This window comes from Lethenteron reissneri, chromosome 51 (assembly GCF_015708825.2).
Source record: "Lethenteron reissneri isolate LAM-NWPU_2019-01 chromosome 51, ASM1570882v1, whole genome shotgun sequence".
Classification (NCBI taxonomy): domain Eukaryota; kingdom Metazoa; phylum Chordata; class Hyperoartia; order Petromyzontiformes; family Petromyzontidae; genus Lethenteron; species Lethenteron reissneri.
In genome coordinates this window covers 1,607,521-1,668,468 of record NC_083829.1, presented here as the reverse complement: position 1 = coordinate 1,668,468, position 60,948 = coordinate 1,607,521, and the positions used below count along the sequence as shown (strand labels likewise).

The following is a 60,948-nucleotide window of genomic DNA, read 5'->3' as shown; positions in this document are numbered from 1 at the left end:
GCCACGCCGAGCCACAATTACGCTGAGCGTCCACCCGAATGAGCAAGCGGGCACTCACCGAGCATTTAGTACTGAACAGCATGCCTTGTGGGAGCACCCACCCAGGATTATTGAACAGAAATTACATAAGCTTGGCTACTGCGACCACACCCCAAACAAACTGGCCTTTGAGGGAGCCGCTCACTCTCACTCACTCGAACGTGTCACGGCCCCCGGCAATAATTGCTGTTGGGGGTCCCCGTATATAACGCGGGGCTTCGTGGCACTGCCTTCTGCCGTGCGTGGGAGGGGAGAGAGGGCAACTGCTCGGCGGTCGTCCCAGCGATGATGCCCTGCAAATTGAGCACCACCCTGGTGCTGCTGTTGGTAAGAGATGCTGGGCCGTTTGCTGCCAGCATGTGGTTTAATCATGCATATCGAATTGGGCTTTTCGCAACAAGTTGTCCCAAGGTGCTTTATAGTAAAACATATATAAAGTACAAAAACTGTTAGACTGAAATAGTGAATTAAATGTTAACAGACGGGATAAAATGCGAATTTAAAAATATCACATCAATAAAGATGACATTAAACTCTCATTGTTTTTAATGAAATTATTCTTATTAAGTGACAAATGCATAAAAAAGTCCCTGACTTTTTTCACGTATTTTATTGAACAGTATATATGGGACAATTTTACATGAGTGACTAGGGCCTAAAATTCAAATACAAATTAATTCAGATGTTCCACCAACACCATTTTCTATCAGCACTATAATCAACATTTATGGGTAATTTATTAACGAAAAATTACCAATAAATTCCATGTTGTATTCATCCACCTGCTGATAATGCAGATAATTGTCTTGAGGGAATAAACAACGTGGTAAATACATCGGATGAAACATAATTTGAGAAAGATTTAACGGTTGACGTCTCCAACCCTAATAAAATTAATTGACAGTCAAGTCGCTCATTGATCAGTGCGTTGAGCGGGTACTACTCAGAACCTGGATTCGACCGCAGGCTTCACCCGCCGGTTATCAAACAGGGCCCTCCAGTGCAGTGAGTTGTTGATGATGCCAGGCCAGCCTCCAATGATTGAACAAAACCAATCATCACGTTCAACATGGTAACCGCACTTCGTTTGACTGCGTTTCAGCGCTGACACCTAAGTAGCCGTTTGATTTTTATGCGGCGAAGAAACATTATTCTCGTTGGGCAAAGCCGGTGGCCACAATTCGGTCTCCCAACCGTGTGTAGTGCAGAGGTCAATTGCGGGGTTTTTTTGTTGTTGTTGCAGTAACTCTGTTGGTGTTCGCTTCCGTGGGACGTTCTCTAGCAGGACGGAATGGATTCTTCGTCTCGTGACATGCTGTCGATAGCACCGTTGGGATCACATTTTGGAGGGTGCTTCAAAAAAATGTTAACACTTACAATACACTGTAACATGGTAACAAATGTAATGTCAATAGCTTCAAAAAGTCTCCGCTTGTTCGCCATCATTGTCAACACGTACCTGTAATCTTCTCCAGGTGGTCTCGAGAATCCGGAGGCACATTTCCCGTGGTATTGTTGCAAATTTTCAGAGGTGTTAACATTTATTTTGAAGCGCCCTGTGTGTATTTATATAAAACGCACGAATCTGTGAACGCCTATGAACGCGCTGTTTCTCTGGTCTCATTTGGTGGCCTCTAGGCGATATGGAGACCGGGGCGAGCTTGCAAAGCATCCTTCTCGCAAGACCACTACATCGTGAAGGTGCCCATGGACCTTCACGAAGGGCAGTTCATCGTGAAAGGTAGGGACAACCTCGTCGATGTGCTCTCTGCGAGCCGGCACCGGCCGAGAAGGACCGAAGTCATGGGACCCAAACCGCCGTCGCGATCGACTCAGCCTCATAGCAAACATCGGCGCCGTTGAGTGTGGGCAGGGCGCGGTGTGGCGGCGATGGGACTAATGTAGCAAATTAGCGGCAGGGATGGCGGATCGCCCATAGATAGGGGAGGCGCTGTCTGTGTGAGACACGCGCCTACAGCGTGATGGTATATGGTGGCGACGATAATGGGGCAGTACGGCAAGTAGGTTTTTGAAAAGCTCCGTCTGCGTGGAGTTTTTTGTGGATTTCTGTTTTTACTTTCAGGTGCTCCCCTTTCTTTCCACATGAGGTCAACACACTCCGTGAGGAATTCGCCAAACATCCTCAGTCGATCTAAACCCGTATCCTAATCCAGGACTTTCCTTGTCCAATTGTTTAACGCTAATCAAAGCCTTTCCGGTTAAACAAATAGTAATGTTGTTATTATTGTTATTTACAGAATTATAACGTATTTTTATTTGCCAAATGAGTGATGGGATATGCACTCGTCTCTGTTGGCAGAAATTCCTAATTTTTATGGCAGGACAATGCTCTTTAGAGAGAAAACCACTGCCGATTTGATTTGTTCTCCCCCACAGGCGCTACTTATTTGATTGAACGCGCAGGAATGATAGACTGAGTACCCGGTGCGCTGTGTCAACATCAACAGCGGGGACGCGAGGGGCTCGCTAGGCGACAGCCCTCGCCCCAGCAAGCAGTCCGTTCAGAAGGCCACACGGGGCGACGGCGGGGGAGGCAAGGGGCTGCAGCTTTGTCTTTGTCCGTGTACCCGGCCACCCGCAGTGCCCTTTGAGAGCTGCCAGCGCAGCAACGTGCAGCTGCTGAGCAGCGACCCCCACTTCAAGGTGCTACAGGACGGCTCCGTGCGCGTGGCGAAGAGCTTCACGCTGCACAAACACCGCCACCAACTCGCGCTCAGGGCCAAGCACCACGCCACGGGCGACGAGTGGAAGGCCGTGGTGGAGCTGCACGTGTCCAAGCACGAGCACGCTCACCCGCAGGTGAGGGGGGGGTGAGCGGGCGGGTGAGTGGGGGGGGGGTGAGCGGGAGGGTGAGCGGGAGGGTCGGCGGGAGGGTGCGCAGGAGGGTGAGCAGGAGGGTGAGCAGGCGGGTGAGCGGGTGGGTGAGCGAGAGGGTGAGTGGGCGCGGCGTATAACTGTGAGTGTCGCTCTGCACTCTGCAGAAGTGAATGCGAACCTATGCAGTGACCCCCAAACGGCTTGGTATCAAAACGGCCGGCGGTAAGGTGAAGGACTGCTGCATACTCCTGGGCATCTGTGGAAAAAAAGAGCTTCATAGATAATCGGATTTCTCCAGGATAAATAAAGATGATGAATTCTTATTCTACAATCGGTCCGTGAATTACATGTAATATTATTATTACTTATACATTATCATTATATAGGTATCGTCATTCTATATATAATTCACGGGCAGTATATATAAACGATCTTCAGTTACACTGCGATGGAGATAACATGTGATTATATGCTTTGAAGAAGGGCCATTTCCCGAAACGTCGCGTATTATATTATATATTTTTTATTTTTAAAGCCACTTATTTACGAATGCGTTGAGTTATTTGTGTTAACACTGCCAACGAACTACAGGGACTCCTCTACTTACGAACTTTCAGAGATACGAGCAAACCTGTCCATATGTCCATTTGCCTGTTCAGACCGAGAGTCGTAAGTTCAACCGCCACGCAAAATATGGCGGTGGTGGCATCTACATCTACAGGACGTGAAGAACCAATGGCATCTACATCTGCAGAACGTGAAGAATCAGTGGCATCTACATCTGCAGAACTTGAAGAACCAGTGGCATCTACATCTGCAAAACGTGAAGAACCATTGGCATCTACATCTACAGAACAAAGAACCAGTGGCATCTACATCTGCCGAACGTGAAGAATAAGTGGCATCTACATCTGCAGAACTTGAAGAACCAGTGGCATCTACATCTGCAAAACGTGAAGAACCATTGGCATCTACATCTACAGAACAAAGAACCAGTGGCATCTACATCTGCAGAACGTGAAGAACAAGTGGCATATACATCTACAAAACATGAAGAACCAGTGGCATCTACATCTGCAGAACGTGAAGAACCATTGGCATCTACATCTACAGAACAAAGAACCAGTGGCATCTACATCTGCAGAACGTGAAGAACCAGTGGCATATACATCTACAGAACGTGAAGAACCAATGGCATCTACATCTGCAGAACGTGAAGAATCAGTGGCATCTACATCTGCAGAACGTGCAGAACTAGTGGCATCTACATCTGCAGAACATGGAGAACCAGTGGCATCTGCAGAACATGAAGAACCATTGGCATCTACATCTGCAGAACGTGAATAATCAGTGGCATCTACATCTATAGGAGATTATTATACAACTTGTAAAGACATTCCCCGTGTTTAGCGTACATGCCGCACAACACGTTTGGAATCGACAGTAGTAAAGTTGGACTTACGAACAAATCGACTTACGAACAGACTTCTGGAACATACCTCGTTCGTAAGTACAACAAGTTGTGTCCCTGTACCTCCAAACAACCATCGATTGAGATGTATCCATAAACTCAAGAGTTCGAGCCTCACTAATCGGCTGCTAGAGGGGACTATTTTCTACCTGGCAACACGGTTTGTTAAAACAATAGATATAATTTTAGTCTCTTCTTTTGCAGTGACAAATGTAAATGTTCATAATGACATAGCCAGTCAGGTTTGCCGCCTAAACAAGACGTGGAAATCGCTTACGTGATAAACCTTGCTGGCTGTGTAGGGTGGTGAAGGGTTACGACACATTTATACTTACGCGATATTACCCAAAAACCTTTACCATGACTAATATTGGTCGCGAAAGCCGATGCGTTAAACTGCCAAGTGACTGTGATGTGGGTATTGTCTCGACATGTATGCCTATTTGTTTTCGCTCACAGAAGGAGGATTGCATGATGAGGTTCCACCAGCACGAGTACACTGTTCCTGTGCACAAGGAAATTAAAGTGGGGGACTTAATCACTCACGGTGAGTGGCTGGCATGTCCTACTCGGTTCAATGATGCTGCATCAAAGACAAAGATTTCCCCGTATAGCCGTAACAGGCTGGTGGGGCAAGTGCCGTTAGCGAGCACCTGCACCCTGTGAAGACCAGCAAAGCACAATCGGGGATTGTCGCTCTGTAGAGGACACTCACATCTCAATTTGCGTGACATTAAATAACACAAAATTAAAGAAACGTATCCCACTGCTCCGACAAGCACGAGGGAGTGCTCCTCTCTGCAGTTTCTCGACAAAACGCAAGGCACATATGCACATGTCTATGCATAAGAACAATCACATGGTAATAATCCATCACTGTCAATGGCATCATCAGCAGCGGATAGATCATGTCTGATGATAATAATCGTGACGACGATGATAATCTAGGCATGTTGTGACCCCCATCTGTCTGATTTATGATGATGATGATAATCCAGGCATATTGTGACCCCCATCTGTCTGATTTATGATGATGATGATAATCCAGGCATGTTGTGACCCCCTTCTGTCTGATTTATGATGACGATGATGATGATGATGATGATAATCCAGGCATATTGTGACCCCATCTGTCTGATGACGATGATGACAATGATGATAATCGAGGCGTGTTGTTGTGACCACCACCACCACCACCACCACGCGGCGTGCCACAGTGAAGTTCGAGCGCTGCCTCCAGCACAAGGAGGTGGTGCTGAGCAGCGGCGATCCGCACTTCGCCGTGGGCGCCGACGGCTCCGTTCGCTGCGCGCGGCCGCTGCTCCTCGACGGCCTTCACTACTCCTTCGTGGTGAAGGCCGTCAGCCACCTGGCCCACCGCGAGTGGCAGACGCTCATCACGCTCGCCGTGCGCACGCACGACGAGGACACGCACGTAAGTGTGTGTGGTCCTCATCTCCACCACCACCACCACCCCCCTCCGCTCGTTATGCGCGCTCGTGCGCCCACTGCCAACGCAGCCATATCGACACGCGGTGCAGTGTGCCTCTGCTGCCCTCGTTTAATGATCGAATAATTAATCGGTGGTTGGCGCACCGCGCGGAGCGGCGTGGCTGCTAAGTGTACAGGCGGTGCAACTGCACCGGGGTCCACGGGCCGGAAAGTGTCCCAGGTGCCTGGCTACGAAGGGGACAGGTGGGAGGAGGAACGGTGGCATTTAAACCCCTCGCACCAGGGCCCTTGCTGCTGCGAGCCTGGCTCCGCCACTGCACGTGCCACCGATACCGCCCCCTCCCACACTGCTTGTCTCAAACTGGGACTGCGTGTTGTTGTTGTTTGTTTGTTTTCCAACGCAGGGCAAGCACCTGTTCAAGGATTGCAAACACCGCTTCGAGAGCGAGTTCTACAGCGTGGCTGTGCCTCCCGAGTTGCCGAAGGGAGCCTTCCTGCTCAACGGTGCGCTGCTCGTCCACACCGCGCCGCCATGCACACAGAGACGAAGATCACCCGCGTAGCAGCCTGCACACACACCGCCCACACCGCCCACACAGACCGTTAGGCTCTTGTCGTCTTTGTCTCTTTTGGGACTCCCTCGACATCCGAGTCCGTCGGCTGCAGCTCCTGAAGTCCCCCTCCATGCGTTAATCCGCGCCTGGTCACGGGTTTAAAAACTGAAACACCGTTTCAATCCGTCTCGTGAAATTACGCAATAACACTACGTGGCCTTAGAATGGAAACAAAGTACGTTATATAGCAGGTGACGTTTCAGACAATGGCTCTGCTCCCCAGCTCGTACTTGGAGAGGCCAAAGAGATCGAGAAGATGATGAGAGTTGGAGACTGCACCGTTTATATTTTTCTTATTTTGAGACCTCAGTGTTGCTATTCACAAATGTGTTCAGTGTTTATTTATTGAGTTATTGTGCTCGAAAGACTGCACATTAGACCACGAAGCCTTGATGACAATTACACTTTTAAAACTCTTTCCCGACAGTTTTTGTTGTTTAAAAATTAAATCGACAATTTCTAATCGTCATATTTTGTTTTTTAACCCGCGTACGTTTATTAAGCACGAGAACAAACCCCGAGTCACGCCCTGCGGCACCCCCCCCCCCCCATTCTCCGTGCCCCCCGTAGTTCTCTTCGAGCGCTGCGGTAAGGGGCACGACGAGTTCGAGTTCTCGACCAGCGACGCGCGCTTCACGGCGCGTCCCGACGGCTCCCTGCACGCCGCCTCGCCCCTGCGCCTCGCCCAGCGCACCGTGCCGCTCGCCGTGGCGGCGCGCCACCGCCACTCGCACCAGCAGTGGCTCGTCTTCGTGTCCCTCTTCGTGGCCAAGCCCACGGTGCGACGCGTGGCCGTGCCGCTCCACGGAGGCCACCAGCAGCAGCAGCAGAACCATCGTCACCACCTCGAGCACGAGCAGGTGTGTGTGTGGGGGATGTTGCGTTAGAGCAGGGGCTGGGCAACCTGCGGCTCTAAAGCCGCATGCGGTGGCTCCTCTTTGGCTCCCTTCTTGCGGCTCTTTGGCTGCCCCCCCCCCCCCCCCGCTGCGGGCAGCGGTTTAAAAAAATGTTTTAATCCTAAACGTAATTTAACGTCAAGAAATTAGATTAAATATTACAGGGAATGGGGGTCACACTATACCATATCTTGGTAGTGACATCGTAATGTCCAACAGTCAAACTGTATTGTTAGATAATAACTAGGGGGGGGGGCGTTTAAAACTAAATAGACGCAGTTTGTTCTCTCGCCTATTTTGTTTAAGTCACAATGTGTGTTTTTGTCATGCGCTGTGTACCCGCTGCTGTGTCTGTGTACAAGTAGCTCTGCTTGTGATGCGGCTCTCGGCACGATTGTGATCATGTCGGAGCAGCATTGCATACTTTGTGGGTCACTGAGAGAAAACAAATCTAGGAATCTAACAACGCAATTATAAAACTACGACTACTGCTAAGTAATAATTCGGAAACCCTTTGTCAACCCAATATCAACACATCCCTGGTATAAAGTTGTAAATTGGTTATAGTGGTATGCGGACAGTTGGGAAAGCCTAAATCAGGGTGAAACGAATCTATGAATCTTCTTGGTTCTTTCGGTAAAGTCACGTAGAAGGGAAATAATAAAATAATAAAAATAAAACATAATAAAATACAATTCTCACGACGTTTCGGCCACAACGCAAGCAGCCGTCCTCAGGTGAATAACCGAAAGAACCAAGAAGATGAATCCCTGCAGTCACGAAAGCTTTAAATCGAAATCGAATCTATGAAGTTTTGATATTATGAGCCACTTATACCCTGTCGATCAAAGGCTTGCCGCAAACTTTTAGATACAGAGCAAAAACGTCCAACACGTGTCTGCAAACACAGCAAGCACGCGTTGCCCGACAGCTGCCCCCCCCTCCCCCCTTTGCTTCCACACCTCGAATAAAACGACTCCCGAAGACAGAACGCACGTTTCGAACGCGTTGCAGAATTCCACGGGGTGGGCGCGCCCCCAGCCAGTCTGCTAAGGCTACCCTTGGAAAATGTTTGTCTCTGCACCGCATTGCGCACACAACAGTGGCACCACAAGGTGGATTGGAGCCCGGTGGGTGACCTTGAGCCTGCGGTCACGTGCCACTGGCCAGAGCTCACGGCCAAGTGGCCGGGCAAGCTGGACGCGTTCAAGTGGCCCGCGGGCATCGTCATCATCCCCGAGCACGAGAAGGGGCCCTTCCCCAGGCCCATCCTCATCGTGAGTCATTGCCGCGTGTGCACGGAGCGTTGCGCGTCCTCAAGGAGTGGGAAACCAGAAGTTGGGTTTCCCGCGGTGGGCAGTGGCGGATTCTCCCAGGAGCAAAAGTAGCAGCTGCAAATGCTAAGGTCCCTGCACTTTCAAGGGCCCCGCGCTAAATGCTTTCAAGATATCAATTCTGGTTCAGTGATTCTGCACTTACTCTATTACTATAGTACTATACCTCCTTCAACTTTTACGAACGACTAGGTGTTTAAGGTTAACGAGTTGTCGTATTATCTGGCTGAATAGCAAATGAAAAAATATAATTACTTTACTGTGCAAGTAAAAATATAGTTTTTAATATTTATGTGTTTTTTTATTTTATTTAGGGCCCCTTTATAACATATGCTACAGGCCCGCACTAGCTTCATCTGGCACTGGCGGTTGGTAATTTGATGTCCTGGCAGGGGCCACCCAGAGGTTCCTGGAGACTCGGGGATAGAGGCCTGGGTCTGCAACCCACGTGGGTGGCCTCCCTTCGTTACGAGTGGCAGAAAAAAAGACTGGGTGCATTGCGGGGCCCTCTTTTGCCTGACGCCCGGGCAAGTATCCACTTTTGGCAGCCCTGTGTCCTGGTGTTTTGGTAAATCTGGGTCAGCTATGATCTTATTGTACGGGGATTATCACGCCGTAGAGAGGTGAGGTATTCCCACCACTGGCTCAGGAGAGCCGATAGAGGTGACCACCACGCATGGCTTCTCTGAGCCGCCCTGGGGGTGAAGTAGGGGACGGGTGGCTCACTGCAGCCCGGCCTCGTTCAATGTCAGGCTGCTCATGCTTCCATCTCCCCCCCTCCTCCTCCTCCCTGCGCACCTCGTGCAGGTGAAGTCAGACAAGCACGGGGGGGAGCACAAGCTGCACTACAGCCTCACGGGCGCCGGTGCCGACCAGCACCCCGCCGGCCTCTTCAGCGTGGAGGGCGCCACGGGCGTCATCAGCGTCAACAAACCCCTCGACCACGAGCTCCGCGCCGTCTACAAGGTGGGAAGGTGGGGGGGGGGGGGCGTCTCGTGGCTGGGCATGGGCCCCCAGTGAGGGGGGGGGGGCATGGGCGTGATTATTATTATTGTTGTTGTTGTTCTAAGGCTTGCTTATCCAGGACAGTCTCACGAATCTTTGTGATGGAGCTTCCTGCTAAGTTTTCGCAGTCAAGGGGCGATGTTGATGCTGCTGCTTCTGTGTACAATAATCCCGATTGATTCATTTGCAGGTAATTCGCCGTCAGCATTGCGACGTTAGGCCAACACCGGTGACGTGAATGTCGTTTCATGCGGTGAACGTAATTCGTGACGGAAATGATCGTGTTTGTTGCTCTGTCCGCCGACGAGGGGCCTGGGGTGGACCAACATCATCAGGCGTGACGACCGCCTAGGGGCCGTCCATAAATGACGTCACGCACCTAGGGGGGGGGGGGGGGGTCAGACATTTGTGAAGATGCGTGACGAGGGGGGGGGGGTTGAGAAATGTAACGTCATATCAAAATGCGCAACTTTAAATAAATATAGAATTGTTGTAACAACACTAATTGTTATATCAACACTCCTACAATATCAGAGTGCAGCGCCACCTTAAATACGCACTACAATGACAATAGTTTAAAGCGATTTGAAGCATGACTTTGTGACGCCGTGTGACGAGGCGGGGGGGGGGTTAAAAATCGTCCAAAATCTAGTGACGTCATTTATGGACGGCCCCTTACGGGCGAACCCCAGAGTGTGCCATCGACTGTGCCGCGACAAAATGAATATCCCACAAATGTACTTGACGAGGCAAAAGCTACGACCATAATTAAGAATTAATTATGACTAAATTAACAATGACGATTGGAGAACATACGCAGGTAATCCATGACGGTTTTTTCATGGGAAGTTACATCGCGTAAATATAAATGTGTCGCTAACCCGTCACCACCCGACACAGCCGACTAGTGAGGTTTGTCACGTAAACAAAACGTGCCAATTCGTTACTACTTCAGCAAACTGGTGTGTTGGAGAGCAACATTTCCAATTTGAGAACGACGTTTCGCTGGTGATCACAGCAACCAGCTTCACCAGGCGATTTGCCAGAATTGTGAAGAAGTCTTCCTGTTCCAGGTCTTTAATCATACGCAGGTAAATGACGTTACTTAGACTGCCAGTGAGCTTAACGGGGCTCGCACAGGGACACGTCCACACCTCCCGCAGGGATGACGGCCTGCGGTCGGGGCCCTCACGACGGAGTGGCAACCAATGGCGGTGGCAGAGGCACCCGCACAGACCGCCGCGGAGACGCAGCGATGGAACGGGCTCGTGGTCAACAGCCGTGGACTGCGCACGCCTCTTGACCACGACCGACGGGATGTGTTTGTGTCGTCGTTGTCGACAGCTGAAGCTGCGCTTGACCGACGCGCACGACCACGAGCTTGAGGTGGCAGCCACCATCACGGTCCTGGTCGTCGACCTGAACGAGGAGCCGCCCGTCTTCGCCGAGAAGGAGTTCCACGGCTCCGTGCTGGAGGAGAGCAAGCCAGGTACGGGCGCGGGCGGGAGACCGACTCCCTGCAAAGCTGCCATCTGTCCCTGGTTGAACCCGGCCGCTCTGGGCTTTGGTGTCCGTGTTCGCGTGGCGGAGGGGAATGGATTCGCACCTATGTTGTGTTGAACTTCATCACGGTAACCTGTACAGGTTCGAGAATGAACCTGGCATGAATGAGAAATAGGTCTGGGTTTGGTCTCGAGTGGAAAAAGCGGAGATGCTAATTCGCGGTGAACAGCTGTATCTGCGTATGTTGAACCGTACGTAGCGAGCCGTGCTAATCGGGGGAGCTGTGACATCAGCCCCATTGTCGTCGAGCTCGAGTTGGGGGAAACGTCGTCAGCAGCCGCCTCAGTAGCGCCGCCAGTGATACCACCAGCACCTGCTTTGGCCCAGAAGGTCAAAAGCCAAAGTGACCTCCGGCTCAACCGACCATTGAGGCTCCGCTCATCGTCTATTTACAGCCCTGAAGCAGTGGTGGAAATTCCACATTCCTATCTTAGAGGCGAGACTATGCAAAGGACAACCACCGTTGACTTCCTTGCAAACTTGGTACTTATTATGGGCCGAGTCAACCTCCAGCTATAGGATTGAGCATCGCCAACCAAGATTTGAACTCTCAACCTTCCGGTTGCAATCCGCTCGCTCTACCGCGTAGGCGGCAGCATGAGCCGAATGAAGGGATAAGACACCGGCGGCGGGCAGTGCCGGTGTCACGTTGTGACGCGGGGACGCAGCTCACCGGCGTCCCATGCCCGACCTCAGGGCCACCGTTTTACAAAACAAAGCGGCGGAAAAGTTACAAAGTCGATTTTCGACTTGGGAAAGCGTAACCTACCCCGGAGTGGTTCGTGATACATTACACGCGCACAAGCGGCGACGGTCGCTTCCCTCGGGCTCCAGAGGGAAGGGGGAACGAGCCGGGAGCAGGGGAGGGCGCCGAGCAGAAGGCCCGACCCCGCGACCCCACGATGCCGCGCGGCTCTTAAAGCGTCGGCACACGGTACGAGCCCCTTGCCGGGACGTCACCGGACCGGCCTGGCAAGGGGCTCGAGTCCCGCTCCCCCGTCGGCCACCGGGAGACGCCGTGCGGCCTCGAACCCCTCCGCTTGCGTCCGCAGGCACCTTCGTGCTCAAGCTGTCGGCCTCCGACAAGGACGACTGGCGCACCCTCAACGGCCGCGTCACCTACCGCATCGTGGAGCAGGAGCCCAAGTCGCCGGCGCCGGCGTTCTCCGTGCACGAGCACACGGGGGTCGTGAGCGTCGCGAGCGAGCGGCTGGACCGCGAGGCGAGTCCCCGGCACCGTCGTCTTTTGCAAACAAAAACCACCGTCTTCAACGTGTGACCCTTGTCACCGGCCGGATAGAACGTGAATCTTGACTACTTCAGTCCCCCCATCCCAATGGCGGTGGCTTTGACTCCCTCTTCCTTTCTTTTCCAAAGCAGCATTTTTATTTTTCCGAGCAGATAAATTCCACCTTCATATATCTGTCTCTGCAGGTGAAAATACATAAGTAGATACATGTTTACACAACCCAACAAACGCCTCACGGCCTTCTGGGAGTGCATCATTTAAGCGGCATTCATTCAGTAAAATTCTGGACCGGTTTCAACAGCGTCTCATCAGGTCCACTTGAACCAATTCTGGTGATCTTCAAGATGTTGCAGGCAAGAAGCCTCCCGTTAAGATATGGGTCCTAGTTTGACATCAGTTATATGATACGTAACATTACCTCTCTTTCTGCCTCTTGGCCTTTCCCCAAACTTCATTCATTGAGCTTTCGTCTCTCAAAAAGTAACCCAGTCAACATGCGTTTTCTCTTCTGGATTGTACTCATTTAGACCTATACAATGCCATCACTCTCGTGCTATTGTTATGCCGCGAAATCCTAAATACAAATAACGACGCCATGTATTTACCCAGTAAAATCCTGACTGAGTCTCAAGACTTGAAGTGAGCTGTGGAATTGACCGTTAGTAGCGGAAGAACATCCACGCCCACGAGGGATAACGCTCAGATACCCGGAGTCAGGTTCAAGAATCCTCCTGCCATGCAGCCCCTTCGCAGCCGAGCCTATAACACCTGGTATTCCCAGCACATCTCCCACCCAAGTGCGTCCCAGGCTCTGTCCCGTTTAGCTTGGAAAGACCGATAAGATTGGTGCATTCAGGGCGACTTATTCACAAGCGTGTATGTTCTAATAATATGTGATTATGCTAATTTACACAGGAAAAACCTCACTGAATCTAAACTCTTTTTTAGGAGGGTCCTGATAAGATTTTTCCGTAGCATGGGGCGACGTTACTGTGGCTGTGTGATCTCAGTTGAGTTATTTGTGGATAAAAGTTTCAGCATTGGGACGTTTGGCGAATCCCGCTTACATTGCTTGCATCTATAAAGAAACATATATATTGTCACCGTTATAACCATCACCAAGACTGCCACCACAATCACTGCCGCTGCTACTTGCTGTGGTCTCAAAGTCGTCTGGTCTCTGTGCCGTCCTCAGGCGGTAGACAAGTACCGGCTGGTGGTGAAGGCGCTGGACAGCGACGGGCTGCCGTGTGCGCTCTACAGCCTGGCCACCGTCGTCATCACCGTCGCCGACATCAACGACCACCCGCCCGTCATCACCGGATTCCAGGCACCGCTCGCAGCGCGCAGCGCAGCGCAATGACACGAGACGACGAGATGAGAAGACGAGATGAGATGACACAACGAGAGGCTAGAACGATGTGGCACAGCACATGTAACGACGACACAAGATGACACAACAAGACGACACAAGATGACACAACAAGACGACACAAGATGACACAACGACGCGGCGTGACATACGTAACAACGCATGCACCCCCGTCTCTCTCCGTCTCTCTCTCTCTTCCCTTTATTCATTCCCACTCTTACCCGTGACTCGTTCCCACATCATCATCACCCCGATCAACATCATCATCACCTCTCTCTCATCCCCATTCTCCCGCGAAGGTGCTGGGCCCCATCAGGGAGAACAAGGAGAACGAGACGGTGGCCATCGTCGCCATCGAGGACGCGGACGAGCAGTTCTCCGACAACTGGAGGGTCAAGTGCTCGCTCGTGAGCGGCAACGAGGACGGCCACTTCGGGGTCATCACCGACCCCAAGACCAACAAGGCCCACATTTACCTGCGCAAGGTCAGTCGCTGTGCCACCACCGCGCGTGCAAACTGCGTTGCCGTAGGGTTGGGCAGTGGGAGGCAGTGCAGGGGAAAACAAAGCTCGCCGTTGTACTGCACTTCTATGCCCCCCGGCCACCCCCGATGATTGCGTGGGGCCGGCTGCTCGGGTCTTCCTTCTCCATGAGCTTCTCTTCTGCACCTCTTCTTGCATCCCCTCTCCTCCTCGAATCTCGCTCCACCATATCCTACCGCCTCACCCATGGCCACCCCTCTCCTCCCCCCACCCTGCGCCCGTGGCGTCTCCGTATGGTCGCTACTATTTCGCCCGTAACATTCACTTTGTCTGCCACAAAACGAAATTTGGCGTGCGGTGAAACAAAAAAATAACAACAAAAAATCTCAATTCTCATTTGTTTTGTGTGCCCACCTGAAACGTTCGCCCCGTTCGAAACCGAGCGCAGCCGATCGAGCACGACGTGAAGAAGGTGGCGGCGCTGAAGCTCGCGGTGAAGAACATCGCTCCGCTCGTCGTCTTCTACCCCCTGCACGACGGCGGGCACCTCGACGGCGGCTCGTTCTACCCGTACCACCGCCTGCACGACCAGCACCAGCAGCAGCACCCGTACCTGCACCACCACCAGCACCGCTCCGCGCTCGGGCACCTGGCGGCCACGCACCTGCCGAAGGACGACGCTCTCGTCGCGGTCCGCGACGGGACGAGCTTCGGCCACCACCAGCTGCATCAGCAGCACGGCGGCCACCTCGCCCCGTGCTCCTCCTCGTACGACGGCTGCCACCACCTCCACCACCTCCACCACGACCACCACCGCTCGCCGCCGTCGCGCGGCGTCGTCACGACGGGTCTGCACGGCTCTCCGCTCGGAGGGGCCCTCCACACGTACCCGGGGGGGCACGTCGCCCACGGTGGCGGCGAGGGGCTGGCGGCGTACGGCGTCGCCGTGGTGTCCAACACCATCGCCATCCCGCTGTACCGAGACTCCAAGGCGGCCGACGCCAAGCTGGTGGTCTACAAGGCCGAGGGGCTCAAGGCGGGCAGCCTCATCGCCTCCTTCCAGCCCAAGCACCTGTGCGGCCATCACGTGGTCAAGTGAGCCGCAACCTCCGTGGGGGGGTGGGGGGGGGGGGGTGGAGGTGTGGAGTGGGGGGCAGGGGGGGTGCTCGTCCTGCGACCCTCTCCTAATCTCGTACAGATATATACAGCCGGTGACTCGTCCCAAGGACGCTTTGCAACAATTGACGGCTTTCTATCCAGCCTAGTCTCAAACGGTGTTAGACTGTTAGACTAACACCGTTTGAGACTAGGCTCAAACGGTGTTAGACTGTTAGACTAACACCGTTTGAGACTAGGCTCAAACGGTATTAGACTGTTAGACTAACACTGTTTGAGACTAGGCTGGAAAGAAAGCTGTCTATGGTGTCTCTGGTGTGGACCAATCAGTTTCAAGGACAATGCATATATTATCAGAGTATGTATTTTTTGCATTCTGACCACAAGTATTGTACTTAATTCAGATATGAGTCCTTGTAAAAGGTTTCAGCTTGGTGTTTTAACAACTTAACACAACTGTTTTGTTGCCAGAAAAAAAGGGGAACACCTATTCTTATATTTTGTTACTGGCAAAGGAGGTCCCATGATGTAGACGGTCCATTTTAGTATAAAGTTGTTTTGCTATTAGGAACTAACCCTGCTGAAAACTGGCCAAACTGATTACATCATTTTCCTCAAAACAGGTCATTCAATCAATTTGGCCGAATAGAAAAGCTAGTTTGGCCAACACGATGACATCACAAGCCAGGCACCGTGTGACGTCATTATAATTGTCGCCTTGTCTGCTGTCAGTGTCACGTGACGACTAATCCATCACAGAAGGTGATATCACAGAGTTACCACTGAGATCCGTGTGCAACTGAATTAATTGTCCATCGACCGACTCCTCCGCAGGCACGAGAAGATGTACGACCCGGCGAAACTGCTGACGATCGACGCCACGGGCGACATCACCCTCCTGCGTGAGCTCGACCGCGAGTCGCCCTACATCAAGAACGACGTCTACACGGCCATCTTCCTCGCCATCGACGACGGTAATGACAGAAGCGACGGTGGCAACGATGGTAGCGATGACGGTAGTGATGGTTGCACTTTGGTTGGTTATTGGGCTGCGCTATGAACCTGGTATTATCTTTAAATTATTATTATTGGGGGGATTAATCCAAAGCTCAATAGAAAGAGGGGACGTTTCAGGTAATGGCCCTTTGTCATTGCAGAGAAAGATAATAAAATATATTGAATAAGTAGAAGAGCGATATTGATAGAAACATTGTCTACTGTATATTTTTTCAACTTCAGGTAAATGGTATTGACGACTGAGATTTTTTTTATTGATTGTGCTTGTGCACCACTGCTAACTCGCTTTCACGGTTTTTTTTGCAAATAAAATTTAGAATTTACCATTCATTGAAGAAAACCAAACACACACACATACACGTCTCATGAAGCAATTCTCAACATGAAAGTTGACCCAGAGGTCACTCAGATGTAGCTCTCCAGCATCCGGTTCCACAGGCCATTACCCAGCACGAACCGTTGCGACGCCGCTTGCACAATCGGGACAAAGTCGGGTGAACATACATACAGACAAACACAAACTAACGAACATTGTGGCCGTCAGATCCGCCCTGACGCCGGCCTAGCCTCGCAGGAGGCCTTTCGCGTCGCGGTGAAGCGTGGACGCGCCGGTCGGCTCTCCGGGGCCTCCGTCGTCGACGCGTTCTTGTAACGACGACGGTGCGACCGTCCCCTCGCCCCCCCCCCCCCTGACCCCCTCAGCCGCCCACCCGTGCACGGCCACGGCGACGGTGCTGCTGCACGTGGCCGACGTGAACGACAACGCGCCCACGCTGCGCCAGCTCGACGACGTCGTGTGCAAGAAGTCGGCGTGGAACTCGGTGCTCGTGAAGGCCCACGACGCCGACCTGGACCCGCACGCCGGGCCCTTCACCTTCAAGCTGCTGCCGCCGCACGCCGGCGCCCACGGCGGCGCCCACGGCGACGGCCACGCCATGTGGCAGCTCAAGCAGAAGGACGGTGCGACCAGTGGCACAACGCGAGCGTGCGGTGGACGCGGGGGCCATTGCCGGATGGAGCTAGTGCGAGGCCTGTTGCAGATGCTATAAAGGGGCCCTAAATAAAATAAAAAACACGTAAATATGAAAACAATAATTTTCTACTTGTATAGTAAAGTAATTGTATTTTTTCATTTGCTATACAGCCAGATAATACGACAAATCGCTAACTTAAATACCCAGTCGTTCATAAAAGTTTAAGGCAGTATAGTACTATAGTAATAGAGCAAGTGCAGAATTGTTGAACCAGAATTGATAGCTCGAAAGCATTTAGCACGGGGCCCTTGAAAGTGCGGAGCCCGTAGCTACTACATACGTAGCTACTACATATATAGTAGCTACACATGTAGTAGCTACTACATATCTAGTAGCTACACATGTAGTAGCTACTACATATGTAGCTACTTTTGCTACGAGGATAATCCGGCACTGGCGGGGGCCACGCCGTAGATGTGGGGATTGGAAGTTGGCAACCTCCGCTTTGTCCACTAAGGTAGCAAGTTTATCGGCATTTGTCTACGTTCGGGGAAACGACTTCTTCTTTTACAAGAGGAAATGGTGCTGCAACGACTGTCGGCGATTGCCAGCGACTGTTACCCTCCACTACGTCACCCTTGTGTGTTTCAATTGATTCCTACGCTCACAATACGTGCATGGGGTGTAATTATCGATTATTTGCAATTGATGCAACATACATGGAAATGTAGGCTAATTAGCCGATGCTGGAATATAAGTTAACACCATCGCTCCCCATGCTTCCTGCTCTCACTCTTGAACTGTGTGTGCTCCCCCCACGATCCGCACCATCTGCCCCATCTCTCCCTCCTCTCTCCATCTCTTCCGTCTTCCACCATGCTCCGCATTGCTCTTCACTCCCCGTGCTTCCTCGTGTTCCATCGGTGCTGTGGCCAGTTCGACATGTGCAGCTACTCCACCATCTCCCGTCTCCCCCTTCTCTCCCTTCTCTCTCCATCTCTACATGTCTCCCTCCATCTCCCTCCCCCCGTCTCCCCTCATCTCCCCTCTATACCCCCCTCCCGTCTCTCCGCCGCTCACATCTCCTCCTCGCGCGCTCTCCTGCCACCCGTCCGCTAGACCACACGGCGGCGCTGACGCTGCTGCACGGCCACGCGCCCACGGACGTGTACAAGGTGTCGGTGCACGTGTCGGACCACAAGGGCCTGGGCGAGACGCACCACCTGCACGTGACCGTGTGCGACTGTGGCAGCGAGCGCATGTGCCACCCGTACACGGAGTACGGACTCAGCGCCGGCGCTCTCGCGGCCATCATTTGCTCGCTGCTGCTCGTGCCGCTCGGTGAGCCCACCCCTGGTGGAACGGACCGTGCGATTGGCGACAATTCTTCCTCTCCATCTGCTTTTCGGATGGAGTTTCAAAAAAAATGTACAGGCTGCTGCAATTATCCATAAGAGAGATGTGTTTATGGGTTAGTTCGCGTCAATACAAATGTGCCGTTAAACCCGCCACCACCCGACACAGCCAATTAGTAATGTTTGTCACGTCAACAAAACGTGACAATTCGTTACCAGTTCAGCACGCCGGTGTGTTGGAGAGTGAACCCACAACATTTACAACTCGAGTAAATGTGCGTCCACTCTCCGACACACCCGTGTGCTTGGAGATGAATGATGGACCCAATCCGACTGAGCAGTCGCGGGGCTGGACTGTGGCCGGCGCTGACCGATGAGTGTTGGCCGTGTGTCCCTCCAGCGCTGGTGGCGGCCCTGCTCATCTGCAAGTGCAAGAAGAAGAAGCATCAGTCGGTTTGCCAGAAGGCCATTCACGTGGAGGAGTGCTCACTTGGTACAGTCCGCCCATACAACAAGGATGGCGGAGAGGAACAGCAGGTCGGTACCATTCTCATCGGGCGGGGTATGGGCAATTAAGATGTTTAAAAATATATAATTGGAAGAAACCACGGGAAATATTGTAATATTGGTTTATTTTATGACTCGATAACTGGTTGAACTACAAAATCTAATAATTCAGCAGTTAATTATTATATTCGTTATAATCGTTAATATTCTGCAGAGATGGTATTAAAGTCGACATTATTAGGTCTAATGTAATATAATTTGGTGTATTTGCTTTCAAGCCCAGCTACAAATCTACATAAGCACCAAACTACCTACAAACCTACCAAAGACGTACCCACACACCCACTATCCTGCCTGCCGACCCTCACTCAGCCTTCCATTTACGACCTGCTTACCTACCTACATAAAGCCTACCCACCCACCCAATCAGCGACTCGCCCTCCTACTGAAACTACCGTCAAGACAATTCCAGCCACTCGGATTATTGTAAACAATACACCTGTGTGTTATTTTTGTCTACTTCGAGAAATCGAGTTCATGCTGATTCCAACTCATTGACCTCACAGCATCCAAGGGCCCTGGTACAGGAATGAACCCGGGTCCAATCTCTCTCGCAGCCCGGCACTTGGGTCCTCCTATGGCCCCGTAGACCCCCATGCAATGGCACCGCCTACACACTCGATAGCTCCGCCACTGTTCACTACAAACCCATGAAACTGTATAAAACGGACCTCCATCCATATCTCTGCAAACACAATTTTTAAAAGATAAGTCTATCAGCCTCTCAGCTTTTCAGACCAATATTATCCAGCGGCATTTGTTCAAAACGTTAAATACATTTCCACAACAACGCGTAACGGGTTTGCGTACAGCGCTTGTGGGAAGCCCATTCAGATTCAACGGTAATTGATCATTATTCTCGAGGGCTCGTGGGTAAATTCCATCGCAGCGGGCCCCCCACGGCCCCCCCCACGCCCCGCCCCGGCGCTGACCCCAGCAGCAGCCAGCGCCGTGACCCGGTCCCATCGCGTGCGCGAGCAGCCCATGGCGATGCGCTGCCCGCCCGTCAGCTGCTCCGGGGAGGACGCGGGCACCAAGCCGGCGGGCACGGTCCTCGTCCACCAAGGTACGGGGGCGGCCGACGGCTCCGCGTGTCCCGCGCCGGCCGGCGGCCTCTCCGGCCGCAAGGTCCTGGCGGCGGTCCCGGCCGACGCCGCCGACGCCGACGAGGAGGGCCCCACGCACGCGGGGCCGCACGCGGCGTGGCCGTGCTGCTGCGGGCGAGGCTGCGCGCCGCCCACGGCGTGCGCCGTCTGCGCCTCGGCCGGCGCCGGCTGCCCGCACCGGCTGCCCCCCCACGGCGGGTTCATGCCGCGCCGCCTGCCCCACTACCCGCTGTACGGGGGACACCACGTCCCGTCTTCGTGCCCGTACTGCCAGGCCTACAGGCGTAACCCGGGTGGGGCGCCGCCGTGCCAGTATGAGTTAAGGCAGGTAACGGGTCTCCGGGAGTGCGACTAGCCCGCCGCCGCCTGCATGCCCGCCCGCTCGCCAGCCCCCCTCGCTCGACCGCTTGTGTGCCCGTCGGGCTAGACCCCCCTGCCTGCTTCGGCTTGCAAAATAAAGAGGTGCCAAGATTGGTTGGCTGGCTTGCACTTAACCTGGGCTGCGCGAGAGCTGGTGGATACCAGTACAGAAAGTAGGTTGTCGACCTATCTGGGTAGATTTTCGCCTGTTTAATTCTTGTGGGTGTGGATTTTCTTCGGGAGCTCTGGTTTCCTTCCACGAGCAAAAGATGTGTTGTTCCGCGCTGACAATGAGGAATTGGACTAATAGTTTCGGAAGGAACCTCCCTAAGAGAACATAGCTGGGCGATGGTGGCTCCACACGTGGCCTGTGGAGGCAGCGATGGTTGGTGGATCATGTTAATGTTGCCAAACTCCATTGCCGTGGGCCGTACCTTGGCTTGCCAGGACAATGTGGTACAGCAAAGTGCGGACTAATATCATCTGTCCCCTCTGTATGGGATTAGAGCGTTGCCCCTCGCACGGATAATTTGTTTTAAGTAGTATTTTATTAAACGTACAGGATGACCCCAAAGTTGGTTTACCGAAACTCAGACGAATCTGTGTCTATCTCGGTAAACTAAGTTTTTTGTCACCCTGACTTATTAAAAGAGGTCTGTGGTTGCATAAAACAGAAAGAATACCATATAAAGGACCGCATGTAAATGTTACCAACTTAATTCTATATATTTGCGCACACACGCACAGAGGTCGCCAGCAGTTGAAACAATGATCAAGATTTCTAAACTCACCCCCCGCATGGCCCCCCTCCCTCGTGCCTGTGTCCACGCAGCAGTGTAATTGGGCTCACCACAGTGAAGTCACGTGTGGTGGGGTAAAGTGTGGCTACTCCCACCTGTTCCAGTATATGTCGCTAGCAGGGAAGAGTTATTGCCTGGAGTACACAATCGCAGCACTTATCTGCGTGTCCAATTGTGTTTTCACGCAGGCAATGCTCATGCTTTGAGATGTGACTTAAGACGGTGCGATTGCTATTAAGCCCGGACTTTTAAAGGCTGACCGTGTGAAAAGCACTGCTTTTTAATGCAGATGTGGGTATTAAAGTAAGAAATTGAAAATGCTTATTCCATGTTTGTTACATGACTTTAATTTTACACGTAAAATATTGGAAATGTATTGGTAATCTGTGCAGATTGGTTTTGTTTTCTTTGATAATTATGAGCTACTCAATACACTGGATGTTTCAATGAGATACACATATCACAGTTTAATCATTGTAAACAAATATATAAAGTTAAATATGCATATTTACAATCTTTAACAATTGATGTTTTATTGGAAGGAGCGGTGGTGCAGCGGTTAGCGCATTGTGCTCTTAACCCAGTTGACCCGAGTTAACTTTCTGACCAGCGTGGTGAAGTATGGTCAAACCACCACGATGCCTGAACACGGCATGGGGAGGCCTTCAACACGTTTTTGGACAGGCAGAGGGTTGTAAGTTATGAATTTGCTTGTGATATCTTAACTTGAAAATATACGGCTGTATTACTTTTCATTTAGCATTTATTGAGCAATTAAAAACAAGCGTACCCATATGGAATAAGTATTTTGGTGAATTTCTCAGAGGCTTGGCAAATGGTTGCTTTCTGATGGCACGTGAGCACGTTTCTGTAAATCTTAAACCACGTGTGACCCCTGCGCATATGCAACCACTGCACTGTGTCAACGCCCACCGCAATGTTACTACGACTCGTCGAGTCTTCTTTTGAAACTACGAGTGCGCGGTAAAACATAAAAACTGTTCCTTTCACGTTTGTGCACGACGCTCTATTGCAGTTTTAAACTTTACCCGGGAGCGGACTGCTCGTTCGATTTCATCAGCAGTTGTTTTAAACTCCTCCTCCTCCTTCCCAACGCAGACTCTGCTGACCACAAATGGCAGAGCGGCGTCTTAAATCAACCACTGATGATGAGGTCACGCACGCGGGTCGTACCCGCTAAAGTTTAAAAATGAATTTTAACCAAGACTGTGGAATCCTTCAATATAAATGACCCTGTACTGCATGTTCAAATATGGTTCATATTACACATGGTGATCCATTTATAGTCACCCCACTACGTTCAATATAGCCAGTGTGAATTGTTTGCAACATTCGGTGATGTGTAAGCTGAGATCATTGACATCTAAGTCAGACGGTCAGTGGGGTATCTATAAATGGTTCGCCTTCGTATCGTATTGTGGTGTAACAATTCACCCCCTCGGTGATTTGATGAAATATCTCAAATCAGGGTCACGATCTGATTCAAGAATCGATTTCCTTTTTAACACTGCGGTGAATGTCGCGTCCACCTCGTGGCTGCATCAGTCACGCGAATCCGTTTTATACGCAACAATCAGCCGTGCTCAACCCACCGCTGGATAAAGGGCCTCTCAAAGCTGTTGCCATCTCTCGCAATTCCTGCGATCCACCTACAGCAGCTGCACACGAGCTGCTTCCCATCGCTCCATCTCTTCGGCGGACGTCCTCTCGGGCGCATTTACTCATTTGGCTGCCACTCCACCCTTGGTCTCGACCACCGGCCATCATCACTTCCCGCAAAGTTTCCTGCTCAATTCCACGATACTGAATAACCTCGATTCTTGCGCGTGTGATTTCATGCATGTCCCGTGACCCTGATGAGTCCATATTCATCTTTGTTACCGTCACACTCATGTTGGATATGCACGCACATGCGGTGTGTACATTTCATGTTCACAAGGGTAACATACTGCACGTTTATGTATTGATTTACTAAGCCTATACAGTACCTAGCACCGGAGAATTTCATACACAGCTCATGTAAGAGGTAATGGGTGGGCATTGTGTTGTTAAGTTACCGGAGTTTCATGCACTGTGCAGGTTCTCTGTTGTGCTGTGATGGGGATGTAAAAGTGTCAGCAGTGCCCAGTGAGCATGCAGCAGCACACAGGGCATGCCCGAATCTCGATGGTGGATGAGTACAACCTCGGCAAAATTCTGCCAAATCCAAGACTCGAGCACTGTCAATGCCATCACAATTAAAGTACCGTCATTTCCGAAAGTCTCGAATGAAATAATTTCATTATTTGTGTTGTTTGGTCGCAATGCAGTAGAGTATGTGCAGTATTAGTACCGTTTAGGAATAGAGTGTAAATACCGTACTTGTTTGCAGCAATTCAGTGGAAAATTACATCTATAATTCTGATGCATAAATCATGAACATACAATAAATTGTCTCAATGTAAACATTGTTGTACGTGTATTGCCACTACACATTTTATTTGCTACTAATGAAATACTGTACCCGTATTTAAGTGATTCGTTTAAAAACGATTTGCAAGTTATCCTTCAATTACAAAACCCTCTTCGCTCCCCTTCCCGTGCATATCTCGCCCCCGCCACCCCTTGCTGCTGCACAGATTGCTGAACTGAGGGGCTGCTCTGAGCGGGCATCGCCACCCCACGTCAGCCCCGCGAGACACGCCGCACCACGACGAGCAGTCGACCCACCGTGACGCCACAACTCCGCGCAGTCGGACGGGGCCGGATGAAGCGAGCGCGGGGCCTGGAGCATATGTTATAAAGGGGCCCGAAACTAAAAACCCACAAATTTTCAAACAAATGTTTAAATTGCACAGTAAAGGAATTGTATTTTTTCATTTGCTATACAGCCAGATAATAAGACAAAGCGTTAACCTTAAACACCCAGTCGTTCATAAAAGTTGAAGGCAGTATAGTACTGTAGTAATAGAGCAAGTGCAGAATCACGGAACTGGAATTGATAGCTTGAAAGCATTTAGCGCAGGGCCCTTGAAAGTGCAGGGCCTGTAGCTACTCCATATGGACCCGTAGTAGCTACTACATATGTACATAGTAGCTACTACATATGTAGCTACTTTTGCTCCTGGGATAATCCGGCACTGGGGTGTGGGGGGACTACGACGCACGGCGGCAGTGGTGAGGCGGAGCGGCCTCGCCCATCGGCAAGCGGGTGGCGAGCTCGCCAGCGACATTCTCCAAACCAGGGGTGTAGAAAGTATGGCCCATCAAGAGGTGCCTAAGTGGCTCCATGGTCAAAGATTTTGATCCCATTGAATTTGGACCCCAGGGATCCTCGATTTGAGTGTTTCAGACATCCACGATTAAACCGGTTTTCTCAAGTGTAGCGAGTTGGTCCTTCACCAATGACTGCACACAAGCGCCATCTGGTCAAATTTGGCTTCTTGCTTTATTCTGAGGTCACGCGATATCTCTACAGCAGGGCGACTGAGAACCATTTACAAAGAGTGATAGTGTAATGATTATTTAAAAAAAACGGTCTTAAATGGTTGGCAATTATTTGACGTCAAATTAGCAAACCCAGCCTCTTGCCACGCATACTTTTCATTATGGATATTTCAGCCACGTCGTATTTCCCTCCAGAAGAATGTCATTTTCACTTGAACTGAGAATTTGCAGTGCTGGGAATCCCTCATCCAGCAGTGGATTGACAAAGGGCTGGCTCCTCGTAGACGGAAATGCGATGTTTGCCAATGGCCAGTTCCCTTGCGTATTTTGGGTAATGAATTAGAGTATTTATTGTGTATAAATAGACTTAAGATAACTTGGGTCAAAGTCAGAGGTTGTATTTCAGTGAATAAATTGTTGCTGCAAGTTTTGTTGAGAATAAAGCCCGACAATTTAAAAGGTCTCGTCAATCTCTTAACCTAACCCAGTACTTGATATTCCTGTCTTTTCCAAAATGGGTGGTTGCTGCAAGAGAAAGCCTTTCAACCTACTCGACTCACGTGGGTGATCGGCCCCTACATTTTCGATTACACCAGTCCCAATGGCCTGCAAAACATTTACCTGCACATGCTGTGGGACGGGTCTGCATTTATACATTTCAGCTTTTGCCCCCTTTGATAATCGAGGAGTTTCCTTTGAGTAAATCGACCCAAATGAATGCTGAGAATTACACAGAGGCAAATACTTGGCAGCATATAACAAACATGGGACTTGAGAAGATTGAGTTTGGGCAGGAGAAGCCAATCAGGTGCCATTGACTGTCGATGGACAAAACGGGTGGCTTGGAAACCAATGGATGGAACACGCCCAAGACGACCAGCTCATGTGGAAGAGCAATGAGTGCCGTTTAGTTGGGGCTGGAATAGATGGCTATGTGGGAGACATTCATACAGCAGTGGATAGAGATCGTGGTCAATTATAGCAATCTTCACAAGGACTTGTCAATCCACTTCTGGGATGATGGGATTCCCTTTCTCTGCCGCATATAGGGCTTCGTTAAGATGTAAAACACTTGGGTGCACTGGAAACATGCTAGAAAATTAGCCAACCGAAAGGTTATTAGAAAGATTAGGTGTTAATCAATTGTGACACAACTTTGGTAAGTTGCTCAGAGATGTAATTGGTGCATTAGATTACCGACCTACAATTCTTGAACTATTTTATTCTCAAACTAGATTTACAAACGCAAATCTATAATGCAATACAGAAATTTTTTTGAGAAAGGTAAATTTCACTTGCAACCTCGCACATCAACATGCACCACACAAACCAGGCGCACAAGGGCACAGGAAACTGGCGCTGGAGGAAAATGGGTTGAGGAATCGTGCAGATTTGTGAAACTTGCAACCCCGCAGAGGGGCTTGCAGGCTGCTGAAGAGATCAACGTACAGACTGGACAAAGTTGTGTACAGACCACCTCCAGTTTCCTCCCACAAGTCAAACAAGCATTGATGGAACAAGCTGTGCATCCTATGCAGCCCCCCCCCCCCCCCTCTTGAATGTGTAAGACTGCAAGCATGAGGTAATGTCACAAAACACGTACAAACAAAATTACTTAATCACTTTATTGGTCACCGATCAGTGGGCAAGAATTATTCATTTGAAGGCCAAATAACAGCAAGTGCACAAACACCCCCAAGCAGGGCTAGAAGACTAACAGGGCACAACAGTTTAATGGTGGAATCTTACTATTTGGTCATTTCAAGTCCGATGCAAATCTGTCCAGTTCAGAAAAACGTATCGGAATTTCACCCTTTGGGTCAAACATTTTCTGAAAAAGTATCAAGTGCTCGCACAACTACACAAACGTAACACAAATTAAGACCAACTGGTAAATGACCAACAGCTGCATTTCGCCAAGACTCGCCTGATTGTAGAAACTGAACGCACAAGGAATGTGGACAACTTAGTTTACTATAAGCGCTAAGGTCTGCGTACATTCAACCTCTTTGTACTACAAAGAGTGGCTCATCTTGTGACAAAAAAAAAAGGAATTGTGTCAAAGCCGGGGTGTGGGGTGGGCAGCGCGATGACCAGCGCCTGCCGCTACTTCAGTTTCCCAAGACGAAGGCCTTGACGGTGGCGACGATGTGCGAGGCGCTGATGCCGAAGAGTTCGAGCAGCTCTGTGGGTTTCCCGCTCTGGGGCACGCGTGGCACGGCCAGGTGGCGCACTACAATGCCGGGCTGGGAGCTCACGGCGGCGCACACCGCCTCGCCCAGGCCCCCTGACAGCACAAACACGCAAAAGGGGTCACACACAACGCAGTGTTAGCAGCAGACATTGGGCTCAGTTCCTAGCACAGGTTGTTGCCACCGTTTAAAATAATCGGATCTGTTATAAAGACTGCATTTTTAAAATCGTTCAATGTCATAGGGGTGGGTTTTTTTCTACCCAAGAAGCCTGTTTTGGTGACTTGGGTGCACCATCTCTCCATTAGCGCCCTTCTCTCCGCTTCCTCTGACTTTTTCAATGCGCTTTGCTTAGAACACATCCAAGATACAAGGCTAGCAACAATCCACCATTGGAATTATTTTATTTGGATCAGATTGGTCAATTGAGAGTATTTTATTGTACAAATCAGACAATACCAGGGGGAAATCCCAAATGAGACTTGAGACTTCAGCGTGGTAAATTGCATCACTAGTTGGTAGAGCAGCAACATTCATCTCTGCGGGAGGCATGTGGATTACTCATATTTATATATATAAATATATCCATATTTATAGGTCAGAGAAAAATGCAATTGTGGCTACAAATTCATATTTAAAGAATGGTGGCAGGAGAGTAGCAGGGATATACAATTAAAATAACGAGTTTGAAGCAGGGCAAGGTTTGGAAACAATTTATGAAATTAAAGTATACCACTTGGGTGTTAGTTATGTAAAAGGCTTGGGTGAATAATGTACAATGGATATTGCTACAAAGTCCAAATATATCCCAATAGCCTACAACCTGTTATGAATGGTGGTCACCTCCTGGCTTAACAACCCTATACGTGCATTGTGGTCGATTTTGTCACGGGCCTTTTAAAAACAAAAGCATCAGCCTTTATACAAATTGTGTAAACACGAAAGCAGTTATCATGGAAACGGTTTCAACAGCAACTCGAGGCGAGCGACCCGGCGCAGGCGGACACACACGAGCCCACTGCACTGAAGTGGCGGCTCACCCTCGGGGTAGTGGTCCTCAACCACCACCACGCGGCCTCCAGTGGCCTTTACGTTCTCGACAATCGTCTTCTTGTCCAGGGGCTTGATCGTGAACGGGTCGATCACGCGCACGTTCAGACCTAGGGGGGGCGGCGGGGGGAGGGACAGACAGGGTGAACGGAGCAGCAAGGTGAACGGCACACACTGCACACAGCGACTAGTTTGTGTAGTCCAATAAAAAAAAACACATCCAATTGATGTATAAGGAATATAAAGCCACCATAAAAGCAGCAAGTCTAATAAAATGCGTACATTTGATATACATATTACATTTACAAAGCACTGCATATGTATCCGATTATAGCAAGAAGATGGATTCATTGCGGTGTTGATGGGCAAGGAGATTAGACAGCCTCACCCTCGGATGCGAGCGTCTTAGCGGCCGCCAAAGCCTCGTGCAGCGTCACTCCCGCCCCGATAACCGTCACCTTGTCACTGTCGCTCTTCAGCACCACCTGCCAGACAACACGAAACAGGTTTTCAACGGGACCACACTTCAGCAAGTACAAAGACACTGCAGTGTCTCGGGAAGATGACAAAGCAATCTGAAAACTTTTAAACAATCACAACTTTATTAAGGCAGCTGTGTGGCTCCGGATTGGCATTGCTGTGACTATAGGATTGAAAATTGGATTTTGTCAGCCCATAATAAGACTGGGTTTGCAAGCAGAAGGATTTCAGGGATTCAGCCAGGACATCAATGACTGCACAAACCATTCATAAAATTATCTTTGGCCATTAATGCATCTTATTCCAGTTCGATTTTTAGATTTCAGTTTGAACATGCAGTGAACACCCTGCAGATAATATAAAAATGATGCCCCCACCCCCTCCCCCCTAGTGAGGATAAAGAGGCCTACTGGAGTGACTTGAGAATTCCAGGCCACTCTACGACAGGAAACATTTACTTCATTCACATTCAACATCCAATAACGAGACGTTTTAATCTCCCGGGCACCGTTCTCACCTTGGCCTTGCCGATCTCAAACTTCTCATCGTTGGCGTAGAGGATGTCCGTGTCGGGGCGGCTGCTACGGATGAAGCAGATGCCCTGGCATGCGAGAGACACGGTGGTGTGGAACACAAGTTAGTGGCGCACGACTTGTGGAGTAGAGCCAGGCTTATGGAAATGGACTTGGAGGCAGATTCGATTGTTTTTTTCTTTTATCTTTCCAGATAGATCATACGTTAACATTACGCAACCTAATGGCCGTTTTTCCAAAAACCTTATAAAGAATACTCATTAACAATAACAAAATAGTCGGCTGTAACGAATTGTTGGGTGCAGCAGTGGTAGAGCTATGAATGCACTACACTACGAACTCGGCCACCAGAGTTCCATTCCCGGCAAGTGAGATGTGAACTAGTCATGTTCCACCCTTTAATCAAAACTGTAACCAGCGTGGTGACGTATAAAGGCATGGAAAAGGAAACCAATTTGGTTCTCCTAATCTTACATTTCAAGTCTAGTTTTAAAATTCTGGGTTGAACATAATAATAAATAAAACTTCAAATTAATTTCAGGTAACAGCTTGCTCGAAAAGCAAACTCTTACAATTAATACCAAGACAGTTAAGTATGCTTCCCCAATGGGATTGTGGCATGCTGTTTCTTACGGTATTAACCCTAATCTTCAGGCTCTAGGCTGCAGTTGCAGGGGAGGGGGGGGTAACCTTGGTGTTGGCAGAAAGCTCGACAGCACGTTCGGTCGATACGCCATCCGAGGGGTAGAACACGGTAGCGGTGGGGATGGCGCGGAACATGGCCAGGTCCTCCAAAGCCATCTGAGAGGGCCCATCCTCACCTGTATGCACACACAAAGATCCCTCGTATAGCCTTAGACTTTAGCAGAAATAACAAGACTATAAAGAAAGACCTATTTTAGATGGCGATACATTAAAAATGACCAATATCAAACCTAGCTGCCCTAACCACTACTCACAAATATTATGAATTATTCACACACAAGACTGCAACAAAAGTAAAAAAAAAAGACGGCACGCAAAAAATGTGGACATGGAAAAAATCCAATTACTTATCACTTTCCTGATCAGATGGCAAACTCAATACTTTCAGATATGAAACCATGAGTATGTAGGACCATATGAAATTCAACTTTGATACCGATACCTGCAGTCTTAAGTGGCACAAGCTTAAGATATATAAACTCTCCACATAGACTAACCTTGCTATTACAAAGGAGGGTGTGAAAACCTGTGCCCAGACAACAGTTTAGTGTTGAGGCCACTATTTTTGCGAGAATCAAGACACCAGTGGTATGACAGTCACTGGTGGGGACGGGGAGTACAGCTCACCGATGGAGACTCCGCAGTGAGAGCCGCAGAAGTTGACGTTGGTCTGGGAAATTGCGCCCATGCGGATCTGGTCGTATGCGCGGGACAGGAAGGCGGCGAACGTGCTGGCAAAGGGCACAGTGCGACCGCGTGCCGCACAGCCAATAGCCACGCTCACCTAAACACATGGGAGGCAGGAGACAATGAGAATTTCTCTTGAACGAGAGGATAATTTGGAAAGGCACAAGGTTGAGTAAGCTCTGTAAGGTATATTCTATCTTGTTATCCCAACTCAATCAACACCGTCTCATGAGATGAAAGTATCTGTTTAGATCTCAGCAAGGCAACCTTTCATGTCAGAGAATGGCCCCAACAGAAGCAGACATCGCCATCTTCAATTAAATGACTAAAAATAAATTAAGCAATATTATCTTTTACACTATGAGATCTCTTTTACCAGTGGCAAAATATAGTCGTAGGTTTTTACCCTTTTAAACTGGTACAAAACTGACACCTTTATTCAAGGCATCATGTTTGCAATAACCACAACACAAGTAGTCAAAAAAGCAAAGAAAAAGAAGCAACTCTGATGACAGTGCATATTATTATCATCATCAGAGTTGCTTCTTTTTGTTTGCTTTTTTGACTACTTGTGTTGTGGTTATTGCAAACATGATGCCTTGAATAAAGGTGTCAGTTTTGTACCAGTTTAAAAGGGTAAAAACCTACGACGACAATATTATCTTTGTTTGCTCACTTCGTTTCAAAGTTAAATACACAGTAACTCGTCGAATTCAACTAATCGATGTTAAATCCAGAAAACAAAACAGAATGCTGCAGTGATTAAAACAGCACCATTCACCCTTCTGTGGACCACAGGTCACTTAAAAGGAGCTCATTAGCAGTAGCTATGCAAAAGCCACCTGTGGGCCATTGTCTAATACGAAGAGGCTGTGATGAATCCAAATACATTCTTTGTTTCACGATGCAGAAAGCAGTAATGTGGGGAGGGAAATATCGGTGCCCAACACCCTTTGCACAGCCACTACGTGCTTCTTTTAAAAACTGTACAGAGCTGTTTATTTTCACGTTTAAAGATGTAATGACACCTTTTTGTGGCAGATGTGCCAGAAAAGCACCACATGTTAATCAAAAAAAATAAAACGGACTTTACTTTTAAACTCTCCGAACACAGCGTCTGCCCATGTAAAGTCAGTCCTCGTGTTTTACCATGTTCTGCTCGGCAATGAAGCACTCGATAAAGCGGTCAGGGAAGTCCTTGCGAAACATGTCGGAGAAGGTTGAGTTCTTGGTGTCTCCATCGAGGGCAATGACGTGGCTGTTCCCGTGGCCCAGTTTGTTGAGGGCCACCCCATACGCCTTACGCGTTGAGATCTGCAGTGCGCAAAAGACAAATTAATTCGTGTTCATTTTACGAGAGTACGTTGGGTATTCGCGTCATTCGTAGAGCACAATGCTGTCGCGAAGATGTCATTTCACATACTTTCAGATTCGGCCTGCACTTTGAATAACACGGGATAATTAATTTCCACCGAAGCAAATAATGTATGGTTTATAGACCCACATTATTAACCACGGCAGCTGCTGGACTAATTGTGTAAACCTCTGGAACAAGCCGGTAATATCTACTACCCGCTCCGCAATGTCACCTAGGAATATAAAATTGCGCCCGCTAAATGTCACTAAAATCCAATACTTAGTGATGTTTGATTGACAAAAAACAAAAATCTTTTAACAGCAAGAAAAACCCCTCCAACTACTCGCCTTATCTCCCAGTTTGTAGGAAGGAGGTGAAGACAGTTTGACGTTGCTCACGTCCACCACAGGTACATCTTCGGTGGGAAGTTCTGGACACAGCTTCGTTGCGTTGGAAATCTTCTTCTGGATGACCTGCACAACCTCCTCCACCTTGTCCTTGGGAATGGGTTTGCCATGCCAGTTGTCCTGATCCTCAACACCTGTCACATTTTAAACAAACAATTGTATTGTTAACAATTACATTCCATGTGTGCCGTCTGTGGGGCTACGAGATATGCAAAGGTCAAAAAAGCAAAACCTATTGTTGCAAATGTATTTCTATTATCCGATATCTACACTGCCCACCTCCACTCCAGGTACTGATCAGCATGGCGATGGAGAAGGCCCTCAACCACCAACAACATTGACAGAAGGGTTGTCTACATACCCACGAGCTATAAGCAATTCTATTTGGAATTATTGCAGAGCAGTGCATCACCCCATGTTTGACAATGGGCGGCGGAAGATGGTATTACAGGACCACTTCGGAGATAACTTCAATTATCCTAGGCTCAATTTAGGCATTCTGGACCCCCACTTGCCCGAGTATAGGAGGTATTAGTTTCAAAGAAACCAAATAGAATATGTTAGTCCTAAAGAGCTAGAATATACTGAACTAAGTGTGAAAGTAAATTTAACTATGATTTGAGCAGCCGTTAGCGAACGAGCCGAAACCATCACATGAGAACCCGGTTTAAATCGTAATATTACCAGTGAATTCATTGATGACACACTAAACATGTATAAGCATTTATGTTACGAGTCTACACACTCGCATGGATACTATTGTTTTGAGATATTACATTTAATCACAATATTGCCCGATAATTCATTGATGTTCACTTTTGCCATTGGGCACATGTTTCTTTATCGTGGTTCTGTATGAATATTGTCATTTTTTAAGGACTTTCCTATCGTCGCACTACTATGAGGAGTTCGCCTATTGTTCTATGGCTCAGTTTAACAACGTAACCATTGAGGGTTAATTGTACGGACCAATGAGTAGGACATCTACAGGAGTACTATGGTGGCAATTCCGATGTAACCCAAAAAAAACTATTTTGGATGATATTGGTCGCAACTCTAACCCTAAACAATGAAGCCGAGCCAATAATAATACACGTAACTACACGCACACCTATTGACCATAATACAAACTAACACACATCAATAATACTCTCCTACACACATGCACATACATATCTACGTAATACTTTATACACATTTAATCACACCTACGATTGATCATATTATACTTACACCCAATTAACATGAAAAAACACACGTGTATTTATTTGATTAATTTGCCTAATTAATTTACCTAATAACACCATTTGCATAATTCATAAATGTGCATAATCTCATAAATTACATCTTTTACATTTTAAATTTCATAATTTGTTTTTAAAACAACACATTGCATTGCTCCCACCACTTACCAGGAATGCCCTTTCCTTTGAAGGTCTTTGCAATGATGGCCGTGGGCTTCCCCTTGGTCTGGCTGGCAGTCAGCAGGGCCTGGCAGAGTTCCTCCACACTGTGACCATCCACCACCAGCGTATTCCATCTGCATCCATCATCGAGGCGGCATTTAAAAAAACGGGCAAAATTAGTCTTAAACAGCTATATTTAATTTAATTAGGCATCGTAAAATAACTTACTATTTTGAGCAATGTATAAAACCAAAATAGGTGACACGGGGAGTTTAGAAAATATAACGATTCGTAGGATTAAGTCAATGGGTAATATTTTGAATCCACTTGATAATTAACTTAATAAATTTATGTCAGAGCTTTAAATAGTCACAATATTAAAGGAGCTCATTTGAGCAAACTACACAAAGGCAGAAAAAGCAGACTACATGCAAATTGGCTGTAGAAATTAAAAAAATAAAGCCCAATTTAAGGGTTTAAAAAAACCAAATTTAGTTGACATCTTCCTTTACACAACATGCCACGCGAGATTTCACACAAACATCCGAGTACTAACCCGAAACCCTCACAACGGCTTTTGTAGACGTCAAAGTTGTGCTGCAGGGGGGCAGCCTCGCTCTGTCCCAGGCGGTTCACGTCGAAGATGGCCACCAGGTTATCCAGGTTGTAGTGGGAACCAAAGGCCATGGCCTCCCACACAGAGCCCTCCGATGATTCCCCATCGCCAAGGAGGCAGTAGACGCGGTAGCTGTGGGCGGAATGACAAGACAGAAGGGCCAAGGTGCTACACGTCAGATGGGGAACATTTTCTTCATCAAGAGATGAGGAGTTTCAATTTACCCTTGGGGAGGGTGGGCACAACAGATCACAGGTCACTGTCACTGCAAGAGAGGACCCTTGCAGTGACAGACATGACAAAGCTCACTAAAATTAAAAACACGGAGCCAGTAAACAAAATTAAAGCATGCTTGCATATTTTAATTGAAAATGCTTGAAGCAAATTGGTTTACTTTGCTGCATTATGAAAGACCCAAACGCAATGGATCCTCAAGTCTGGCTACGCATTCAACCTTGAGTGTAAAACTGCTTATAATTTTAAATTGACACTGTCAGGGGTTCAAGGGTGCCAGGACATTAGCAGACCTGGCTTTGTCGAAGTTCTTCCCAGTGTAAGCCATCCCACAGGCAGCGCCAAGCCCTTGACCCAGGGAGCCCGTCGCCACATCCACGAACGAAAGTTTCTAGCAGCACAAGATGGCATGGCACAAAGAATTCAGTTGTTAAAGACTGTTTTGGCACATTCCGTTAGCAAGTGACCCATCAAGGTTAGCACAGCACATAAGAGCGGTTCTATGCGCGGCTACATTTATCGACAAAAAATAAGATGCTCACAAAGTGATCTTTTTTTAGTTTATTTAATAATAAAAAAACCAGAGCTGATCTAGGAGGCAGCCCTTAGGACAAGTCCAGTTAGCACTTGCCGGGAGGTGTTGGTTCAGGCTGGGAATCAAACAGGTTATCAAGATTACAGCAGTGGATGTGTAGTGACATCGCGGACGTCACCGTGTAATGCCGGCCCTAGAGAGGCACGGAGTGCGATGTATTGACATCGCGGACACCACTTATATGCGAGTTCAGTACCAGCCCTAGAGGGGCTCGGTGAGCGCTGACTGACAGCGCTGGATGGCACCACGCTCTGCGTGCAGTGCCAGCCCCTACAGGATAGGGTGAGAGTGCCGGCCACGTGAATGGGGTTACTATAGGCCGTGGCACTTGCTTGACCCCAGAGGACACGTGACCGGTTAAGTCGACACAGGGCCCCCAAGTGGGGGCTAGGGGTGGTCACGTGTCAAGGTCGAGATCCTGCTCGAGGATTCTAGAAGGTGGTCGTGTCTAAGGGCAGACCCAGCCACGCCACAGAGGATACAAGCCGGGTTCCGAGAGGGACCGGCTGCTGTTGTTCACCCTGAAGAATCTACGTTCTACATCCTACAGAGTCTCCAACACGTGGACCTGGACCCAAGCTGTGGTCCGGTCCATTGTAGCTAGTTAGTGTAATTAGTGCAGTTAGCCTGGTGGTCACCACCACAGGTTGTTATCTTAAGGGGCAGTTACCCCGTGTGTTGTATTAATAATAAAAGTTGCCTCCAAGAAGTGCACCTGCGACTCAGTTGAACTCCCTACACATGAACCACTGCACACCCGTTGACCAGACACCCCACGGTCTAAACCGAAACATGAACTTTGTGAAATGCAACACCAGCCACGCCATATCATGCGTTGCCAAACCATCCCAACTGTTCCCAGAAGAACTGGTGATCAGCATCTGTGATTGATTGAATGGGGCAAGGTGCCCAGTTGCAATTTTTCTGCACCAAAATAAACTTTCAAATGGGGTGGTATGGCTATATCAGCAGATTAATGCTTACACAAGTAAAATTAAGTCCCAAATTTCAACACGAACTCCAGACATGCAATGAATGTCAGATGTGTTTTAGGCCATTTTGTGTGAAAACGTCAGTATAGACAGTCCCTCCCAGGGGGAGGGTGTCAAGGAACTTACAGGTGTAGGATGTCCCTCCAGATCAGAGTCAATCTTGCGGAGATTCAAGAGGTCCGACTCTGCGATATATCCAGCCTCAGCCCAGGTGGCATACAGCACGGGCGCAGCATGTCCCTACAAAAAAAAATCAGCACAAACGTAAAGCAAATGATAACAATCACTCACTACAGTTGTCATCTTGCCAGGCTCCTGCAATGTTGTCACTTCAATTTGTTAGAAAAACCCAAGACTCTAAGCTTTCAGCAATGTTAACACTTCATACTTAAAGTAAACTACGAAAAAACCACTGGTATCATTCCCTTGTAAGTCACAAATCGTTAAACAATTTACAATAATTCTGAACAAGCGGGTGACATTCTTTTCCCAGCTGACAATTCAATTTAAATGAAAAAAACAGCAGCTGTGCCAAGTGTCTTGCGGCAAAACTTTGCACGTTGAAAGAAAAAGCTACAAGGAGCAGGACCAACATTAATTCCCATGGGTCTGGTCTCGGGGAACAGGTGGCTCTGGTGATTAGCTCAAGGTCCTGGCTCATGGATGTCATATATGCAGGGTCATGCACTGCTGTCAGATTTTTTCACCCCCAATGAAACCCTATGGCAGCTGTCTTGCAGGTGGCAACAGATGCAGTGGCCAATTATATAGTATTAATTTAAGCAATCGCAACATGGCATAACATTAAGCAAATAATCACGCTGCAATTGAGAGAAAAAATGAAACGAGATTATAAATATATACATTTTTAAAAATCTTCAGTTACATGCCTAGGGTGGGGCAAAACTTATTTTATCCCAACACTTTACAAAGGCAAGCGTGTACACTACTGGACAACTGGTTTTGCATGGTACAACCATTTATGGGACACTTCGTTCGTATGGGCCGGGAGTGTTTAAATGTTTCTATGTTCAGAGGTTGGCGAGCTGGTAAACAGCTTCAGGAGCAAAGCCTAAAGTCAACTGCAGGTTAATGACCTCTAAAAACTCAGGACATAAACGGCCACCAATCAAGGTTCTCATTGCTTTACTGCACAAAAATAATCAACGTACACAACTCATAGGGAAGTTGCAATCGACAGAGAAAAACCAATTGACAGTACATAATCCACCACCTTGATAATGCACGCATAACTCAACCAGGTCTGGTGACAATCACAGAAAGTCTCCAAACACTGATTTTAAGGTAGTTAAAAAATGTTTAAGCAAATATCACCAGAACTTCCGGTTACTTGTGTTGCACAATATAACAGTATAATCTGTAAAGTCCAAACCGAAGTCTGACAATGGGGAAGTGCAAATACTGTATGAACTCAAACTTACTTTTATTTTTTACCTATGAATGAAATATTATACATACATCCGAATTAACAGTACCCAATGGGTTAATTTATTCGCATTGCTTTTTGGAAGTGTTAAGATAGACAAAATCACTGCCATTAAGATTCAACAAGTACATGGCAACAAGTGAAATACAATGTTGTTCTGTGGGAACAAAACACTAGGACATTCTATTAAAATTAAACTTTCTATAGCCTAGACTGTTGTTTTTAATAGTTACATTATTTCCCTCATGATAAACCAAAGCAGCATGCCAAAAACATACCATTCGATAAATGGATACAAATAATTGTACTCTATAACTCGGTTGGCACATCGAGATCATCTTTTGATCAGTAAACATTCAGGCCTCAACAGCTCATACAATACATTGCAACACAAGCTCTTTTTATCCATGAGATTTCATAAGCGGTGGTGCAACTCCGATTTTTTTTTTAAAATGGGAGGACATAAATCTCAATTAGAATTGTGGCCGGCGGTTTTTATTAAAGCAACAATAGTTCCACTGTAAACATCGAGAGGATCGTGGCATTAATCCATCCTAAATTTGAAAACTCTAACCTTTCAAAATCTGCCATGGTAATGGGTCAAGCCTCCAGTGTTGCAATGAAGGTTCAAAGTGCACATTTTCAGCATCAACGAGAAGAGCAGGCATTCCAGGGTTCCACATTTTCTAATGCCAAATCCAAATCTCAACACCTTGCCAGGAAATATTATCTTTAATAAGATTCAAATAATTATCATCACCACCACACTACGATTAGCGCAGTTGGCTACATTACTGTGTGAAAGACGTTCAACATACATACACCACATGCAATAATCGTTTACAATTGAGAATGACATGCTTAGGTTATATGCAGGCAAATGGGAGTTAAATTGAGCGAGACAGAATATAAATGCGTAAAAATTGAGAAAATCCACCACACACTCAAATCTTGACAAGTTGTCGAATCGCCAGGGAGCAATAGATTCACGTCCATTACTTTTCCATAAATCTTCTTTGTGCTGCAGTGAAATGGCAGTGTTTAAAGGCTCATTTTTTATTTTAAAATAGATTGAAATTTAGATTTTTCCCAGTATTGTTTATCTTCGTCTACATATTGATGAATACACGACTATGGTCTATTTTAAGGCCTAATGGTGAAAAACTGTGGGTCTGGAGGAGTGTCCAAACAGCACGACATACCTATTCAGTTCACTTGGCTGCCACACCCTGAGCACGGTTTGCCAAGTCATTTAACAAGCCAATAAGTGTGCCCGAAACCAGCAAGTCATTGTGCATTGCATAATAGTACAATGACAAACCATCAGTTCCCATAACTAAAACAAATATATAACACTACATACGTTCTTATTCCATGCAAACATATATTCCAATGATCTTTAAGTGCTCGTATCTAAAATATCTTGGTGCAAACGAGCATTTTTGAGAGGCACTTAATGTTTTTGAACCAGTGGTGGAAAATCAGTTCCCATGACAAGCCCTAGTCTGCATAAGAGTGGTGCTATTTTAGCAACCTTGGTGAGATATTGTAGGAATAAGTGTTGTTAAAACCCGCCACCACCCGACACGACCAACTAGTAAGGTTTGTCGCGTAAACAGAACGTGGCCAATTCGTCACTAGTACTGCACACCGGTGTGTTGGAGAGCCAAGCCTTACTAGTTGGCTATGTCGGGGGGTGGCGGGTTTTAACGACACATGCATATATTTACGCGATCCAACCCAAAAAACCTCTAGTATGGATAATATTGGTCACGGAAGCCTACATGTTAAATATAGTAAGACGTTGACTCCCAGGGAGGTTTGCACTCCAGGATTCAGAGCGAACAAAACCCGACAACTGCACCACAAAGTATTTTGAACAAATTAAATTTGTATTTTTGGCATGCGTCACTTTACACCGCTGGCGATTTAATAATTGGGTCACAATATAAGAATTGATTCTTTGTCCCATTTTTACCATCTGGTTTGTAAATTTGATGTGCTTTGTCTGACAAATTATCCAAAATGCAAACTTTGCATGTATCTCGAGTCGTATTTACATGCAACATAAGAGAACCAATTGCATTGTAATATTTCACACACTGCCTTTAAAGCAAACTATCAAACAGCATTTACACCGTGACACCAATACTTCGAAGCAAAAACGCCTGTTCGTGACAGCACCTTGGATAGCACAAAGCGGTCGTTATTGACATTGCCGGGGTCATCCGCCTTATACTTCATGCCGTAGAAGAAGAGCGTGGACATTATCTCTGCAGCACTGCAGCATGATGTTGGGTGGCTGTGCAGAACAGGAACAGGGCAACAACAACAAAACACAAGCAAGACTGAAATGAGTTTTCAACATCGGTCAACAAGGGGGTTGCAGGCAGTGTGCAGGAGATAGATGGTCAGGGCAGCTCAGGAGAGGGGTCAAGAACACCCAAGCTGGCACTGCCGAAATTCGTGGGGGTTCAAATCAAGGCAGTCGCCTGCCATGAAACCGGGTTCTCAAAAAGGTTGCATTTCCAGCACTGGGAATTAAAAACATGCTTTAACGGTCATGCAACAAACATTAACTCTCGTATATTATGTAATGCGACGAGGGAACCAAATGGATACGCATATCAATGACAGCAACAACTGTGATAGGGATTTTAGATGAGGATTTCTTTAAAATGATACAAATTAAATCTTGACATTTCTTCCTGCCTCAGCAGTCCGCCTGCTGTATTTTTTTCACCTGAAGACGATTGCTTTTGTTGCGATCGAAACGTCGTTATTTTTTTGAAAAATTATTTTTCAATCTACATGACTTTACCGAAAGACTCTGAGTATGATACGAATTAAACTTTAATGGTTCTGTACTGCATTGAACGGGCCCAGTGTTAACGGAAGGCTCCTTCCTGGCTGCGGTAAAGCAATGCGGCAGCTTTAGTTCAACTCGCAACGTTCTTTTGACGATATAAGAACATTTAAAGTAGCCAAGAATTTGGGCTGGTTAGGCGAAAACCACTGCTAAAACACTGGTTCGGAAGGGATATAGGCGGAGGGAAAAAACCCGCTTTACAAACGCTTTAATAGGGTAAAAACAAGACCTTTGCACGCGCACCGCCCTCTAAACTCATTGCCGGATCAAGCCGGACGTGTTTATATACTGTACTTTAAAGCTGGTTCATCAAAACTGTACGTCAAAGTGTTATCATGCTCAGACAAGCCAACCAAATATTTCGACAGAACGGGTTAAAAGTCAGATGTACTCAAATTATGTTTGCGTTAACCTTACAAAACCCCTGATGTGCTACTGCATCCCCAACTTCCACAAGGAAACCCAAAATGACTCGTCACTCCACACAGACGCGAAATCGAGATGCGAATTCGCACGAAGGTACAATCTAGAAGCCACAAGCCATGCTCTAATCCACTGCTGGATGATGGGCCTCCCACCTGAGCCATCTTACGATCCTGCAGATGCCAAACATCCACGCAAATGCATGGGCGCAGGCAGATTTCATCGCTTTCACATCGCTCCATCTCCTGGTGAAAGTCCTAGGATGAGCTCCACCCGCCACGAATCTTTACCGTCGCCTCTTCTTTGAACATCTCTGCCCAGCTACAGTCATTCTTGTGTCACGATGGAAGCAATCCCGCGTGCTTTCCGAAATCCATTGCGTTTCCCCTCCGTCTCCAAAATGCAATTACAATCATTCGTAAAAAAAAACTTGAGACCGTGACAATGTTGATAATTAGCAATAAAAAAATGCACATTCGCGTAACAGTGCTTATTAGCTACGGCACGTGGCCGATGTCAATTAGAAAGTCAGCAAAGGGTCAAACTATTACACAAAAAAGTGTAACCACGGTACTATAATCTGGACAATTGCCTTAAAAGGCTGGCAGGAAACGAGAAGTTGCATTGTTTTCACACAAACGCAGTTTACACGACTCGTACGTCGCATTACTGTACAGCACGGCGATTGCAGCCACACGTGTTCAAAACTCGGCGTGCGCAGGCGTTTAACTACGACATTTTTAAAAGCCACATATCCCAAATTCTTACACTAAGCCCACTGGCGCGAATTCAATTGCGCACGAGCGACAACATGCAGACGGCAGGTGCACACAGCGAGAGAGGCTTAGGATGTTTGGCCTCCATCATCGCCGTCTGGGCCACTGCTGGGAATTTAAGGCATTTCACGCGGCCAGCCCTCATTTCACTTAGAAACCCTCGACTCTTTTTTTGTATCAGCCACGGACGACGACGCTTTCACCGCGCAATATCGACCGCGACGCGCTCGCCGCAGTCTCGCGATGCCACCGACCCCGAGTTGGAGGCGCAGGTCGCTCGGATGGAGTGGATTCGCAGGCGATTGGCGGTGTCCCTCAGCGCCTGCAGCTTCTCGCCACTCGGGAGTCGTTGTGCCGCCATTGCCTCGATTGCTTTGCTGCTGCAGCCTCAACGTACCCCCCCCCCCCCCCCCCCGGCACTTTTATAGAGGGGAGGCGGGCAAAGCACCGCGCCCAGGAAGAGCCTCCGCGATTTTTTGGGTCTATAGCGCAGCCCTCCCCCCCGGCCCTTGTGTAGAGGGAGGCGGGCAAAGCACCGCGCGCAGGAAAACCTCCGCGTTTTTTTGGGCTTCTTTCGCTCGCGACCGCTTTGGCTCGTGGTGATCTCAAATGCTCCGAGATCTTCCGGAATAAATCCACCTCTTCTGGAAGAATCCTCAAGACTGCAGCATTTTTCGCAGAATTGTTGTTGTGGTTGTTGTTTAATATGTACGCATGCCTATCATGGAAAAAAAAAAATCTCAAAATATGTTTTACCCTTTCTGGCAATAAAACAGGTGTTAAGATACTCTTTGGTTCTTTCGGTAAAGCCACGTAGGTATAACATAAATTAAATCACGACATTTCGGGCGCAACATGAGGTGGGACAGCCACAGCAAGAAAAAAATTGCTGCAATTGCAATTGTTTCTTGCTGTGGTTGTCCCACCTGATGACGGACGCTTGTGTTGCGCCCGAAACGTCGTTATTTTATTTATTTTATTTTCTACCTACGTGACTTTACCGAAAGAACCAAAGAGTATGGATCCCTGCAGTCACGAAAACTTCAGATCTAGGTGTTAAGATGTTAAAACACCAGGTCCCATGTAGCTGCTCACTCCGAGCTACAAAAGCCATGATAGTGCATTGTCTTTGTTACTGGTCACCTTTGGGCATCCTCCGGTCTGACAATGGTGAGGCCAATCAGTTTGGAAGACAATTCCATAAATTACACTGTGACAAGTATTTTTTGTTACTGGGTAATAAGTGTTATTTTCTAATTGCTTATGCCTCAAAAGTACAAAAAATGGCTGTTATTCCCCACAAACTTTGCTTTTGTGACCAGGACAGTGATATTTTTTTATTTACCTTTTTTCCAGAACATTCCAGATAGATTCAGTGCTGAGTAAACTTGAGTAACTTCTAGAACATTCTAGAACTTTCCAGTAATATAAATGAGAGTATAAATACAGGGGCCTTAAGCCCACCAGCTCAGTTTAGTTCCAGCTGCCAAAGTGGATACATATTTACATTTTTCTGAGATGGCATCAAGAGGCTGCAAATGTGAAAAAGTACTCCGTGGAAGCATCTGCTAAGAAGTGTGAGGCCTACAATGCATATTTCGGCATGCCTGTCGGGGATCAAGACAAACCCTGGGCAACTAATTTCACCTGCGAGCAATACAAAAAAACTCTGGAAGGTAAGATGGACAATTTTTGCTTGGAATTTTACGTTATTAACTTTGTGAATTTTTTTTTAATTGTAATTTTTTTTTTTATAATTTTAAAATGTTTTACAATTTTCAATGTTATTGAAAACATATCATATATGAAAAATGTTGCGGGAATCTCTTACACATTAGTCATGGGTGAAATAAATGTATTTTTGTAGGATGGTAAAGAGGAGAAAAGAGAGCCATGAAGTTTGCTATCCCAAGAATTTGGCGGGAACCCACTGACCACTCAAGCAACTGCTACTTCTGCATGGTGGACCCTTCCAAACGTCTGACTGGCAAGAATGCAGCTGCTATCACGTATCTGGACCTTCCTTCACACTGCCATAAGCTCCCCGTACCCACTCCTCCGGAGAGAGAGCACCCGTCTTTAGAAGAGAGCAGCAAGTCAGAGAGCGAGGAAGACGTTGTAGATCCAGATGACAATTTCAGAGGTGGAGCTGAGGAGAGAAACCCATACTACCCCAACCAAAAAGACCTCAACGACTTGATCAGACATCTTGGTCTCACCAAGTCCAATGCCAAGCTTTTGACGTCTACGCTCAAGCAGTGGAACTTGTTGGATGAAAGTGTGCAAGTCGCAGATCAGAGGAAGCGTCACAAACCTTTTTGCAGCTTCTTCACCCGTCAAGATGGGCTCTGTTTCTGCCATAATGTGACCAGTCTGTTCGAGGCAATCAGAATCGCCTGTAACCAGAATGAGTGGCGCCTCTTCATTGACAGTTCATCCAGGAGTCTCAAAGCCGTGCTTCTCCATAATGGTAACAAGTACCCGTCTCTTCCCCTGGCTCACTCGGTGCACCTCAAAGAGGATTACAACAGCATCAAGGCCTTGCTGGATGCCTTGAAGTATGCTGAGTACGGCTGGGAGGTCATCAGAGACTTCAAAATCGTGGCATTCCTGATGGGTCTCCAAGGCGGTTTTACTAAGTTTCCCTGCTATCTTTGCCTTTGGGACAGCAGGGACACCAAGGCGCACTACCATAGGCGGGACTGGCCACAGCAGACCAAATTCTCTGTGGGGAGGAAGAATGTCAAGTGGGAGCTACTGGTGGACTCCCGGAAGGTGCTGATGCCACCACTGCACATCAAATTGGGCCTTATGAAACAACTAGCCTTTTGCCCGTCCAAGGACGGTTTCAGTAAATCTGAAATTTGCAAGCGAAAAGCAGACCGCGACATGATATTCATTGCATCAATTCGTGTGCATTTTGTAAGTCCGCAGTGACACAGACTTATTTCATTTAAAGGTTATAATCCCTTGTTCATCATGACGTCCTTTTTACTTCTATGTCTCAATAGCGTTACGGAGATCGCGTGACGTGAGGGTTCTGCCTTTGTAGTGAGGGTCATAAGTTGACACTGAGGGGGGAGGAGGTGCCTCGCCCCCCCATGTGGAGTGATGTCACCCGATAATTATTATTAATGGAGGGGGGGTTTCCATTTGGAGGATGTCACCTGTTCATGATTATTAGTGAGGGGGGCTGTTTCGATGTGGAATGACGTCACATGCTCATGATTATTAAGGAGGGGGGGGTCCATGGGGGGTTCTCCATGCAGAATGACATCAACTGCTCATTATTATTAATGAGGGTGGGGGTCCATGTGGAGGACATAACTTGTTCATGATTATTAATGAGGGGGGCTGGTGGACGTGGAGTGACGTCACATGCGGGACACACAGACATTTTTGGCTCATTATAGGACAAAATTTGTCAGAGCTGTAGATAAAGAGTCAGCAGCCTTCAAGTACCTTCAAGACTTCTTCCCTAAGCTGTCTGAGGCAAAGGTCAAAGCCGGTGTCTTCATCGGACCACAGATAAAGAAGATCCTGGAGTGCAATGAATTCCCCAAGAAGCTCACTAGTAAGGAGAAAGCGGCTTGGAACAGCTTTGTCGCAGTGTTTCGTGGCTTCCTGGGCAGTCACACGGTCGAAAACTATGTGGAACTGGTTGAGACTCTGGTGACGAACTTCGGCTGTAGGATGTCCCTCAAAGTCCATATCATTGATGCTCATCTTGATACATTCTGGAAGAACATGGGAGCGTACTCGAAAGAGCGAGGCGAGCACTTCCACCAGGGTATACTGGACTGTGAACGGCGCTACGAGGGACAGTATAATGAGAACATGATGGGAAACTACATTTGGGGTCTGATTCGTGAAAGTGATTTACAGGATAATCATAAATTTCGAAAAACTACTCACTTCTAAATCTTTTGTAGCCATTTTTGTATTACTTTAGTATAAATACAGTGAGGGAAAAAATTATTTGATCCCCTGCTGATTTTATACGTTTGCCCACTGACAAAGAAATGATCAGTCTATAATTTTAATCTTAGGTTTATTTGAACAGTGAGAGACAGAAAAACAACAACAAAATCCAGAAAAACGCATGTCAAAAATGTTATGAATTGATTTGCATTTTAATGAGGGAAATAAGTATTTGACCTCTCAATCAGAAAGATTTCTGGCTCCCAGGTGTCGTTTATACAGGTATCAAGCTGAGATTCGGAGCACACTCTTAAAAGGAGTGCTCCTAATCTCAGCGTGTTACCTGTATAAAAGAAACCTTTTCATAGAAGCGATCAATCAATCAGATTCCAAACTCTCCACCAAGGCCAAGACCAAAGAGCTCTCCAAGGATGTCAGGGACAAGATTGTAGACCTACACAAGGCTGGAATGGGCTACAAGACCATCGCCAAGCAGCTTGGTGAGAAGGTGACAACAGTTGGTGCGATTATTCGCAAATGTGTAATAACGGACTTCGCCACGCACTGCTTGGTCTCTGTCAGTCTTTATTTAGCTCCTTGCTCACATGCCGCTGGTCCCGACAGCGGACCAGCTGCTTCTCGCGCGCGCCCCGCACGCGCTCTCCCGTCAGTCGCTCCGCTCCTCCCCACTCCGCACACCGCTGGCCGACGGTGTGCCGAAGCCCCAACAGCCATGTGGCTGATGTCGCGGTGGCCACCCAACGCGGTCCCGCTTCTTCACTCCAACAACTTACCCGGAGCCCTTCCGGGCTCCCCCCTATATCCCCTTCACCACGTGACCCTGTCTCCTCCCTCACACCACGTGCCTTCGAACCTTCCAGATCTCGCCTCTCCATCGCGCCCTGCTGGCTCCGCCCCTAGGTTCCGCCCCCACTCACCTCGCTTCCGATTGGACCCGAGGTGAACGGGGATCTTCACATACGCCCCCATACTGGCTCCGCCCCCCAATACACCGGCCCATGTGATTGGCCCGAAGGCCAGCAGCGAACCCCACTTGCGCTCGCATTACAAATGGAAGAAACACAAAAGAACTGTCAATCTCCCACGGCCTGGGCCTCCATGCAAGATCTCACCTCGTGGAGTTCTAATGATCATGAGAACGGTAAGGAATCAGCCCAGAACTACACGGGAGGATCTTGTCAATGATCTCAAGGCAGCTGGGACCATAGTCACCAAGAAAACAGTTGGTAACACACTACGCCGTGAAGGACTGAAATCCTGCAGCGCCCGCAAGGTCCCCCTGCTCAAGAAAGCACATAGACATGCCCGTCTGAAGTTTGCCAATGAACATCTGAATGATTCAGAGGACAACTGGGTGAAATTGTTGCGGTCAGATGAGATCAAAATGGAGCTCTTTGGCATCAACTCAACTCGCCGTGTTTGGAGGAGGAGGAATGCTGCCTATGACCCCAAGAATACCATCCCTACCGTCAAACATGGAGGTGGAAACATTATGCTTTGGGGGTGTTTTTCTGCTAAGGAGACAGGACAACTTCACCGCATCAAAGGGACGATGGACGGGGCCATGTACCGTCAAGTCTTGGGTGAGAACCTCCTTCCCTTAGCCAGGGCATTGAAAATGGGTCGTGGATGGGTATTCCAGCATGACAATGACCCAAAACACACGGCCAAGGCAACAAAGGAGTGGCTCAAGAAGAAGCACATTAAGGTCCTGGAGTGACCTAGCCAGTCTCCAGACCTTAATCCCATAGAAAATATGTGGAGGAAGCTGAAGGTTCGAGTTGCCAAACGTCAGCCTCGAAACCTTAATGACTTGGAGAAGATCTGCAAAGAGGAGTGGGACAAAATCCCTCCTGAGATGTGTGAAAACCTGGTGGCCAACTAAAAGAAACGTCTGACCTCTGTGATTGCCAACAAGGGTTTTGCCACCAAGTACTAAGTCATGTTTTGCAGAGGGGTCAAATACTTATTTCCCTCATTAAAATGCAAATCAATTTATAACATTTTTGACATGCGTTTTTCTGGATTTTGTTGTTGTTATTCTGTCTCTAACTGTTCAGATAAACCTACCATTAAAATTATAGACTGATCATTTCTTTGTCAGTGGGCAAACGTACAAAATCAGCAGGGGATCAAATACTTTTTTCCCTCACTGTACATGTTCATTTTTATTCATGTTATTTTTTTCTGACTTTATGTGAACGAAAAGACACAATATAAGAATAGGTTTTCCCCTTTTTTGGCAACAAAACAGGTGTTAAAATGTTAAAACACCAAACTGAAACCTTTTACAATGAATCATGTCTACATTGACCACAGATACTTGTGGTGAAAATACAAACAAAAAACATGCTCTGACAGTATATGCATTGAAACTGATTGGTCCACACCAGAGACAGCTTTCTTTAGAGCCTAGTCTCAAACAGTGTTAGACCAGAGGACGCCAAAAGGCGAACATCTTAACACCTGTTTTGTTGCCAGAAAAAAAGGGGAAAACTTATTTTTATATTTTGACACTGGCAAAGGTGGTCCCATGATGAAAAGACACAAATTTGCCCGTTTTCTCGTTGAAAATAGGTACATTTAAAAATATCACTGTCCTGGTCACAAAAGCAAAGTTTGTGGGGAATAATAGTCATTTTCTATACTTTTTAGGCATAAGCAATTACGAAATAACACTTACTACCCAGGAACTAAAATTGTGTTACATAGTGTTATCATAGCATGATTTTTGTTTGCATGTTTAGCATAAGCACGTGTGGTTAATGCAACATGAGTCCTTGAAAATAGTATCTATTTGGTGTTTGAACATCTTAACACCTGTTTTTGATACTTTGATACAGGCAAAAAAGGTACCGTGTTGTAGCGACATACCTAACCCATACGGTTTACCCGTATTCTTGTACAGGGAAATAGAGTTTTCAGGGCCTACAGCAGTTTGAATACGGGCAACAACAAAAACGTGTATTTGTGTTTCTCTTTTGTGATGGGACTTTGTAGGAGGAACATTGAGATGTATAAGGGCATGGGGTGACCAATAAGGTCTGAATTGGCCTGTAATAAGGTAGGCACTGATAATTGGTTGACAGATATGATAACACAGGTACTATTATTTTACCTTTTTTTATTTTACCAGGTATAAGGCCCATTGAGCTATATAGCTCCTTTTCAGAAGTGATCTGGTCATCGCAAATGATAGCCCAACGAAGTGGTTCATCACGTGGACATTTATATAGCAGCCAAATACTCTAAAAACACACGTTTCTAAATGTGGAGGGGGAAAAAAACGAGAGGATCCGAAGAAAAATCCACGCGGCCAAATCCACGCGGCCACTGGGAAGACTGTAAGTTCTCCCATACGTGTTGGGTTGCCACCTGACCGGGTTTGTCCTGTAATCCGTTATCGTTCGCATTGTAATTTATATTAACCCCCCTCCGCTGCCCCCCTCTGGTCTTCGCACCTGATTGGCTCACAAGTGACGACGTCACATTTATCCCCCGTCTATTTAAGACCGAAACAGGAGGAGGAACTGTCGCCTGATGATCCTGTTTGTTGTAATTACTAGCGAAACGTCCTCCAGTACTCAGATTAGAAATGTGGGTTTACTCTCCAACACACCCGTGTGCTGAACTCGTAACAAATTGCCATGTTTTCTTTAAGTACACAAATCTTACTAATTGGCTGTGGCGAGTTTAACGACACATTTATATTTACGCGATTTAACCCCCAAAAAATCTCTACTATGGACAGCACATATTGTCAGTCCACTTCTGGATGGTGTCAGTTGGGGGTTCAGCCGTGCAGAACACCATCATTGCTCTCTACTGCCCACAGCGGCTACCTCTGTGTTGCATATGGGTGATCACCCGGTCTGGGTGATCAGGCTGGTGATCACTCAGACCGGTTGATCACCGTGCACAACACAGATGGATGGTATCCGCTGTGGACAGCAGAGAGCAATGCAGCACAATCCATTGATGGTGTTCTGCACGGCTGTACCCCCAACTTACACCATCCAGCAGTGGACTGACAATATGCGCTGTCCATAGTAGAGGTTTTGTTGGGTTAGATCACCCAGCCGTGGTGATCACCCACCCAGCCTTGCCTTCCACGGTTATCTCCGTTTAGCACGGTTGGCTACGTATGTGCAAAAGAAGTTCAACATACCGTACAATCAACATCGTGGTATTATAGACATGCAAAGCCATGTCTATAATACCATGATGTTGATGCACCACCTTGCCATTCACAAGTTGACCATGTACAGTGCAGCTGTTTTTGGATTGTTCGTGCATTGTGAAAGTCGTGGCAGTGGCCAGGTGTGTATTGTGTATCCAATTCCGCATCGAAAAATAACAAATGTATTGCCCAATTGATTTTACCTGTGCCAAAATAAACCTAAAATAAAACCTCATAAAGCAGCCTCGCTTCTGAGATCTGGCGAAAGGGGGCGCATTGCGAGTGATTTGGTCATAGCTACTGCAACGTGTATATTCTCTTGGATAAATTAATGCAAACCTTTTACTTGGCTGTAGAAAATGGTGTTTTGGGCAGGAGACCAAATGAGGAGACTTGCAAAGGAATGCCAGACAAAGGAGGAAACATGTCAAAGAGGACAACCACCGCATGAGATGGAGTGATGAGATCAGTTAATGTGCAGGAGTGAGATTGATCGATATAGCAGCATTGGACAGTGAGGGAGGTCTTCATACAGCAGTGGATAGACAATGGTTGATGGTAATAACAGATGGGGAGGTGTGGTGGTGATGGAGCATGAGTGCAATGCACTATGAACCCCGTGACCTGACCAGGCTAACATGTGGTGGGTGATATGTGAACAGGGCCTTGGCACCCACTTTAGCAACCCGCAATGACTAGCGTGGCAAAATATGATCAAACAAAACAAACAGGACCGGTGAGAGGCCTTCACGCAGCAGTGTATTGATGAAGATATGTAAAATATCATTATTCAAATCTGGAAAACCCAGCACTCTACCTGGCCGCCATGAAGTGCAACTGCAATTCTGTTTCCTTTTCCACTAATTTGCATAGCGTTCAAACAATATTTGCATAGCCGGCAGGTAGAGAGGCAGGGGTTGCGAAAGTCACTTTTTTTTCAACTTTACACAAAATTGTACTCGAGGTGTCATTGTGGGTTGGCTTGCTGAGGCCTTTATCCAGCAGTGGATTGGTCACGGATGATGATGAAAACAATTATATTCGGAACTCTTCGTGACCAATTTGACAACACTGTACCGTACTGTACAGGGTGTCCGTAAAGGTATAATCCACCATTAAAGGATTATATTTAGACAGTAGTTGGAACTGTGGGGTCGAATTGTTGAAGCCCACGTGACTACTGGACAAGCTACATCACTGAATTATGCCGCACGCGTGTATGACATAATTAATGCGATTAAATAATGTGCAACGGTGTTATTTAAATTATTAACTTTATATGTTCACTTTGCTCTGAATTTGCGCTCATTTTTGGTTCCACTCTAAATTCTCTCTTCAACCTGAGACCCCTTTGAGCTTATTGGGGTTTTACGCTTTTGCTTAATCATATTGCTAAATTATATCGCAGCAACCCCAGGAAGCGTCTCTAAATAAACCCTTCGTGGGTACAGGCACTTCGAGAAGTGGGTACATACGTCCCAATAAGATCAGAATTGCGGAATGTAACAAAAAAAGATGTTTATCTGAAGTGATTACGTAATCTCCACAGAACAAGAGATATTTCATGTTAGTGGGCGGGTCAACATTCACAACTGCAATGTATTGGGAACTGAAAATCCTTGCGTAAGCATGAAAACGTGAGTGTGCCGGACCACAGGTGAGTGTGTGGGCAGGCATCGTGCGCTTTGGTGAGGATACTGCTGTGTGTACCTTGGTGCCAACAACTTACTCACGGTCTCAACTGCCGCTCCGGGAGGTCAAACCCGGCGACCTCTTACTTGCAAGTCCAGTGTGATAACGATTACACCGCGGCAACATCCCAATAACTAGCATTTGGTGGTAATTACCCACACCAGATCGGTGGCCTGTCTGAAACCATAAACTAGCCAACCTTGGAAGATCGAGTTTAATCACAAGTGGCTGCAAGCTCTATTCAAACCCAGGATCTCAGCGACACCAGATGAGTGTCTCTGACACGGTAATAGAAGCCTGGACCTCCTGGCCACCTCACGATGAAACCCAAAATGTGACACGCATTTTTAGCAATAAAGCCAATTTCACAAACTTGCGCCCATAAATATAGGGATATAAACACTACTAACAACAAGGAAACATAATTTGGTGACTCAACCCCTGTACCGCAGCACTTTGGATGTCAGGGTTAGTGATTCACACAGATTTGTTAGATTTCAAAATCCACTGGGCCATGAAATGGCCTGGAGGTGCCAGTACACGGAGTGGGTTTGTGAAACCATCTGTGTGGCGCTTTGGATGTCAAAGCCTTGTCTGTGTGGGTTTCTCCAAGTGCGGAACTCATTCTGACTGTGACCAAAGGTCAGTGGGCATGGCCAGGACGCGTCACGGCTAGAAGGGACGATGGCCAGTGGTCGAGACTAACGACGGAGTGGCAGCCCAAGGCGACAAACGCACCCGAGAGGGCGTCTACCGTGCAGCTTGCCCTCTCTTGTCAAGTATCGAGTGGATTATAAGATTCTGCTGCTCACCTACGAGTCTCTGAATGGGTTAGCCCCACGATATTTGCAGGAACTGATCCAATTTTATTCTTTAACGATGTCTTTGAGGTCTTTGGATCACCTTATTCGAAGAACTCCGAGGTCAGGACTGTTCCTGGGGTGATTGGACTTTTGCCAGTGCAGCTCCCAGACTATGGAATACTGTGCCTTCCGTAATAAGACAATCAGAGGCGTTAGAGCTATTTAAGTCTGTCTTGAAAACTCGCCTCTTTAAATTTGCCTTCATGTAGGTTGAACTTGTCGTACCATGCATAGCCACCCGTGCTAATTGGGAAGGGCAACACACTAAACACAAAACGTCGTTTTAAAGGAATGAGATTTACCCGCTAGCTGTGGCCATTTCTGTGCATGTTTAGTTTGTTGTCCTTCTCTACCGCACCTCTGATGAGCACGTTTGGCTACGTGCGGTGCGAAATAAGTTCAAGATACACACATTTACCCGGGATCTGGGTTTTTTCTGCTTTCCGTACACGCGCAATGGGATCGACTGATGAAAAGCGCCTTACAAATGTCAAGTATTATTAACAGGCTGGGGAGGCCTTCGTCGAGCAGTGAATCGATGGCAGCTGATGATGATAATGACTGGAGTCCAGTTTTCTCCCAAAAACAAATCCTTCCTTGAAATTTATGAGACTCAGAGGATTTCCTGGACACATAATTGTTTGTTTATTTAATATATAATTTAAACATGTGGAAAACTGCACAAATATGAAAAATGTAGGCAGTATATGGAAATAACTATAGAAATCTATAAAATTATAAAGGTCTGAAATAAGAATTGGGGCTTGAGACGCAGACCACACCTGTATACCGGCTGCAATGTAAAAAAAATAACCAATAATGATTTTAAAATGAATTGGGCTTTTGCAGGAAAGGAAATTAACAATTACTGGCAAGCACATTCGCCAGGAGATTTAAATTAATATGAGAATCCAATATCCTAATCATATACAGTACGCATTTGTTCAGTGAACTTTTCATACGTGACTTTTGTTATGTTCGCATTTATCTTGAGCCCAACTTTTTTTTGTGGTGAATGTGTTTCCCTCGCCCATTTGGATAGGTAAAAAAAATAAGGCAGGTCAACCGAGTGGAAATGTCCTGCCTTAGAGATATGCCCACTTACAGGAGGTGTCACAAGCGTGATTGTAACTTTGCACGAACTTTGGTGTGTTTTTGAATTGAGAATTAAGTATAGTATAATAATTCCCCGTTTAACGTCTCCCCCCCCCCCCCCCTTTTACGTCGTTTCGCAAATACGCCGACACTTTATCACTACCACGACCTTGATTTGCGTCGCATCAACCCCACACTTACGTCGCTGACTGCATCATCCGTCATTTCTCGTATCCGTCGCCTCAGCCGTCGCCTCCACCTACCCCGTAAATTGCTTTGAGTTACGTCGTGAATCACCGTATTACTGCACAGTACAGCCAACAAAGTCTAAATGCTTCTGTAGATTTACCACTGAAACGTCGGACATCGTGCCAATCTCCAGTCCTCGTTACCCACCACTTACCGACTTACCGCCCATTCAGAAACAAATGAACGCTCTTCACGCTGCACGCGCCCAATCATTGTTAAACACGTGACGCGCTAACCAATCAACGCCGCCCGTGTCACGTGATAGAGATGAACGCGTGCACCGAGTGCACCGACACGTGTGCACGCACGCCCACATCTCAATCTTGATTTGAGTCGTCGGCTTTAGTAACGCAGACAGCGTTCATTGCTGAGCGCGTCCCGTGGGAGGTGCTTAACAATCATCAGGCGCGTGCAGCGTGGAACGCGTTAATCTGTATTTGAATGGGCGGTAAGTTGGAACGCGCGTAAAGACGGATTTGTGGGTCGCGAGGACTGGCGTTTTGGACGTTGCATATATTTACTTTAACCGTTAGATGGCGCACTCAATACACAGCGAGACGCGTTATTTGGTGAGCCTGATGCCGCTGCTGCGTTGTCAGTGGTGCACAAGCACAATGAAAAAAAACGTTAATAACACATTTTTAAATAACAAGACCGCGGCCTTAAAAGGAAACAAAGATATATTTGCAGTCTCCAACTCGTATTATTCACTCGATTTCTCCAGTCTATCTTATTTACGTGCTATGAAGATTGGCCATCGCCTGAAACGTCACCTATCATATATCTTAGCTTTTAATCCCACAGTGTTGTGGACGAACGTGTTAAGTTTTTTTCAGCCCAGTCAAGATCAGATAACAGACTGGTGCATTTATTATCTTTGGCGCAAATTTATTTCTTCAACTATGGCACTGTCTTGGCAATGGTGAGCCATCACTACCACTGCCTTATAGCGGGCACATATACAGCGGGCTAACGTTTCAGGCAATCACCCTCCCTGCTTCCTGCTGTGATAAATGGCATGTCCCAAAATCTACAGCCTACTCTTCATTTGCCCGTGATAATATGCACCGTACATGTACGGCACTTTCGTTAATCCACTGCTGGATGAGGGCCTCCCCACGCCTCTGAGGGTCATATGGGATTACGTGACCATAACTTCACCACGCCGGTCAGTGCGGATTGATGTCAGAGAGCACAGTACAACACTTGATGCTGCTGCAGTGCCCTCTACTGACAACGGAGTTCCGCAGCAGCGCCTGCTTTATGCATGGTGGTCGCTCATCCAAGCACAAACCAGGCCCAAAAGCCTGCTTAGCATCAGGATCTCAAAAGCTAAGCCGAGTTGAGCTGGTTAGCATTTGGAATGGGAGACCATCCCCTTGTGTGCACGTGTTTTTTTCCGAGTACTCTGCTTTCTTTCCCGCATGCCACACTCATTCACGGAATTAGCTAAATCATCCAAATTTCAAACCTCTGCTGAAAGAGTATTGAGACTCCACAAAGCTTTCCTGACTAAATAAAAAAACATTATTTTGTTACATGTGATTGTACACATGCTGTATAATTAATATATGAGCACAGTATGATGCCATATGGCTTAATGTAAGGCTTTGTAAAATGAGGATATCGTAAATGGATAAATGCTGTATGATTAACGTTTTCGACAATTTATTCACACAATGCTCATAACCGTTCGAAAACATTTGGCCTATGAACATTAACTTTATAGTAATTTGTGTGAAAGTAATTACCGTAATACTGTGGTTCTGTCTTTTTTCCCCAGAATTTAGTCCAAATTATTTGTCAGAATGTAATCCAAGTTGTCAGAGGGCCTTAATTGCCGGCAGCATGCTCTGCAGCACACTGCGGGGTTTGCTTTGCGTTTATCTTGCCCGTGATTTACCACAAATAAGCACGGCCACACCTTCCACAGACAAATATCACACCTGGAAACCAAACACGAGACCTGTGTGGGAGGGATCGCAATGAACACGGTTGAGGCCATTCAATTGAGTAATGACCCCGAGATTCAACAGAGAGAGGGGGGTCACAGAAGGGCCATGGATAGCAGCCGTCTCCTGCAAACGTTATCTCGTTTCACAAATAGAGTTCCGTGCACAGTATCTCATAATTTTCTATCCATCTAAAGCCTCCGTACCGTGTGGGTTTGTTGTCGCGGTTGTGCCGTGTAGCTCTCTGAGGCGTTGTCGGGCGAGTACCGCGTGTTGCTCGGCATGATGTCCGACGTTTCGCTATCCGCGCTGGGGGCTTCTTCAGAATCTGTCTTGGCCTTCATGCTTAGCTGTCATTGAAAAGCCAGCATGGCAGGTATCAATCACGTACGTGCCTGTGCACACCACTGGCGCAGCGTGGTGTGGCATATGTCCTGGTGCAACTAACCACATGAAATAGGACACCCACCAACCCCACAACACACAGGATTTCTAAAAAAAATCGTAAAAGATGCACAATTGATTCTTGCTTTAAATTAAATTGAGAGAAGGGTAAGAAGTGGGATTGGGCAGAATATCGCTACAAGGGATGACGGACGATGGTCAAAGTATAATGACGGGAGTGGCAGCCAGGGATGTTATTTTTAACGCAGCCGAGATGGCACCAACCAGGGAGATGGAGCGATGGGAATCAGCTGGAGCGGCAGGTACATCGCAGAATCGCGAGAGATGGCAGCGACGCGAGGTCGCTTTCATCCAGCGGTAGATTAACCACGGCTGATGATGACGACGACTATGACGATGATGAAGGGAAAGGCCCAAGATGTCCTGTCACCTTCATCTCGGGTTCACACGGATGAGCAGAAGGGCCGCGGAGAGGGAAATTTGACGCGGGCGATGAAAGCAACTCTCGCGACGGGAATGCGATGAGCCAGGATGATACGATTGGACAAAAGTCCCTGTTCCTTCGGAAGCTCCCAATCATGTAAGCGTGATGGGGAGCCGTACAACCGCGCATAATAGACTGCCTGTGTGTGAGGGCTGCATTCTATTCATTGGACGAGACTGTGCACGCATATCAAGTCGATTCTCTTTTTTCCCATTTTGGAGGCAGGAAGTTCCTGCATGGTGATGATTTATTTTCAGGCAAAAGTAATTGTATGCAAGGCATAAAAAGAGACCTGACTCAAATCATCCAAGAGGGGGTTTTATATATATATATACTTTTAGTGCCAGTGGGCAATTCGGATGTCCCATCTATAATTGCGCACATTGTATGAAGTCTTGTGTTTAGCGGCGCACGGCTGTCCGGTTGGTGAATCGCGTCGAGACGAAGCCATCGTGCAATGTGTGAGACGTCCACTGGAAAGGCAACACGGTGCCGGATGAATGAGACAGTACGGCAAGTAGTTCACGGACCGAGCAACCCGATCTGCAAGACGCTGTATTAAAAACACTGCGTGGGTTTTCGCGGTCGAGCCGAATAGCTGTGCAACACGTGCCGTCCGGCACGCTTCCGCTCAACGCGCTCGGGAATTTGTGGAGCGCGTGCAGAGAAACGTCGGACAATCGTGCCGAACAACAACGCGGCACGAGCCAAACACACATCAGAGAGCTACGCCGGACTAAATCCACCGCCAGCCATCACAAGCAGGCTTCGCAGCACATAGCGCATTAATTGTCGACGCGGCCACAGTTCCTGTGCCAAAATAGTTGTCGGGGAACGGAACCCGAGTTGGAGCGTTTCTTCTGCTCTCTCCATCCTGTAATAGCGGCTGACATCAGGATTCCTGGCCCTCGGGCTATGAACACATATGGGCTGCACACGGCTGGATTTTGTCCTGGCAGCTCTTAGCATTTACGATGATCAACATCATCAGCAGAATCGTCACAATCATTACTATAGCAGGACCACCATCATCTTGTATCAAGATTTTTTGACTTGAATGTAAGATCTTAGCAGGGGGGTTTGAGCCTCCAGCAGGGAGGGTGGGGGGGACACATAGCCCCCTCCAACCACCCCCCACAATGCTATGGGGCACCCCCCCGCCCCCAACCTCTCTCATTAGACCCAACCAACATCACCACTCCAACTCCAACCTAAACCACCACCGGCAAAACCACGTAAAACTGCTTTGCGGATTTGGCACAAAGCGCCTGGGACTGGAGCAGGCTTCATCTGTCACCGCAGCAGCGTCTTGGGAAATGGCTGCAGAAATAGGGCCCCAGGGCTCGGCAACACAAATTAAATGTCTGTGTGCTGGCGGAGGGTTAAGAGAGAGAGAAAAAAAAACAGTCACTTGATTCTCAGGCCCACGGAGCTCATGCGGGTTTGTATTGTTTCTGCTGCACGCTGTTTTCTTTTTCGCCCGTCATCAAATCACCTGGAATGTGCCCCAATCTGATCTCATCGGATCTCGGAAGCCAAGCAGGTAATGTTGAGCCTGGTAAGTACTCGGACGGGCGATCATAAGCGTGCACAAAAGCAGTTGGTGTAGGCTCTTGGCTGTTGTTGGGGGGGGGGGGGGGGCACGCTGTCAGCGGAGGGCAGCGCCGCAAAGTCGGCGCTTCCCGTGGGAGCTGCTCCATCTGGCCCGAAGATTTCCCTTCTTGAATCCTGCACTGCGAAAGGCAGTGCTAACTTCTTCGGGTGCACAAAGGATAGTAACATCTCATCCTGTGTTCTTGGAAGCTTACCCTTATTTATCCAGGAAAGAGTCAATGAGTCTCATGGCTCTTTTTTCCAGGAGGGTCCTGCCAAGTTTTCACAGGAGGGCGGCCATCGCTGTAATTTTTCACATTTTCAAAGGTGCAGGCGTACGATGGACTGCTCTTGCGAATTACTTCAGGGGACCTTTAACGTCCACGTAGTACTTTTTAACACGGTTAATTCACCCGCAGTATTAACCAGGGAGGCCGCTGTATCCAAACCACGAACCTCTACAACGGACGGCGAACGCACGACCGCTAAGCCATGTCATCGCCCCATGTTCTTTCTCACCTTCAAATAATAATTTTCCGAGGATACATACATTGCTTATGCCATACAGATATATATAGAATTATTCTACTTCAAAGATCTGCTTAGACTTCCTCCGCTGCTTTAGTCATGCACCGTGGTTCCATCTTGCTCCCTAAGGGCAACTATTTGTGAATTACCATTCATCACCTTCCTTTTCACGGCTTTCATGCTCTCCTTGCATGTTGTGATATATTAAATTATTGTGCATTGTTGAATTCTCTCATTTCCCCCCCTCATTCTTTTCCAAATGGTTTTACAGAGTTGGGTGTATCCTATGTTTTGCTTGGCATTTTCATACTTTTCGTGGTCGTTCCATTTTATTTACTACCCCCCCTCCCCAACTTTTAGTGGACTGTCAATTACGATGGTAGTTATTCCATTATTTCAAGTGGTGACATCCATTTCATCATTTAGGATCTCAAGGGATTGTAACCTGTTAATGGTAATGAATTACAGGAAAAGATTGAATAACTTAATAAAAAAAAGTCTAAGGTATGCGCAAAAAATAAAAGTAATGTTCAACAGGTTCACTGAATAAAAGCAAATCGTTGCTGGAGGGACACATTTGGAGTTTATTGAAGGTGAAGGCAAAGATGCAGCCCTGCAATTGCTTCCTCATGCCACTGCTGGCAGAAGGGACTTCTATTCGAGGCAGCTCTAGAGATGCTCTGTAGAGGGTATTTGGCCTACTCTTCCACGCTGGCCAGACGATCTTGGAAGAGGTGGGAGTACGCACGTGGAGACAGCTGCCTGCCGAGCAGCGCACACAGTACACATAGTACACGCACAATACACATAGTACACACACAGTACACATAGTACACACACAGTACACATAGTACACACAGTACACAGAGTACACACACAGTACACCCACAGTACACAGAGTACACACAGTACACAGAGTACACACAGTACACAGAGTACACACACAGTACACCCACAGTACACAGAGTACACACAGTACACAGAGTACACACAGTACACACAGTACACACAGAGTACACAGAGTACACACAGTACACATAGTACACACACAGTACACATAGTACACACACAGTACACCCACAGTACACAGAGTACACACACAGTACACACAGAGTACACACAGTACACACATACAGTACACACACAGTACACACAGAGTACACACAGCGCACAGAGTACACAGAGTACACACACAGTACACACACAGTACACAGAGTACACACAGTACACACAGAGTACACACACAGTACACCCACAGTACACACAGCGCACAGAGTACACACACAGTACACCCACAGTACACACAGTACACAGAGTACACACACAGTACATACACACAGTACACACATACAGTACACAGAGTACACACACAGTACACACAGTACATACAGTACACAGAGTACACACACAGTACATAGAGTACACACAGTACACACAGTACACACAGAGTACACACACAGTACACACACAGTACACAGAGTACACACACAGTAGACACACACAGTACACAGAGTACACAGTACACACAAAGTACACACACAGTACACACAGTACACAGAGTACACACACAATATTGTTCCACGTCCGACAGCTTCGCCGTATACGAGTGAATTCAACCCGCATAGTAGGAGTGAATTTTTGGTAGAATTACGTTAGCCGTATATCCGCTTTTGCGGCCGTCTGGAATGCTCTTCCTTTCGATATCAGAGACGCCACTGGAGCTATGCGCTTTTAAATCTAGATTGAAAACTCATTTCTTTAGAACTGCTTTGTGATTCGTTTGTTGTGCTTCCCCAGCACCTCCGATTAGCACGGTTGGCTATGTATGGTACGAAATAAATGCAACATACATACGTTGAAATCCTATGCAGTTCGAACCCACATAAAGCGAGGGAAACCTGTATAGAATTTTACTGTAAGTGGCCCGTATATATATTCTAGGGGGGGGGGGGGGGAGGTTGACATTGATTCCTGGGTAAAGGGAGCTTGGGAAGACACCGGCATAGTGACGGAGTTCCACCAAGTCATGGAAAACAGAGTTAGTTCAAAAGTGCGCACAGTGTCGTGAACATTGATGGGCCTCCTGAGCACATCACGACGCCCACAGCACGACCGAGACCAAACGTGGAAGAGATGTAC

At 47.5% G+C, this 60,948-nt stretch overlaps 3 protein-coding genes across 4 annotated transcripts; 2 read left to right on the top strand and 1 right to left on the bottom strand.

Moving 5' to 3' along the window:
- Nucleotides 1-324: 324 nt before the first annotated feature.
- LOC133355536 (cadherin-4-like) lies at nucleotides 325-24,413 on the top strand. The gene is made up of 19 exons (XM_061572877.1): nucleotides 325-366; nucleotides 1,678-1,780; nucleotides 2,642-2,859; nucleotides 5,589-5,783; nucleotides 6,205-6,304; nucleotides 6,985-7,274; nucleotides 8,414-8,587; nucleotides 9,452-9,610; nucleotides 10,994-11,138; nucleotides 12,265-12,434; nucleotides 13,657-13,791; nucleotides 14,133-14,318; nucleotides 14,764-15,410; nucleotides 16,266-16,405; nucleotides 17,151-17,408; nucleotides 18,542-18,763; nucleotides 19,178-19,314; nucleotides 20,326-20,410; nucleotides 24,250-24,413. The coding sequence occupies exons 1-19, from the start codon at nucleotides 325-327 to the stop codon at nucleotides 24,255-24,257; spliced, it is 3,414 nt and encodes a 1,137-aa protein (XP_061428861.1). The 3' UTR covers nucleotides 24,258-24,413.
- Nucleotides 24,414-26,667: 2,254 nt separating this feature from the next.
- Nucleotides 26,668-42,239, bottom strand: LOC133355650 (transketolase-like). Of its 2 annotated transcripts, none has more exons than XM_061573024.1 (14): nucleotides 42,081-42,239; nucleotides 39,943-40,060; nucleotides 36,438-36,551; nucleotides 35,018-35,115; nucleotides 34,431-34,622; nucleotides 33,881-34,008; nucleotides 32,409-32,602; nucleotides 31,854-32,018; nucleotides 30,645-30,801; nucleotides 30,003-30,133; nucleotides 29,297-29,380; nucleotides 28,688-28,784; nucleotides 28,290-28,409; nucleotides 26,668-27,344 (listed from the first exon to the last, which is right to left on the bottom strand). In XM_061573024.1, exons 1-14 carry the CDS (start codon nucleotides 42,185-42,187, stop codon nucleotides 27,169-27,171), a joined length of 1,881 nt encoding a protein of 626 aa, XP_061429008.1. In that variant the 5' UTR covers nucleotides 42,188-42,239; the 3' UTR covers nucleotides 26,668-27,168. The 2 variants fall into 2 exon arrangements, with proteins under 2 accessions (XP_061429008.1, XP_061429009.1); XM_061573025.1 differs by lacking the exon at nucleotides 42,081-42,239 and adding an exon at nucleotides 41,206-41,346.
- A 1,055-nt stretch (nucleotides 42,240-43,294) lies between these two features.
- Nucleotides 43,295-44,803, top strand: LOC133355651 (uncharacterized). Its single transcript, XM_061573026.1, has 2 exons — nucleotides 43,295-43,502; nucleotides 43,694-44,803. The coding sequence occupies exon 2, from the start codon at nucleotides 43,720-43,722 to the stop codon at nucleotides 44,761-44,763; it is 1,044 nt and encodes a 347-aa protein (XP_061429010.1). The 5' UTR covers nucleotides 43,295-43,502; nucleotides 43,694-43,719; the 3' UTR covers nucleotides 44,764-44,803.
- Nucleotides 44,804-60,948: the final 16,145 nt, after the last annotated feature.

Bases quoted from the DNA above. Each gene is read 5' to 3' on its own strand.
- LOC133355650 (XM_061573024.1), bottom strand. From the start codon at position 42,187: ATGGCGGCACAACGACTCCCGAGTGGCGAGAAGCTGCAGGCGCTGAGG. The intron at 28,410-28,687 runs GTGAGGCTGTCT...CGCCCCCCCTAG, and splicing joins TAAGACGCTCGCATCCGAGG to GTCTGAACGTGCGCGTGATC. The intron at 27,345-28,289 runs GTGAGCCGCCAC...TTGTGCTGTCAG, and splicing joins TGAGGACCACTACCCCGAGG to GGGGCCTGGGCGAGGCGGTG.
- LOC133355536 (XM_061572877.1), top strand. From the start codon at position 325: ATGATGCCCTGCAAATTGAGCACCACCCTGGTGCTGCTGTTG. The intron at 367-1,677 runs GTAAGAGATGCT...GGTGGCCTCTAG, and splicing joins CCACCCTGGTGCTGCTGTTG to GCGATATGGAGACCGGGGCG. The intron at 13,792-14,132 runs GCACCGCTCGCA...TCTCCCGCGAAG, and splicing joins CCGTCATCACCGGATTCCAG to GTGCTGGGCCCCATCAGGGA.
- LOC133355651 (XM_061573026.1), top strand. From the start codon at position 43,720: ATGAAGTTTGCTATCCCAAGAATTTGGCGGGAACCCACTGACCACTCA.